The sequence below is a fragment of the Schistocerca cancellata genome, chromosome 7 (genome assembly GCF_023864275.1).
Source record: "Schistocerca cancellata isolate TAMUIC-IGC-003103 chromosome 7, iqSchCanc2.1, whole genome shotgun sequence".
In the NCBI taxonomy this organism is placed as follows: domain Eukaryota; kingdom Metazoa; phylum Arthropoda; class Insecta; order Orthoptera; family Acrididae; genus Schistocerca; species Schistocerca cancellata.
Window position 1 is genome coordinate 70,369,779 of NC_064632.1, and position 72,089 is coordinate 70,441,867.

The following is a 72,089-nucleotide window of genomic DNA, read 5'->3' on the forward strand; positions in this document are numbered from 1 at the left end:
AAACTTTTTTTTCCAGCTTTTCCTGTATGCGGTATAAATTTTCGAAAGGGTACCTCACAACTCGAAACACTTCTGCCCCCACGGTACGAGCACAACAATTTTACTAGGTTACAATGCACTGTGCTGAGTTGACTTAATGTACTCAGAATTAGACAGAACTCTGTTCTGACCACGACTAATACTTACAACGTGCAGAGGACAATGCACAGGTGGTGTCCGTTGTCAAATACAACAGCGGAACCTGTAGGCTTGGCTATCATCTGGATTTATGTTCAAGCATGCATTTCTCGCTATGTTACTGTATTTACGTCCTAGTCGTGTACATTGTAAACAATTACGCCCCTATCACACTCCATTTGTGTGGTCTTGGTACTTATTTTACGTATGTCACTTCATATCAGTAAGGATAACGTAATGAACATGGTGAATAAGACTGCTTCAGCTGCATGATCAGTCGTTATTTCTGATCCAACTAGTTCCGCGGCGTTAGAGGCACATCTTCATGGATGCAGCTGTGTGTAAACAAGAGCAAAAACGAATAAATATCCTGTTCTGGTTAAAATGTAATTGTACTGTACACGAAGCCATACAGGAAAAATTATGTACTCACATTTATACGAGGGTGAGTCAAATTAAAACCTTAAATTTGTAACAACAAGTCAAAATTTCGCGCCGTTATCCTGTAAGTTGGTAAGCGTGCTACAAACAGCGTGCAGAATGGCCTGTAGGTGGCAGCATAGTGCAGATGTACACATACTATCGTAGTATCAGTATAAAGATGGCCGTCCCATTTGCGACTTGCACCAGGGAAGAACAGCGTTCTGTTATTTGGTTTTTGCGGAGTGAAGGTGTGAAACCTACTGAAATTCATGAAGGTTCAGTATGGTGATGCATGTTTGTCACAGCAGCAAGTCTACGAATGGAGTAGGAAGTTCACAAATGGTGTGACTTCAGTGGAAGATGCTCCTCGTCCATGTCAGGCACAACGAGTTGTGACTCCACAGAACATTGCAGCAGTTGAAGCATAGTGAAGGAAAACCGCCGAGTGACACTAAATGACATTCAGCATGTTTACAAGATTAGTCATGGGTCAGCGCACCACATTGTGCATGATGTGCTCCAGTTTCACGAAGTGTCTTGAAGATGGGTGCCACGGCAGCTGACTCCTGAAATGAGAGAACAACATGTTGATGCTTGTGAAAAACTTCTTCGGCGCTTTGAACGAGAAGGTGATGGCTTCCTTGCAAGAATCGCTTATGGGGACGAAACCTGGGTTCACTTCCACCAACCGGAAACGAAGAAAGCGAGCAAGGAATGGCGCCATTCCTCATCACCAAAACTAAAGAAGTTTCCAACATAAGCATCAGCAGGGAAGGTTACGCTGACTCTCTTTTGGGACCATGTCACCAGTGCATCACGCACAGATCTCCTAAAACATCATCTGCGGCCTGCAATCAAATCAAAACGACGTGGATTGCTGTCAGCAGGTGTCCTTTTGCAACATGACAATGCAAGGCCCCACACTGCCCGTACAGCAGTTGCAACAATCATAGACCTGCATTTTGAGTGTCTTCCTCATCCACCATACTCACCAGACCTTGCCCCAAGTGATTTCCATATATCTGGACCACTTAAAGACGCGATGGGAGGAAAGAAGTTCCCTTCTGGTGAAGAGGTACACTACGCGGCGCATGAGTGGTTGCGCGAACTACGAAAAGAAATTTTTTCTAAAGGAATTTATGCACTTTATAAGCGCTGAAGGACTTGCATTGAGCGTGGGGGAGATTATGCTGAAAAGTAACACAGCTGTGTACCATTTCTGCCCAATAAATAATATTTAAAAAAATATTTAAGGTTTTCATTTGACTCACCCTCGTAATTTATTCCAAACGGTAAGCAGTAGATGACCCAACATTCTTTGTCCCATTGTGACAAAACTGTTTAACCGTCAAGAGGTCGGTAGTCAAATTTAAAAGAAAGCAGAATGTAGGGAACATCATCCCGATACAGGGAAACTGAGGCGTAACACCGTTGTGACAACGTGAGGTCCGCAGTGACCACCTAGACGAACTGATCAGAACCGGCGCCGGAGCCGATAAAGGAAACGGGCGCATGCGCGTAAGAACAACCGCGCAAAAACACTTCGGAAAATCATCTACTGATTATCATCTGAAATAAATTGTAAATGTGACTACATAATTTTTCCTGTATAGTGTCGTGAACAGTATAATTACATTTTCACCGAAACAGAATCTTTATTGTTTGTACCCCTGTTTAATACATCTGTGTTCCTGAAAAGGTGGCTGAAATCCCTGAGCTGGCAGGACAGAACGAATGCGGTTATATTTTTGGAAAGGGGCCAAAATAAGTTACTGTCAGTTGAACTCAACATATAAACTTCATTTCTTAAAACACACAATCACACAAGCAACAATCAAAACTCTCAAGGTTTTAACGAAAGACCTCCTTTGATTTAATTTAGATCGGCTGAAGGCCACCTCGAAAATCCAAGGCACAAGGCCTAAGCAAGGAATTTAGATACTCGAGTTCTTCTGGATGTTTGTCTTCTTTAGAAAAAAAAATTATCTTCAATATAAATAGGCTGAAAGCCTTAGCTTAAATTTTTCGCACAGAACTCGGCCGAAGGCCTCACTTTAATCAAGAACAGTGTTACGGCTTAAGGCCGAGATACAGACTTTCGAAGTTTAATCTAAATAGGCTGAAAACTCAGCTGAAGGCCGCATATCAACGAACAACAATTTAACGGCATAAGGCCTAGGAAGAGGAGCTTTTAATTTGAAAAGGCTGAAGGCCTTATCTTATAATATTTCGGCTGAAGGCCTAGTACTAAAGAATAACAATCTTATGACTTAAGGGCAAGACAAGGATTTTTAATTTTTAATTTAAGAGAGATTAAAACTCGGCTGAAGGCCACACATTATGCAGAAAACAATTTTACGGCTTAAGGCCTAAAGGGAAGAGCTTCTAAATTTCAACTAAAATAGGCTAAAGGCTTTATCCTAAAATGCTTCACATAACTTTCGGCTGAAGGCCACATACGAAACCCAAACAATCTCACGGCTTGAACCCCAGACAAAGAAATTTACAATTTTTAATTTAAGCTGGAAAACTCGGCTGAAGGCCACATAAAAACTAGAAAGTATTTCTTATGGCTTAAGGCCTAGACAAAATTTTTCAACTTTTGATTTGAAAGGCTGAAAACTTGGTTGAAGGCCACATATCAGCTTGAAACCAATTTACGGCTTAAGGCGTAGGCACAAGGAAATTTCAGTTTTAATTTTGAAAGGCTGAAACTCAGCTGAAGGCCACATACCAAACAAGAAACAATTTTTCTTTACGGCTTAAGGCCTAACAAGAAAAGCTTTGCGATTTTAAAAAGCTAAAACTCGGCTGAAGGCCACACAGAGTACTTAAGACTAAAAAGGAAGTCACTATGTAAAACACAAGGAGCGGCGCTCAGAAGGTTCCAAAGATCGGCCTGTGGAGGGAACACTAACGCATGTTTAGGTGAGACAGGCAGCCAGACCAACAGCCTCTTAATCGGAAGGCAACCCAACTGAAAACCAGCCGACGAACCAACCAACAAGATCAGTTCTGCTCCACCTGACCAGTAAAACGACAACAAGATGTCAATAGGACAAAATCCTGGATACTGGTGCCCAATCCAGCCAAGTCGGAATAAACGCCCAAAACTACCAGCAACACCTTAGCTGTCGCCCTGCTGGACAGCATCAACACGACGAGGAAAATACACTGCCAAATACTACGTCAATGACCAGGGCAGGTCACCGGAACGTCAACTGCCACAAGGCAGAAGATACCGCTGGTACACTTCCTTAATGAAGGAATGAATTAAATTAAGTTAAAAACCACACAGGAAGACGGCTGCAATTCTAGCTGACTTCAATGCACACACGTTGTTGCTCGCGGGAATCTCCCAGAAAGCGACAACGAGGACCAAACGAAGAGATGTGATAGCAGTTGAGGCTTGATAGTAGCTTAAGGGGCTCAGGAAAGGCTCAAAATCATGAAAAGTTCAATTTTTACTTTTTTGCTTTTTCTGAATCTGCAGACTGTTACCTTTTAATAGATATATAATTTATTCAATTCCGAAGACTACAACTATTTTTAAATTTTTTTTTTGAAATGTGTTCTACATGGGCGTGACCCACTGTGGCGCTGTTAAACTGCTGTCAAATGGTGTTATTATTAACGTCCGTATTCATCAGGTACATTTTAGTGATGTGAGATAAAGTACGTGTTGTGGCTAACCTGTGATGGTTCAATATATATCGCTCGTGTGATTGTCGATTGTTTCATGTTTATTTACTCTGTCGTTATCTCGAAAATATTCGTAATTAATTTGGTCCTCTGCTAACTGACACTGTAATTGACAAAATACAGAACTATTATGGAATGGCTATTAGGCAAAATACACAAAGTGTCGACGAAATGAAGAAGGCTGTTTGGGCTCTTTTTTTTTTTTCATACTTCTTCAACCGATGAAAATCCCCAACATAGCTTGTGTCCCAAAGAAGAAGACAGTTGGTGTAAATATATCAAAGGATTGCTAACTGGTGAAGTGTACACTCATAAGCATAGTCTGCCTCATGCAATAATGGAGGTGATAAAACCTATTTTCAGAGACTTAGCAGCACCTGAACTGTTGAAAAAGTGTATTCACGGAAAAACTCAAAACCCCAATGAAAGTGTAAATAGTGTTATATGGTCGAGAATCCCCAAGACTGTATTTGTTGGAATAGAAACACTTCACTTTGGTGTGTATGATGCTGTTGCGACTTTCAGTGATGGCAACATTGTAAGGTGCAAGGTATTTAGAAATATGGGAATGAAGATAGGTTCTAACATGGTACGAGCGATGCTTGCTTTAGACAAGGAACGCCTTCGGGCTGCAGACAGGGCTGTAAAGAGTCTAGAAATACAAGCAAGAGTAAACAGGAGGAGGAACAAGAGGAAGCTGGAGGAGGAGTTTGCAGAGGATGAAGATAATCCATCCTATGGACCTGGAATGCACTAAAAAGTTAATCCAATCTTCTACATCTACATCTACATCTATACTCCGCGAGCCACCTTACGGTGTGTGGCGGAGGGTACTTATTGTACCACTATCTGATCCCCCCTTCCCTGTTCCATTCACGAATTGTGCGTGGGAAGAACGACTGCTTGTAAGTCTCCGTATTTGCTCTAATTTCTCGGATCTTTTCGTTGTGATCATTACGCGAGATATATGTGGGCGGTAGTAATATGTTGCCCATCTCTTCCCGGAATGTGCTCTCTCGTAATTTCGATAATAAACCTCTCCGTATTGCGTAACGCCTTTCTTGAAGTGTCCGCCACTGGAGCTTGTTCAGCATCTCCGTAACGCTCTCGCGCTGACTAAATGTCCCCATGACGAATCGCGCTGCTTTTCGCTGGACCATGTCTATCTCTTCTATTAATCCAACCTGGTAAGGGTCCCATACTGATGAGCAATACTCAAGAATCGGACGAACAAGCGTTTTGTAAGCTACTTCTTTCGTCGATGAGTCACATTTTCTTAGAATTCTTCCTATGAATCTCAACCTGGCGCCTGCTTTTCCCACTATTTGTTTTATGTGATCATCCCACTTCAGATCGCTCCGGATAGTAACTCCTAAGTATTTTACGGTCGTTACCGCTTCCAATGATTTACCACCTATGGCATAATCGTACTGGAATGGATTTCTGCCCCTATGTATGCGCATTATATTACATTTATCTACGTTTAGGGAAAGCTGCCAGCTGTCGCACCATGCATTAATCCTCTGCAGGTCTTCCTGGAGTACGTACAAGTCTTCTGATGTTGCTACTTTCTTGTAGACAACCGTGTCATCTGCAAATAGCCTCACGGAGCTACCGATGTTGTCAACTAAGTCAACATCTTTGTCGCTCGATTCCCAAAACTTTTATTTTCTCATACTAATTACATGTTTTCTAAGGATCTTCCAAACATATTTGTTTCAAACTTTCAGTAAATGTTACACAGTACCTTCTGCATAATTTAACACAGCCTTTTTCCAAAAAACTGTATATTTTTGAATATATAAATAAAAAATCGCAAAAAAATGTTGTGAATTTTCATTACAATTGAAAAAAAATCACCTTTAATAACTGAACTGAAATTTTGTAAAATCCCTGTGTTAAGTTGTAGCCGATATTCCAATAAATAATCTGTAAAAAGTTCAACTTCCTACCTCAAATACTTTGTGAGGAAAGACGTAATTTATAAGCGTTATTTTAACATCGCAAGTATAGGGCGTTCCGGAGCCCCTTAAGTGAGTGCTCAACTTTAGTGTCCAGGATCGGTGGGCGACGAACTTCGTAACCCTCGAAAGAAGCGACTCACAACTCCAACCGCGCATGCGCGCCGCCAGCGGCTCCGGCCTGACCACGTGCCGCGCAGACTTCCTCGCTGCTCTGCCCCAGCGGACCGACTGCCACACACAGCGCACCCGGAAAATATATCCGCTACACCAAAGATAGCACAGCAGTACTAGTATCGATACACGCTGCTGCTGCCACTCACGGGGAGAAGACAGCTACGTTATGGCAGAAACCGAAGAAGAAATAAGACACCGCTGGACTGCAACTAGTGATAAAAAAACAAGGCATGACTCGAGCCAACCACGGCTCAGTGGCTCTAATGTCGCGAAAGTGGTTGGATCAGAAATAAAGATTTATCATATAGCTGAAGCGGTCTTATTCATTATGGTTCAATTCTACAGCTGTGGATGCCCACAATAAAAAATCTGCTATAACTTAATGAGCTCTATCTGCGAGGAAGTTCTGAATGCAACTCGGGTTTTGTTCACTAAATACACTACTGGCCATTAAAATTGCTACACCACGAAGATGACGTGCTACAGACGCGAAATTTAACCGACAGGAAGAAGATGCCGTGATATGCCAATGATTAGCGTTTCAGAGCATTCACACAAGGTTGGCGCCGGTGCCGACACCTACAACGTGCTGACATGAGGGAAGCTTCCAACCGACTTCTCATACGCAAACAGCAGTTGACCGGCGTTGCCTGGTGAAAAGTTGTTGTGATGCCTCGTGTAAGGAGGAGAAATGCGTACCATCAGATTTCCGACTTTGATAAAGGTCGGATTACAGCCTATCGCGATTGCGGTTTATCGTATCGCGACATTGCTGCTCACGTTGGTCGAGATCCAATGACTGTTAGCAGAATATGGAATCGGTGGGTTCGGGAGGGTAATACGGAACGCCGTGCTGGATACCAACGGCCTCGTATCAGTAGCAGTCGAGATGACAGGCATCTTATCCGAATGGCTGTAACGGATCGTGTAGCCACGTCTCGATCCCTGAGTCAACAGATGGGGACAGTAGCAAGACAACAACCATCTGCACGAACAGTTCGACGACGTTTGCAGCAGCATGGACTATCAGCTCGGAGACCATATGCTGCGGTTACCCTTGACGCTGCATTACAGACAGGAGCGCCTGCGATGGTGTACTCAACGACGAACCTGGGTGCACGAATGGCAAAACGTCATTTTTTCGGATGAATCCAGGTTCTGTTTACAGCATCATGATGGTCACATCCGTGTTTGGCGATATCGCGGTGAACGCACATTAGAAGCGTGTATTCGTCATCGCCATACAGGCGTATCACCTGGCGTCGTGGTATGGGGTGCCATTGGTTACACGTCCCGGTCAGCTCTTGTTCGCATTGACGGCACTTGAACAGTGGCTCGACCCTTCATTTGATCCCTGCGAAACCCTACATTTCAGTATGATAATGCACGACCGCATGTAGCAGGTCCTGTACGGGTCTTTCTGGATAAAGAAAAAGGTTCGACTGCTGCTCTGGCCAGCACATTCTCCAGATCTCTCACCAATTGAAAACGTCTGGTAAATGGTGGCCGAGCAACTGGCTCGTCACAATACGCCTTGATGAACTGTGGTACCGTGTTGAAGCTGCATCGGCAGCTGTACTTGTACACGCCATGCTCTGTTTGACTCAATGCCCAGGCGTATCAAGGCCGTTATTACGGCCAGAGGTGGTTGTTCTGGGTACTGATTACTCGGGATATATGCACGCAAATTGCGTGAAAATATAATCACATGTCAGTTATAGTATAATATATTTGTCCAGTGAATACCCGTTTATCGTCTGCTTTTCTTCTTGGTGTAGCAATTTTAATGGTCAGTAGTGTGGCAGTACAGAACTCTATCAAATTGACTACGACATTAAGGATCTGTGTTTGTCAAGATATCTGTTTTTGGGAACCATGTTGATTTTTATGCAGGAGATGTTCGTTGTACAAAAACGTCATACTGCATGCGATGTGTGGTGCCTCGGCATTCGATATTACGCTGTGCTGGGCTGGCCGCAGCGTGTAGAGGAACAAAGCGGGAAGTTTGAGGGTCGCGCATCGCCGTTCGAGGAAAAGCCACCTGGCAGCAGGCAGCGGCGCCCTCGTGACAGGAAGAGCAGCCGGCCGCACGGAGGAAGAAAACAGCGGACCGCCGGGAGCGGCCGCCGCCGTGTCGCAACGCCGGCGCCCGCGCGTCCTCCGGCCTAGAGATGGGCAAACTCGTTCATCCTTGGGAACTAGTTTACCGCTGATCGTTCTTTATTGGGAACCGTTCATTTTTACTCGTTGACCGTTCATTTGTGCTTGGTACAGGGTGTTTCAAAAATGACCGGTATATTTGAAACGGCAATAAAAACTAAACGAGCAGCGATAGAAATACACCGTTTGTTGCAATATGCTTGGGACAACAGTACATTTTCAGGCAGACAAACTTTCGAAACTACAGTACTTACAATTTTCAACAACAGATGGCGCTGCGGTCTGGGAAACTCTACAGTACGATATTTTCCACATATCCACCATGCGTAGCAATAATATGGCGTAGTCTCTGAATGAAATTACCCGAAATCTTTGACAACGTGTCTGGCGGAATGGCTTCACATGCAGATGAGATGTACTGCTTCAGCTGTTCAATTGTTTCTGGATTCTGGCGGTACACCTGGTTTTCAAGTGTCCCCACAGAAAGAAGTCACAGGGGTTCATGTCTGGCGAATAGGGAGGCCAATCCACGCCGCCTCCTGTATGTTTCGGATAGCCCAAAGCAATCACACGATCATCGAAATATTCATTCAGGAAATTAAAGACGTCGGCCGTGCGATGTGGCCGGGCACCATCTTGCATAAACCACGAGGTGTTCGCAGTGTCGTCTATGGCAGTTTGTACCGCCACAAATTCACGAAGAATGTCCAGATAGCGTGATGCAGTAATCGATTCGGATCTGAAAAATGGGCCAATGATTCCTTTGGAAGAAATGGCGGCCCAGACCAGTACTTTTTGAGGATGCAGGGACGATGGGACTGCAACATGGGGCTTTTCGGTTCCCCATATGCGCCAGTTCTGTTTATTGACGAAGCCGTCCAGGTAAAAATAAGCTTCGTCAGTAAACCAAATGCTGCCCACATGCATATCGCCGTCATCAATCCTGTGCACTATATCGTTAGTGAATGTCTCTCGTGCAGCAATGGTAGCGGCGCTGAGGGGTTGCCGCGTTTGAATTTTGTATGGATAGAGGTGTAAACTCTGGCGCATGAGACGATACGTGGGCGTTGGCGTCATTTGGACCGCAGCTGCAACACGGCGAACGGAAACCCGAGGCCGCTGTTGGATCACCTGCTGCACTAGCTGCGCGTTGCCCTCTGTGGTTGCCGTACGCGGTCGCCCTACCTTTCCAGCACGTTCATCCGTCACGTTGCCAGTCCGTTGAAATTTTTCAAACAGATCCTTTACTGTATCGCTTTTCGGTCCTTTGGTTACATTAAACCTCCGTTGAAAACGTCGTCTTGTTGCAACTACACTGTGTTCTAGGCGGTGGAATTCCAACACCAGAAAAATCCTCTGTTCTAAGGAATAAACCATGTTGTCTACAGCACACTTGCACGTTGTGAACAGCACACGCTTACAGCAGAAAGACGACGTACAGAATGGCGCACCCACAGACTGCGTTGTCTTCTAGATCTTTCACATCACTTGCAGCGCCATCTGTTGTTGAAAATTGTAACTACTGTAATTTCGAAAGTTTGTCCGCCTCAAAATGTACTGTTGTCCCAAGCATATTGCAACAAACGGTGTATTTCTATCGCTGCTCGTTTAGTTTTTATTGCCGTTTCAAATATACCGATCATTTTTGAAACATCCTGTATATGATTCTTATGAAAAACTGGAAACTAGTAGTGTAGGTGACTGAAGGATGGAGGGCACCGAGAGTGGGCACTTGCCTCCCCCCTGGAGTATAGAGTTTTTATTCATTACAGAATTCTTACACACTTTTAGAAGTAATTTCTATGATTCTGCAGAACCTCGCGTTTAGCCAACTGTAGTGTTGTGTGGCTGATCGCAGGGAAATAATATAGGTTGGCGCACGGAAAACCGGCCCCGAGTAACAGACTGCTCGCCAATTACGGAAGATGTGTTGCTCGTTACGAGCAGACACAGCAAACAGACAAACATGTAATAATTAGGCAGTGAAGAAATAACAAGCTAATGCAAGCAACAATGGCGAAACAATCGATGACGATGTGTTGAGAGCTGGAGAAGAGAACATGAAAATCTCACGTGACGCGCATGGGCTATAGCACATGTAGTCTTGTGAACCTGTTGGTGGCTGTTTCCCAACTTAATAGACCACAAGTGTCTTGTATAAAATTATTCGTTTCTACTTAGACTGCATAGCTATGCTACGTTGTAAATAATAATCGTTTACACCCTATATGTACTTCACGTTGTCTCTGAGTTCGTAGGCGAATTAGACTTTATGGAAGCATAATATAAAATGTGGTTTTCTCATCATACTTGCGTCACACGCTTGATAAAAATTACGTTTCTATGTTGCATTATTAAAGTTAATGCAGCAATAGCAATAATAATTAAGTTCGCAGTAATAAAGTTTTTGGTTTGAAAGCTCCTTCTGAAAAAATGTTTTTGAGATAATAAGTAAATACGATTTTATGGCAATCGATGTCTTTTTAAATGGAGAGGCACCGCTTTTCCTACTGAGCCAAAATGACCCACAACACACTTTTTTTTTTTTTTTTGGAAGAAACCAAACTAGCAGGAAATGGAAATTAAACAACCAAACTTAAAAATAATTATAGCCTCTCTAAATGTAATGTTTTGTATATGAAAGATACACGAAAATCGTTTTATATGAATTTTCTTACACCAAAAATTAAGCAAATTATTGAAATTTATTTGCTAAATCAAGTCGATGAAACCAAAAAATATATGAATAACAAAAAAAAAAAAAAAAGAACTTGCCTTGTTATAAGTATGTCTTCTCCTGTTCATCGATATAATGAAGTGAGCTGATATGCCCTTTTGTTACCTGAAAAGACGTACCTATTCCATACAACGTAATTTTTATATAATTTACGTAACTATAAAATACTTTCTGATTACCAAATGGTTCAAATGGCTCTGAGCACTATGGGACTCAACTGCTGTGGTCATAAGTCCCCTAGAACTTAGAACTACTTAAACCTAACTAACCTAAGGACAGCACACAACACCCAGCCATCACGAGGCAGAGAAAATCCCTGACCCCGCCGGGAATCGAACCCGGGAACCCGGGCGTGGGAAGCGAGAACGCTACCGCACGACCACGAGATGCGGGCTTTCTGATTACCGGTCGTGGACGCTGAATAGCAGACCTAAGTGCAAGAACACTTTGGAACACATGTAAAATAGGCGAGCGGAGTGAACGAAACGAACAACTGGATACTGAACTAACTAGGACCAGCCGGTAATGGAACTGAGACAGGTAGTCATGCGAAGAACGACGAGTGCGGCCGAGGGAGATCGAGATTAAGACGAGCACGCGACCGAGGCTGGGACGAGAATTGGCGAAGTGACCGCCGCGACCGAAGTGAACTAGTGAACTATGAATTGATCGTTCCTCGTTCCCGGGAACAATAAGTACACCGCCGCGACCGAAGCGAACTATGAACCGATCGTTCCTCGTTCCCGCGAACTATAAGTAGACCGCCGCGACTGAAGTGAACTATGAACCAATCGTTCCTCGTTCCCGGAAACTATAAAGTAGACCGCCGCGACCGAAGTGAACTATGAACCGATCGTTCCTCGTTCCCGGGAACTATAAGTAGACCGCCTCGACCAAAGTGAACTATGAACCGATCGTTCCTCGTTCCCGGAAACTATAATTAGACCGCCACGACCGAAGTGAACTATGAATCGATCGTTCCTCGTTCCCGGGAACTATAAAGTAGACCGCCGCGACCGAAGTGAACTATGAACCGATCGTTCCTCGTTCCCGGAAACTATAAGTAGACCGCCGCGACCGAAGTGAACTATGAACCGATCGTTCCTCGTTCCCGGAAACTATAAGTAGACCGCCGCGACCGAATTGAACTATGAATCGATCGTTCCTCGTTCCCGGAAACTATAAGTAGACCGCCGCGACCGAAGTGAACTATGAACCGATCGTTCCTCGTTCCCGGAAACTATAAGTAGACCGCCTCGACCGAAGTGAACTATGAACCGATCGTTCCTCGTTCCCGGAAACTATAAGTAGACCGCCGCGACCGAAGTGAACTATGAATCGATCGTTCCTCGTTCCCGGGAACTATAAGTAGACCGCCGCGACCGAAGTGAACTATGAACCGATCGTTCCTCGTTCCCGGAAACTATAAGTAGACCACCGCGACCGAAGTGAACTATGAACCGATCGTTCCTCGTTCCCGGGAACTATAAGTAGACCGCCGCGACCGAAGTGAACTATGAACCGATCGTTCCTCGTTCCCGGGAACTATAAGTAGACCGCCGCGACGGAAGTGAACTATGAACCGATCGTTCCTCGTTCCCGGGAACTATAAGTAGACCGCCGCGACCGAAGTGAACTATGAACCGATCCTTCCTTGGAATTCGTTCCTAGGCCCTTTCGTTCATCTTGGTGAACCGTTCCTTTGCACCCGTTCATTCGCGAACTACCCATCCCTACAGTCCGGCCCCAGCTGAGATCCCGCGTGTCTGCGGCGCGGCCGCCGGCGCCGGCGCTGCCCGGCTCGATAACGAGAGCTATCGAGCGGCGATCGGCGGCCCCGTGCCGCGGCGGTATTTATCACCGGCCGCAGCGCCGGCGACTGGAAATTACAGGGCCGTGATGTATACCGCCAGGAAGAGGCCACAAATCCGATCGGCGACAGAAACTGCCGGCACAGGGAGCAAGTGCAGGGTAGCGCAAAGTAGGTGTCAGAAAGTGTTCGTCCACTGGGGTTTAATCTTGACGCCGTAAATGATTCTCCTTATGATCTTGTTGTATGGTAGCTCTGACAAACGGGTAGCTTAATCACCGATGTCACGATTTCATCATGGAAACACTATTCTAACTGTAACCTCCCCACAATGATTTCGTATGACAATTATTTAATATAAATGGAGCCAAGTGTAACCTCCCGCAATGAAATTTACTGACAAAGGCAACAAAAATGTGAAATTCGCAATCTGACTCTGGTGTAAGCTTCCGCAAAAATAATGAAAAAACAATTCAGAGCTAATGAAATCTCAGTGATAATGATAATTCAATTAAACCGAAATATCAGTCTTTGGCCCTGTGCAAAAATCAGAATTAAATTCTTACCTCATTGTAACTGCTAGTCAAATTTCTGCTCTTATTCTTGCGCACAGCTTGGAGGAACTGCATTGCAAATAATAATATTCCTTTTTTTTGTAATTTAACTGAAATTTGTTTAAGGGAAGTCGAACGAAATTTAGTTCAAAAAAATTGCTTTTGAAATCATAATTATTATTGGGGCACTTGTTGGAAATTAATTACAATAAATAAACTTTACATTATCTGATGATTACCTTAATTAACAATATACCTCATTCAGCATCTTGACCAGAATGCCATGTCGGCGCTCCCCGACTGCGTCCCGCTCGCGACCGTGACAGGACCAGACCACTACTGAACTGCTCTCAACGACTACTGACAGAGTACTGCTCACAACTAGACAGAGCTACAGACTCGCAACGACTGACTGACAGACTGAGAACCGCTCGCAACACTCGCGCGGTCAAGCGCATACTCTCTGGTCACAGATGCTACAATGCCTCGCCATCGCTGCTATGTTACATACGTGTTTCATAACCCTCCACTGGGGGGGCAAAAATTTGGCAGCGATGGTGAGTCATTTGGACTTGCCAAGCGCGGCAAAATTTTTCTTTAATTAACAAACTTCTACAACTTACAGAATATTTAGATGTAGTACATGAATTAAATGTTGTGCACACGCACTAAGTACAAAATATATCAGACAAAGACAAAATGTGAGTACAAAACATAGTAGCAAATCAGAAAAATGTATATACAAATTATTTGACAGATAACAAAGTGCACAGGCACTGAAAAAATTCTATAGCATATTCAGAACAAATAAACAGACTGGCAAAAAATATTATGTTGACTAGTGACATTGAGTGCACATGCACTGCAGTTGAGAACATATCAGTAAATGATGAAATGTATATACAATTAGTAACAAATGACATAAGTGCATACGCATTGAAGTATTGAATATACAGAATAGTACAAATCATATTGAAAAATGAGAAAAATGCACAGGCACTGAAGTTCAGTAGAAAACATATTAACACACAACATAAGTGCACATGCACTGTAGTTCAGAACATATCATTAAAATAAAATAATAAATAAAAAAAATGTATATACAATATAAAAGACAAGAGTGCACATACTGTACTTGAGAACAAATCGAAAAAATGTCTTAGGTATTTTTGCAATAAATAAACATAATGGCAAAAATCATATCGACAAGTGACATAAGTGTACTCGCACTGGAGTTGAGTGAATAAAAAAAAAATGTATAACTCATGAACATAAATAATGTTAGCAAAAAAATGATTTTCACTATGTGACAAGAATTAGGATAGGAAAGGGAAGGATTGCATCATGGTTGTAGCACTTTAGATTGCACACAGCTGTTCTGAAAGTCCATATCTTTCCACAGAAGTACAACACCAAGTGACACAATTTGAAGTTCTTTTCCCATCAGAATTTATCAGTGTAGCCAAGACACTGAACTCTCGTAGTAACATTTCATGTTCTCATTTTGGCAGTACATTAGGTACACCAAACAGTGGGACCATAATACCGTCTTCATCGCTCACGTTGGTGGACAGCATGTCGTGTCAACACCACGCTTTTACAAGGCACACCAACGTAGAATTAGTGCAAAACCAAAGATAGTGCTCCATGATCACTAGGATAGACAGGACAAATGGACATTGCAGTAATTCAGGGTAGTTAGCTCATGAGGTGAAGGACATTAAGTCACATAATATTGACAATTGCAGTTTTCATTAGTAGTTTGGGGCATTCATAGCCCAGTGATTGAACATTTCTGTACCAAGTATGTAGTATTACAGAAAAATGTTCATTAATTGTTTTACATAGAATCAGTAACCTTCTTCTCCTAATTACAAAGCATTATGAAACAATAGTATTCTTTTCCAGTTACAAAGTATGGCATAGTTAATTAATTATTTGTCATTCCAATAGTAATAATCATTAGCCTTCTCCTAATTACAAAGCATTATTAAACAGTCACATTCTTTTCCAGTTACAAAGTACAGCATAGTTAATTAATCATTTGTCATTTCAATATAGTAAGAATAATTAGCCTTTTCCTAATTACAAAACATTATGAAACAATCATATTCTTTTCCAGTTACAAAGTATCAACATTGAAAACAAGAGCTAATTAATGGCATAATTAATAACCTAATTCATTGATTGTCATTAATTATTGGCACTCAGTGGCCATCAAGTATTGAATAGAATAAAACATTGTTCATCATTCAGTATTATTCAGATCATTAAGAAGTAATAACAATCCATTGATTCACATTCAGATCATTATGAAGTCATTATTAAAAATCAGCTAATTACAGTCATAGCATTAATAATCATGGGCATTATAAGTAGTCTCATTACAATAAACAGTGGCAGTTATTAGCCAGTTACCAGGCATTATTTTATATATATATTTTTTTCGTATCATTACGAAGTCATTACTGAAGTGACATAATATTCAGAGTTGATCAGTATTATTCAGAACTTTCTCAAACTGGTTTCACTATTTGGGACTGGTAATGCATTTTTTTGTTAGCAATGCATTGCGTTTGGTAATTATAAGAGAAAGCCAGAAGAGAAAAAGAGAGAAAAAAATTGGTAGTGGGTTGTTCCTGTAAATGAAAAATGTGTAACGTCATTCGTCATGAGTCAGCTGTAGCAAGATTGTGAAACAAGGCAGTAATGTGATCACATGTATAAATGATAGACACAAATGGGTAAAAAAAAATATATAAATGCAAGTACTAGAACAGGTATAATAAGTAACAGGTTTAGTATGTATCATGAAAAACTTCTCCTGGAAAAAATACAAATTGGATTATTGACCTGAAAGAAGAAACGCACACTATGCTGAAAAGTAGTGAACTTCGAATTAACAGGTAGTGAAATGTGTATAAAATGTGTTCCATAGCTGTCCTTTCCAAAACTTTCCGTCATCCTACTATGCAATATAACACCTGCTGTCAAAACAAACTGCAACAAATACTTAAATAACTACGTAGCATAAATACATAACTTCAACACTATCCTCATCTGTAAAGAAAAAACTTCATTATTCATCACTTCATTATTCATAACTCCATCATTATCATCACCTGTAAAGAAAAACTTCATTATCCATAGTAGCACACTCTTCATCATTATTCATCATCACTCATTATCATCTGCAAAAAATCACTTCATTACTCATTACACAACTATTCCTTATCTCTAGCATAATTCATCACTAAAACTAAGATGAGTAGTTCTGTCTGACAGCCTGCATCAATCACCTTGTATTCTGAAAGAAAAAATTAGTTAAGACTGCTATTCTACGATGAGTATAGTATATTCTTGTTAATGCTTGTTAATCCTGATCCATTTACTCTTCCTCATAAAGTTATTGCATCTTCTATCGTTTATTCCGTAGGTGAAATTCCCATTTCTGTTGAATTTATTTCTTACACGCATCATTTCTTTCTGAAATTGATGAATAGAGAATAACGTCTTGCATTTAAATCATATACCCACTAAGTAATTACTGATTAACGGTAATATAATTAAGCATACAGCATAACATGACAGAAAACGTAATATGTCGAAGACATTGACAGTGTTCAAAGCCAAAATGTACAGAGAATATCACAATGCAGCAGTAAAAAATGTAAAAGTCACGATGTTGAGACATCATAGGGCAAAAAATGTCAAAGTCAACGGGTGTGTTATATCTTAACTATTTCACAGTGCATATAGACAAAACTGGAATACAATCGTACATAAAAAAAAAATGGAAAATGTGCACGGTCTGGTGTGTAACGACAAGTAAAGCGACCTGCTAACCTTACCTTGCCGGGCACTTGCCAAGAAAAAATACGATAATCATCAGTAATTAGTCAGGTGAAATAATTGCATTAGTAAATGGCATCATAGCATGTTACATCATAAAGTGATTTCATTCAATAAACGGTTTAATGTTTGATATATGGTGATTGCCTTTCGATTTTCTGGTTCTCAAAGTTTCGACCTGTACAACATTGGGGTGAGGGATGCTGCGAATCCGATATGGACCTGCGTATAGAAGTTCAAATTTACTGCATTTACCTTTTAATTTGCTGGATAAATAGTGTGTACGTACTAATATTTTCTGTCCAACGTGAAAGTCTCGGCGTGTACAAACCTGTTTTTGCTGTCTTCTCCGGCGCTCTGCGGCACGTTTGATGTTGTTCAGCGCAATGTCAATTATTTCGTGGTGTCGTAAGCGACGAGATGTAGGAAAATTTACAAATTCTTTAATTTTGTTTGGTGGTTCAACGTTTTTCAGTATAACAGACGGAGATAGCATAGTGGATTCATTTGGAATGGAATTAATTACATCTTGGAATGAGAGTATGTGTGTATCCCAATCAATATGTCTTTTGTGGCAGTATATTCGGCACAGCTTACCAATTTCTTTCATTAACCGTTCACAGGGGTTCGAAGAAGCGTGGTACTTGGATATATAGATCGGAGAAATGTTTCTGGCTCGTAACATGCGTGTCCATATTGCAGATTGAAACTGTGGTCCATTGTCGGAAATTACTTTCATCACATGCCCTACATGAAATAGAAAATGTTTTACAAATGCTTTTGAAACAGTTTTAGCAGTAGCTTTGCGTAACGGAGTGAAAGTAACAAATTTCGAAGTGAGCTCAACAGCGACAAAGATGTAGCAAAAACCTCTGTTAGTTCTCGGAATCGGACCAAAAATATCTACTGCGGCCATGTGTCTTAATTTAACAGGTACAATGGGATATAAAGGAGGAATATGTGAAGTGGTGTCTGATGTAGCTTTCTGGCAAATTTTACATGACGCTAAAACTCGTCGTATTCGTTTCTCCATGTTGTTAAAATAACAGTTCTGTCTCAGTATAAGAAAACATTTTTTTGCTCCGTAATGTGCGTAACTTAAATGAGTGTACCAGATTAATTTGTTAACCAGTTCGTCAGGAATACATAATAACCAATTGTTGCTGTCAGGGTGAGAGCGGCGAAACAGAATGTCATTGCGTACAGTGTAGTGGTTCCTAATCGTAACATTATTCCTATCTTGCCAAAGGTGTTTAATTTCTTTCCACACATTGTCTTTACTTTGTTCTTGTGCTATGTCCTGTAATGACGATGAAATAAAATTTTCAAATGCTACTTGCTGAATGTACATGACACTGAAATTTGTTTTGCAGAAGTTGGTTGCTACGTCTTGCTGATTGTTGCCGAGAGAACGCGATAGTGCGTCTGCTATAACATTTTGCGTGCCGGGAATGTGAACTATTGTAAAATTAAATTCCTGTAAATAAAGTTTACATCTGCTTAATCTGTCGTGCGTGAATTTGGCCGAAAGTAAAAATTGTATCGCTCTGTGGTCTGTGTAGACTGTGGTATGTCTGCCATAAAGAAAGTGCCGAAATCTCGTAAAAGCCCATACAACACATAATGTTTCCAGTTCTGTAACGGAGTAATTTCGTTCAGCAGGTGACAAAATGCGGCTTGCAAATGCGATGTTTTTAATTACTATCGAACCATCTTCTTCAATTTCCTGAAAAATATGTACGCCTAAAGCTGTGTTGGAACTGTCGGTGGCAATGGAAAAATTTCTGGTAAGATCTGGGTGCGATAAAAGTGGAGCATTCAACAAAGCTTGTTTCAGGTTCACAAATTCAGAATGTGCTTGCTTATCCCAAGACCAAATAGTGTTTTTACCTATTAATTGGCATAGTCTGGGTGTGTCTAAAGCGGAGTGATGAATAAATTTACGAAAAAAGTTAATTAAGCCCAAAAAACTACGTAGTTGCTTTTTTTGTCGTAGGAACAGTAATGTCACGTAGAGCTTGAAGTTTTTCTGGATCAGGTGCAATGCCTTCCGCTGAAATTACGTGTCCAAGAAATTTTATAGAAGTTTTGCCAAAGTGCGATTTACTAAGATTAACTGTAAGTCCTTGTGCATGGAAAGTTTGTAACAGTTGTTCAAGAATCAGATTGTGTTCCGACCAGTTAGCTTCTGCGATAAGAATGTCGTCTACATACGTCGTAATTCTGTCCTTAAGTTCTGTCGGAAGTATTGTGTTCAAACCGCGAATAAAAGCTGCAGAAGAAATAGTTAAGCCGAATGGTAATTTGCAAAATTGATAACAGTCGCCGAAACAGAGAAAAGCTGTATATTTTCTGCAATTTGGATGAAGTTGAATTTGCCAAAATCCCGATTTCAAATCTAATGTAGAATAAATAGCAGTACCGTGAAATTTCTGTAAAAGTTCCTCTAGTGTCTGTGGTCGATCTGTTTCATTAATAATAATGTCATTAATGTGACGTGAATCAAGTACGAGGCGAAGTGAGCCATCTTTTTTCTTAACAATATGTAACGGGTTTATGTACGGACTAACTGCTGGTTCTATAATTCCTTGGTCAAGCATATCCTGCAATTCTTTTTTAACTTGTTCTCTGTGAATATGTGGAATGGGATAATGCTTTGCTTTAAATGTGTCGTGCTGTTTCACTTGAAATTCATACATAAATCCGGACATAGTACCAGGAATGTTGTCAAAAACTGGAGCTTGCTGAAAAAGAATTTTGTGTAGTTGCATTCGTTCGTCGTCTGTAGTTGCACTGCTTTGTCTAACTTTATCGGAAATCATTTGCATTACGTCGTAGTCAGCTTCGTCTGGAGTATTATCGTTGTGTACGTACGTATTCGTGAACAATGTGGGATTACAGTCTATGTTACGTGTTGCGGAAATGACCTCCGTGCGGTTAATTGTTTGTTCTTCCGCAGATAAAGAGTGCTGAAATTCTAAAGCCAATTGTACATTTTCATCTTTTAACATTAAGTAAGAATTTTGAAAATCGATAACTGCATCGTGCTGTACCAGAAAATTCGTACCTAAAATTACGTCTGTTGTCAATAAAGGAACAATCCAAAAATTAGAGTGGAAAATATGACCTCCAATACAAAATGATAAATGTGTCTGCAATTTAACGTCTACTCCTTTACTCGATACTGCTCCTTTCTCTTTTTTTTTGCCTAAAGGTAATGTCGGATAAGTATTCTCTTTGTTGCACTCGTTAAAAGTCTCCTCATTTATTACTGGTATAGGTGATCCAGAATCAATTACTGCTGAGAATTTTGATGAACCAATTTTAATTTCGATGACAGGATGTGAAATAGTTTTCTGAACAAATGGTCTTTCCTGCAAGAGAGTGTCTCTGATATCGTCAAAAGTAATTACATTTTCGTGAACAACATTTTGCGTGTCAAACGTAGTGCTTGTGTTATTGGAAGATGCGATCTGTACATTATCTAGTCAGATTCTGTCTGACGTGTTACTATTATTAGGAGGATTCTGTGGCATTTCGACTATTTGAACTGTCCTATTACTTCTTCCAGACGTGTTACGCTCTGGATGGTACCTACTGTCGGGTTCATTCATGAGAATATGTTCTTGCTGATTACTTTGTTGCTGGTAAGACCGACTGTTATTATATGTACGCTGATAATTGTGTTCATCGTTTTTACGTCTGTCGTGATAGTCATTCCTATACGGTACATTGCGATAGGAATTGAAATATTGTCTTCTTTGTACGTAGTTGTTTCCTTGCTGTCGTGCGTTACTATTTGTTGTATCAGGGACTATACGTGCTCGCGGCGTAACATTAAAGCCTGGTTGACCTTGTGCATTCCATTGTTGGTTAGGTATGCTAACCGGCTGGTTTTGATGTTGTTGTTGTGAAATACCTCTATTGTTACTAAAGTGTGGTTCCTGTTGCTGAAAATTTTGACGATATTGACAATCTGAATTTTGTCTGTGATTTAAGTTCTGGTAGTTGTCGTTCCTAAAGCGTCTGTTACTTTTCCTATTGAAATTACGTCCCTGATCATAATTACTGTAAGTTTGTTGACCTTGGTTATTATACGAAAAGTTTTTATTCACAAATGAATAATCAGATTGCTGTACTTCTAAAAGCTGCAAAAGATCCCTGAATGCTGAAATGTTTTCTTTTTGCTGGCCCGTTAGCAGCGACACTCGTAATGACCGTGGTAATTTGGAAATGCATAATTGTATAAGTGCGGATTCACTGTACGGTTCACTCAAGTATTGGTTTTGTTGTACCATGTGTTCAAAAAATTGCGTCACACTGGGAAAATTGGAGTTCTCATAATTTGGCAAACTAATTAACTGATCTTTAATTCCGCGCTGTGTCGTCTTCGACCAGTACGCTGATAGAAAAGCATTCTGAAATTCCTCTATTGAGTAACACTGTCTCGCGATCGGTCTCATACGAGTTGCCGGTTCGCCTTCCAAAAAGCTGCAAATAAATTCAAGTTTGTGCGTAACAGGCCAAGTCGGTGGAAGAGCAAAGCTAAATTGTTGAATCCAATCCAGTGGGTGAATCTGCGTTCTATCGTTTTTAAATACTTTAAACTTTCTCACTGACAGAAAATGTTTGTAATCGAAATTATCATCTCTGTGAGATGGAACATGTTCAGGATCGTAAGAGAATCTATTGAACTGTGCTTGATCGGAATCTAAGTCCCGTACTCTCTGTAGATTACCCAAATTATACGCGCTGCGTGAGTCTGACAAATGTTCATAAAGTGGTGTCTGTTGTATGTTATTATTAACTGAAATATTTTTAATCTCTGTTACCTCTTGTTGTAAACTCGACAATTTCCTACGCAACGTGTTATTAGACGAATCGATCTCATTAATTGTCTGCTGTAAATTTTGAAATTCAGGTGTTTGGTTAAATGAAATCGGTGCAGTATCGTCTGATTTATTATCATTACTACTTTCAATAGCATCAATGCGACTGGCCAATTCATCATATTTTTCAGTCAGTATTTTTGCCTGATCATCGGTTTTAGAATCGGATGCATTAATCTGTTTCTGCAACTTACGCGTAGTTTCGCTCAGTTTTTTAACATCAGTTTTGATGACATCGCAATCCTGTGTTAGTTCTAATTGTTCGAATCTGTCTGTCACTGTTTGAATATCTACTGTGTGTGTATCTGTTTTTGATTTAAGATTGGAAATTTCGTCACGTAATTCTGTGTTCGACTGTTTGATGGAATTAATTTCGTCGGACACTGAGGCAATATTATTGTCTACATACGTCTTTGCTTTCGCGAACATTTTACGTTTGTCTTCTTGTCTTTGTGCAGTGATTGTTTCCATGACTTGTCGTTTTACTTTGTTTTGATCTTGAATAAATTTCCGGAAACGCGTATCACTGTTCTGTATGTGCTGATTAAAGCGCTCGTTAATCTGAGTGTTCTGCTGTTCGAATTTCGCGTCTATCTTTTCATCCATTGTGCGCGAAAGTTCTGCTGTCATTGCTTTAAACTCGTCGCGTAATTGTGTAGCTTTTTCAGAGCATTGTTTAGCGACTCCGCTAATTTCGTCTCTCAGTGTTTCTGTTGCGGCTGTTTGCATTTCCCTTAATTCTTGCGCAACAGACTTAATTTCTTCGCTATTTTTTCGTGAACAAGCCTCAATTTCCACGCGCAACTGTTCCTTAGTGTCATGGCACTGTGCGGCAACGGCTCTAATTTGTTCACTAAGCTGTCTGGAATTGTCGTCTAATTTTTCATTTAAGTGTTGTTTGAGTTTTTCATTATCTTGTTTGTTATCTTCCCTAAGTTGTCTGAAATCTTCACTCTGTTGTCTGACCTGTTCACTAAGTTTGTCTTGTTTTTTGTCATTATTGTCAAGTTTTTTATTTAACTTGTCTTGTTTTTCGTTCTGTTCGTTCCTAAACTGTAGCATTATTGCCATAAATTGTTCCAAAGTAACATTACCTACTCCATTATCTGTGCTGTTTGATTGTGTACCTGGAATTGTCGCGCTTTGTGTGACCATTTGGTCATTCTGCAATTTACAAAAAGGATTATCATTCGGACCTACACTGTCATTCACTATTTCGGAATTAAATAAATCCGTCGTACTTTGTGTATCCTGTTCATTTTCATTAGAAATATTTGTCTGAACGTTACTTGAATTTTCCAAATCGGGTGTGTTCCACTGGGCAGCGCTCATTACTATAGACCGCTCCGCGTCATCAATTGTCGTCAAATTAACAGACGAGACAATTGAGTTCGTTTGTTCTTCATTAAGATAAAAGTCATCATTAGTGGTTGGAATGCACTGATTGTTAGTGAACGCAGGATTGTCACAATTACTATCGGTCACGTTGTTTAAATCGGTAATTTCGTTCATAATACCTCGCGATACACTATTCACAGTCTTTCGCGGCATTTTTACAGTAGTCACAATTATTCACAAAACAATAAGCACAAATGCAAAAGCAACACACAAATACAACAGAGCAACCAATTGCCGTTGACCTGTAGATGGAAAGTCACAAGATTAGTACAAGCGTTGCGCCAAATTCTAATTATACTTAAGCAAATAAGAGCAGATATCTGACTATTGTTCAAAAGATTCTCAACGAAATACGATCCTGGACTGGGTGTCGCCAAGTGTAACCTCCCCACAATGATTTCGTATGACAATTATTTAATATAAATGGAGCCAAGTGTAACCTCCCGCAATGAAATTTACTGACAAAGGCAACAAAAATGTGAAATTCGCAATCTGACTCTGGTGTAAGCTTCCGCAAAAATAATGAAAAAACAATTCAGAGCTAATGAAATCTCAGTGATAATGATAATTCAATTAAACCGAAATATCAGTCTTTGGCCCTGTGCAAAAATCAGAATTAAATTCTTACCTCATTGTAACTGCTAGTCAAATTTCTGCTCTTATTCTTGCGCACAGCTTGGAGGAACTGCATTGCAAATAATAATATTCCTTTTTTTTGTAATTTAACTGAAATTTGTTTAAGGGAAGTCGAACGAAATTTAGTTCAAAAAAATTGCTTTTGAAATCATAATTATTATTGGGGCACTTGTTGGAAATTAATTACAATAAATAAACTTTACATTATCTGATGATTACCTTAATTAACAATATACCTCATTCAGCATCTTGACCAGAATGCCATGTCGGCGCTCCCCGACTGCGTCCCGCTCGCGACCGTGACAGGACCAGACCACTACTGAACTGCTCTCAACGACTACTGACAGAGTACTGCTCACAACTAGACAGAGCTACAGACTCGCAACGACTGACTGACAGACTGAGAACCGCTCGCAACACTCGCGCGGTCAAGCGCATACTCTCTGGTCACAGATGCTACAATGCCTCGCCATCGCTGCTATGTTACATACGTGTTTCATAACATTAGAACAGCATTTGTTTATACTGAACGCAAAGTCTGGTCGTATAGTTGTGGTTGTTGTTGTTGTGGTCTTCAGTCCTGAGACTGGTTTGATGCAGCTCTCCACGCTACTCTGTCCTGTGCAAGCTTCTTCATCTCCCAGTACTTACTGCATCCAACATCTTTCTGAATCTGCTTGGTGTATTCATCTTTTGGTCTCCCTTGGTGACCTTGTCCTGAAGAATATTACAACAGAGTTTACCATTCTTGCCACATATCGCGCAGCATTCAGTCATTCCTTCAAAAATTTGGAAGTCAGTCTTGCAGTCAAATCAAATAGCTGTACATTCTCCAGTGCAGGTTTCTACATCCGGAGGGGTAAAGGTGTCGAAGATCGATGCTTCCTGGACCTTTCACCAGATCATCTACGGACACGGACCGCAACAACCCGAAGCCAGGCTCATCGCTGAAACCCATCAAATCAAATAGCTGTACATTCTCCAGTGCATGTTTCTACATCCGGAGGGGTAAAGGTGTCGAGGATCGATGCTTCCTGGACCTTTCACCAGATCATCTACGGACACGGACCGCAACAACCCGAAGCCAGGCTCATCGCTGAAACCCATCAAATCAAATAGCTGTACATTCTCCAGTGCATGTTTCTACATCCGGAGGGGTAAAGGTGTCGAGGATCGATGCTTCCTGGACCTTTCACCAGATCATCTACGAACACGGACCGCAACAACCCGAAGCCAGGCTCATCGCTGAAACCCATCAAATCAAATAGCTGTACATTCTCCAGTGCATGTTTCTACATCCGGAGGGGTAAAGGTGTCGAGGATCGATGCTTCCTGGACCTTTCACCAGATCATCTATGGACAAGGACCGCAACAACACGAAGCCAGGCTCATCGCTGAAACCCATCAAATCAAATAGCTGTACATTCTCCAGTGCATGTTTCTACATCCGGAGGGGTAAAGGTGTCGAGGATCGATGCTTCCTGGACCTTTCACCAGATCATCTACGGACACGGACCACAACAACCCGAAGCCAGGCTCATCGCTGAAACCCACCTAATCAAATAGCTGTACATTCTCCAGTGCATGTTTCTACATCCGGAGGGGTAAAGGTGTCGAGGATCGATGCTTCCTGGACCTTTCACCAGATCATCTACGGACATGGACCGCAACAACCCGAAGCCAGGCTCATCGCTGAAACCCATCAAATCAAATAGCTGTACATTCTCCAGTGCATGTTTCTACATCCGGAGGGGTAAAGGTGTCGAGGATCGATGCTTCCTGGACCTTTCACCAGATCATCTACGGACATGGACCGCAACAACCCGAAGCCAGGCTCATCGCTGAAAACCAGAGAACCTGATCAGTATCCCAACTGACTCTTACACTACATCGAGCAAGTGCCCTTTGCCTGTGGTAGACGATGCTTGGCAACTGGAAATCTCGAGCCTCCTTTGTAGCAATCCCGATGGTTCGTGGTGACACCCTCCCGTAACCTCTGCCCGAATTTCGGCTGCTGTCATCCGTTTATTCGTCAGCTCCAGCGGAACCAGTCTACGAGCTTCTCGTGGTAACGTTCTTCTGGAAGGAACCGTGCCTACTCCACTTGTCACCCTGTTGTCTATCTCGGCAGCGCTCGTTCTGTACTCTTTACACTACAGCCAGCTGTACGTGTGATCTGATGGTATGCGATGCTCCCATGTCCATCCTCCCAATGACTCGACCTTTCTCTAAGAGCGAAACACGGCCATATGCTGCACGTGCACGTCTTCTGATCATGCTGTGTTACGATCTTGAAAAGACAAGACTGCTGTTGAATGTTGTTGTTGTTGTTATTGTGGTCTTCAGTCCTGAGACTGGTTTGATGCAGCTCTCCATGCTACTCTATCCTGTTCAAGCTTCTTCATCTCCCAGTACGCACTGCAACCTACATCCTTCTGAATCTGCTTAGTGTTTTCATCTCTTAGTCTCCCTCTGCGATTTTACCCTCCACGCTGCCCTCCGATACTAATCTAGTGATCCCTTGATGTCTCAGAACATGTCCTACGAACCGATCCCTTCTTCTAGTCAAGTTGTGCCACCAATATCTCTTCTCTCCAACTCTATTCAATACCTCCTCATTAGTTACGTGATCTACCCACCTAATCTTCAACATTCTTCTGTAGCACCACATTTCGAAAGCTTCTATTCTCTTCTTGTCCAAATTATTTATTGTCCATGTTTCACTTCCATACATGGCTTCACTACATACAAATACTTTCAGAAACGACTTCCTGACACTTAAATCTATACTCGATGTTAACAAATTTCTCTTCTTCAGAAACGCTTTCCTTGCCATTGCCACCCCACATTTTATATCCTCTCTACTTCGACCATCATCAGTTACTTTGCTCCCCAAATAGCAAAACTCCTTTACTACTTTCAGTGTCTCATTTCCTAATCTAATTCCCTCAGCATCACCCGACTTAATTCGACTACATTCCATTATCCTAGTATTGCTTTTGTTGATGTTCATCTTATATCTTCCTTCCAAGACACTGTACATTCCGTTCAACTGTTCTTCCAAGTCCTTTGCTGCCTCCGACATAATTACACTGTCATCGGCGAGTCTCAAAGTTTTTATTTCTTTCTCCATGGATTTTAATACCTACTGCGAATTTTTCTTTTGTTTTCTTTACTGCTTGCTGTATATACAGACTGAATAACATCGGGCCGCGCAAGATTAGCCGAGCGGTCTTAGGCGCTGCAGTCATGGACTGTGCGGCTGGTCCCGGCGGAGGTTCGAGTCCTCCCTCGGGCATGGGTGTGTGTGTTTGTGCTTACGATAATTTAGGTTAAGTAGTGTGTAAGCTTAGGGACTGATGACCTTAGCAGTTAAGTCCCATAAGATATCGCACGCATTTGAACATTTTTTGAATAATATCGGGGAGAGGCTACAAATAGTTGTATAGTTGTGGTAAGACGCACATTTAACAGCACAATTGGTCGAACAACGGCGCCATCCGCAACGACCATCTCTCGGTGAGTCTGTAGTGCAGAACTGCAGTCCAGTTGTGATTGCAAAATTTAAGCATCCTCAGACTGATAAAGCCTTTTGAAAAGACTCAACTCTTTCATGATTCCAGCAAGGGCTACTCCGGACGACCGACCTCAGTTGTAACCAAGGAGAATGTGAAACGGATGAGAACCTTATTGAGTCAGGATCCTACTACACGCAGCACAGCAACTCAGAATATCAAGGTGATCTCTTGGTGCCAACCTTTGAAGAACAGGGACGTAGAACGGCGATATTCTTTTGCAAATGAGATGAGTGAGGCCTTTGAAAGTGAAACATTTGTAAGTAGGCTGTTTATGTTTTCTTATTGGTAACGCCACGTAGCGCTCTGTATGAAAATAACTGGCTGTGCTGTGTACAGTCGGTGGCTAGTTTGCATTGTTGTCTGCCATTGTAGTGTTGGGCAGCTGGATGTGAACAGCGCGTAGCGTTGCGCTAGAGATGGGCAAACTGAAACACGTAAATGTTTCGAAACAAATGAAACAGTACAATGTAATATTTCGATACGGTGTTTCGAAACAGTGAAACAGTTTGTTTTGTAATCTAATAAACCTACACATTTTATCATCTTGAATGTCTACTGTATAAGTACGTCCATATAAACACAAATGAGGTGCGAGTGCGCTAATCATATCGCAGAAAGTATGAAACTATCACTTAGGCTTCTTGGCAGTTTCTTATTTCCTGCAGCAAATGCGCTGCTTTTGTGTCATGTGACTTTCATACTTTTCAATTGGCTGAGGAAAGCCTTAGCTGAAGACAGAAGAACCACCACGAACGCAACTGGAGGTGGGAGCAAACTGCAGAAACAACAGATATGCTACTGGGATTCCCACATTCCATTAGTATGGCTAATATACCCATCCTGCTAATTTCCATGCACACAAAGGGAATCATTGTGGATAATAGACACAGTGACTATAGACTCACAAATAACGCCAAATAATTCGAATAAATAACAAAATATAACAGAAAAAAAATTGTGTTTCGAACCATTACTATGAATTTACGATGCTTCCCGTTCACCATTACACTATCAGTGATATGTCAAACAGATTGCTTGCAATTATACCTACATCAAATTTATATACATGTCTAATAACTGTCACTCTACGCCTTTTTTTATTTAAAATGTTGTAGTCGTACTTGCGTTTCTTAATATGATTACTGTACATGAACAGAGAAGCGTATGTTATAAAAAAAGTGTAATTTAACTGAATGATTTTCACATATTTATTATTTTGAATGCGAATAGTATGCGTTGTTTTATTGTTTGGTTAGTGTTTATAAAGCAGATGTTACGCCATTTCGGAATAGGACAGTCAGCTAGAAACGAAGCTTTATTTTCGGATATCTTGAGCTTCATGCTATTGCTTGTCAAAAGATTTCGACACTCTTGAAAGTGTTTCATGAAGTGGAATGTTGTGTTTCAGTACCTGTGCCGAGCCCGAATCTCGTCCGACACAGAGCGGAATGAAACATCACTGTTTCGATACAATTAGTCCGTTCCAGGCGCAGGTGGACTGAAACAGTCTTATTTTGAAACAACGATACAGTTTCTGTGTCTGGCTCGAGATCCGAGACAAGAGCGCAATGAAACACCACTGTTTCGAAACAGTGAACCATAGCCGTTCCGAAACACTGAAATAGTTCCAGGTATCGATACACTGTATCGAAACATAGAAACAGTGGCCAAGTCTACGTTGCGCAGTTGGAGGTGAGCCGCCAGCAGTGGTGGATGTGGGGAGAGAAATGGCGGAGTTTTGATATTTGTAAGAATGGATGTCATGAACTGCCATATATATTATGACTATTAAGGTAAATATAATGTTTGTTCTCTATTAAAATCTTTCATTTGCTAACTATGCCTATCAGTAGTTAGTGCCTTCCGTAGTTTGAATCTTTTATTTAGCTGGCAGCAGTGGCGCTCGCTGTATTTCAGTAGTTCAAGTAACGAAGATTTTTGGTGAGGTAAGTGATTTGTGAAGGTATAGGTTAATGTTAGTCAGGGCCATTATTTTGTAGGGATTTTTGAAAGTCAGCTTGCGTTGCGCTAAAAATACTGTGTGTCAGTTTAAGCACAGTCATGTACAATTGTTCTAAGGGGACGTTTCATACAGTCAATAAGAATCAGATGTGGTTTAGTCATAAGGCACACTCCATCTACATCTACATCTACATGGATACTCTGCAAATCACATTTAAGTGCCTGGCAGAGGGTCCATCGAACCACCTTCACACTTCTCTATTATTCCAATCTCGTATAGCGAGCGGAAAGAATGAACACCTATATCTTTCCGTACGAGCTGTGATTTCCCTTATTTTATCGTGGTGATTGTTCCGGCCTATGTAGGTCGGTGTCAACAAAATATTTTCACATTCGGAGGAGAAAGTTAGTGATTGGAATTTCGTCAGAAGATTCCGTCGCAATGAAAAACGCCTTTCTTTTAATGATTTCCAGCCCAAATCCTGTATCATTTCTGTGACACTCTCGCCCATATTTCGCGATAATACAAAATGTGCTGCCTTTCTTTGAATTTTTTGGATGTACTCCGTCAGCCGTACCTGGTTCAAAATGGTTCAATTGGCTCTGAGGACTATGGGACTCAACATCTGAGGTCATAAGACCCCTAGAACGTAGAACTATTTAAACCTAAGTAACCTAAGGACATCACACACATCCATGCCAGGGGCAGGATTCGAACCTGCGACCGTAGCGATCGCGCGGTTCCAGACTGAAGCGCCTAGAACGGTTCGGCCGCACCGGCCGGCAGTCCTACCTGGCAAGGATCCCACACCGCGCGGCAGTATTCTAAAAGAGGACGGACAAGCGTAGTGTAGGCAGTCTCCTTAGTAGGTCTGTTACATTTTCTAAGTGTCCTGCCAATAAAACGCAGCCTTTGGCTAGCCTTCCCACAACATTTTCTATGTGTTCCTTCCAATTTAAGTTGTTCGTAATCGTAATAGCTAGGTACTTAGTTGAATTTACGTCTTTTAGATTAGACTGATTTATCGTGTAACCGAAGTTTAACGAGTTCCTTTTAGCACTCATGTGGATGGCCTCACACGTTTCCTTATTTACGGTCAACTGCAACTTTTCGCACCATTCCGATACTTCTTCTAAATCGTTTTGCAGTTTGTTTTGATCTTCTGATGACTTTATTAGTCGATAAACGACAGCGTCATCTGCAAACAACCGGACACGGCTGCTCAGGTTGTCTCCCAAATCGTTTGTATAGATAAAGAATAGCAAAGGGCCTGTAACACTCCCATCTGCACTGTGCACGTTCACGCAGCTGCTCCACTTCATCTCTTTGGTGTGCAATCATTGCATCTACATCTACATGTCTACTCCGCAATTCACATTTAAGTGTTTGACAGAGGGTTCATCGAACCACAATCATACTATCTCTCTACCATTCCACTCCCGAACAGCGTGCGGGAAAAACGAACATCTAAACCTTTCTGTTCGAGCTCTGCTTTCTCTTATTTTATTTTGATGATCATTCCTACCTATGTAGGTTGGGCTCAACAAAATATTTTCGCATTCGGAAGGGAAAGTTGGTGACTGAAACTTCGTAAATAGATCTCGCCGCGACGAAAAACGTCTTTGCTTTAATGACTTCCATCCCAACTCGCGTATCATATCTGCCACACTCTCTCCCCTATTACGTGATAATACAAAACGAGCTGCCCTTTTTTGCACCCTTTCGATATCCTCCGTCAATCCCACCTGGTAAGGATCCCACACCGCGCAGCAATATTCTAACAGAGGACGAACGAGTGTAGTGTAAGCTATCTCTTTAGTAGACTTGTTGCATCTTCTAAGTGTCCTGCCAATGAAACGCAACCTTTGGCTCGCCTTCCCCACAATATTATCTATGTGGTCTTTCCAGCTGAAGTTGTTCGTAATTTTAACACCCAGGTACTTAGTTGAATTGACAGCCTTGAAAATTGTACTATTTATGGAGTAATCGAATTCCAACGGATTTCTTTTGGAACTCATGTGGATCACCTCACACTTTTCGTTATTTAGCGTCAACTGCCACTTGGCACACCATACAGCAATCTTTTCTGAATCGCTTTGCAACTGATACTGGCCTTCGGATGACCTTACTAGACGGTGAATTACAGCATCATCTGCGAACAACCTAAGAGAACTGCTCAGATTGTCACCCAGGTCATTTATATAGATCAGGGACAGCAGAGGTCCCAGGACGCTTCCCTGGGGAATACCTGATATCACTTCAATTTTACTCGATGATTTGCCGTCTATTAGTACGAACTGCGACCTTCCTGACAGGAAATCACGAATCCAGTCGCACAACTGAGACGATACCCCATAGGCGCGCAGCTTGATTAGAAGTCGCTTGTGAGGAACGGTGTCGAAAACTTTCCGGAAATCTAGAAATACGAAATCAACTTGAGATCCCCTGTCGATAGCGGCCATTACTTCGTGCGAATAAAGAGCTAGCTGCGTTGCACAAGAACGATGTTTTCTGAAACCATGCTGATTACGTATCAATAGATCGTTCCCTTCGAGGTGATTCATAATCAAAGAGGATTGTTGGGTCCACAGCAGACAAATAAGACAAGACCAGGGACATGAATGTGTACCAGCTGCGAGACGAAACCGAATATTCCGAAGCTACTGATCCGTGCAGGATGGGCTATGTCCGCGCCATACTGTGGACATCTTTGATTTCCCTCAGGCGACTTTCAGAAATCGTATAGTCGCCCAGGACACCTTCGCATTCACTGGACACAATGTTGTGTCGCCCTGGTATAATCCAGAACTCAAACCATATGATCATTCCTTGCGAGATTATCTAAACGACAGAGTCTTCGAAGATGCACCTACAACACTCCAGGATCTTCGCACTGCAACTTTCCGAGAGATTCAAGCATTCCAAAATCATGTGCTTCAGAAAGTCACCAAGTACGAGGTGCATTCAAGTTCTAAGGCCTCCGATTTTTTTTCTCCGGGCTGGAAAGAGATAGAAACATGCGCATTGTTTTAAAATGAGGCCGCGTTCATTGTCAATACGTCCCAGAGATGGCAGCACCGTACGGCTGATGGAATTTTACCGCCAGCGGCGAGAATGAGAACTGTTTTAAATACTTAAAATGGCGATGTTTTCCTTACTTGAACAGCGTGCAATCATTCGTTTTCTGAATTTGCGTGGTGTGAAAGCAACTGAAATTCATCGACAGTCGAAGGACATGTGGTGATGGAGTTATGGATGTGTCGAAAGTGCGTTCATGGGTGCGACAGTTTAATGAAGGCAGAACATCGTGTGACAACAAACCGAAACAACCTCGGGCTCGCGCGAGCCGGTCTGACGACACGATCGAGAAAGTGGAGAGAATTGTTTTGGGGGATCGCCGAATGTTGAACAGATCGCCACCAGAGTTGGCATTTCTGTGGGTTCTGTGCACACAATCCTGCATGACGACCTGAAAATGCGAAAAGTGTCATCCAGGAGGGTGCCACGAATGCTGACAGACGACCACATGGCTGCCCGTGTGGCATGTTGCCAAGCAATGTTGACGCGCAACGACAGCATGAATGGGACTTTCTTTTCGTCGGTTGTGACAATGGATGAGACGTGGATGCCATTTTTCAATCCAGAAACAAAGCGCCAGTCAGCTCAATGGAAGCACACAGATTCACCGCCACCAAAAAAATATCGGGTAACTGCCAGTGCTGAAAAAATGATGGTGTCCATGTTCTGGGACAGCGAGGGCGTAATCCTTACCCATTGCGTTCCAAAGGGCACTACGGTAACAGGTGCATCCTACGAAAATGTTTTGAAGAACAAATTCCTTCCTGCACTGCAACAAAAACGTCCGGGAAGGGCTGCGCGTGTGCTGTTTCACCAAGACAACGCACCCGCACATCGAGCTAACGTTACGCAACAGTTTCTTCGTGATAACAACTTTGAAGTGATTCCTCATGCTCCCTACTCACCTGACCTGGCTCCTAGTGACTTTTGGTTTTTTCCAACAATGAAAGACACTCTCCGTGGCCGCACAACCAGCCTTGCTGCTATTGCCTCAGCGATTTTCCAGTGGTCAAAACAGACTCCTAAAGAAGCCTTCGCCGCTGCCATGGAATCATGGCGTCAGCGTTGTGAAAAATGTGTACGTCTGCAGGGCGATTACGTCGAGAAGTAACGCCAGTTTCATCGATTTCGGGTGAGTAGTTAATTAGAAAAAAAATCGGAGGCCTTAGAACTTGAATGCACCTCGTAATTCCGTTCAAGGCTCTACACACTCATTCCCGCAGAAGGAAATAACTTTGTAAACCTTCTGTATCAAATTTCAGAGTGTCTGCTATGGCACAAATGTGATAACGAGAATCTATCACCCAATTTACTGTGGTAGAACACGAACACTTTCTAACACCTATTTTGCGTCACTCTGCGTCCGTAGCCTGCCTGACAAAGTCCGACTGCGACCTGCAGCGGTGGCACCGGAGACATCTGCCAGTCTTGCCCTTGGACATACAAGAGGAAGAACTCAAGGACGCAGTCCTACGTAAGTCGCAAGTAAAAGTAGTGCAACTGTTTACTACAGTGCTGGGCATTACTATAAAACTGCAGCACCTCGATAGATACTGAATAACGAAATTTTAGATATTGAACGCGTGCAGTGTAGTGTGAAGTAAACATTAAATTTGTAAGTATTATTATTACTATTATTACTGTATGCCGAAACGTAAATTATACACTGCATTACAGGTATAAGTGCAGATATTCCTTCTGCTGTCTAAGGACAGTATACTAAACACCACTACATCAATATTTACTTCATTTGCAAACTAATAATTATAGCTATTATAGGTAGTAAGTTTTTAGGTTGGTTAGTACCACCAGGAATCCATGGCACAAGCAAGCCATTAATGTTTATTTTCTCCTGGGCTGCAGGTCACATACTGAAGTGTGGCCGTCCGTTGTGGCCGAGCGGTTCTAGGCGCTACAGTCTGGAACCGCGCGACGCTACGGTCGCCGGTTCGGATCCTGCCTCGGGCAGGGATGTGTGTGATGTCCCTAGGTTAGTTAGGTTTAAGTAGTTCTAAGTTCTAGGGGACTGATGACGTCAGAAGTTAAGTCCCATAGTGCTCAGAGCCATTTTTGAACTGAAGTGTGGATGCATGAATGTAAATCAAATAGCCTATACTGACGGGCATAGTGCATTTAGCGATGCAGTTATGACTGTGCAGAAAACATCAGGCAAAAAATTATTTGATGTTTTTCCAGGAACACTGCCAGGTGTAGAGAAAAAACAACAAACACACTGAAGTGGGGCCATAGTATCTTTATCTATATCCCTAACATCCTGTATTTCTCGACAAGGCAAATTAGTAACCCAACCGTAGCAGGACTTAACTTGGTCATGCAGCTAGGTACCTTCCATTTCACCTTTCATTTTAAACTAGCACACATTTTTACTTCACAGTGCGAGTAGGGAAAATGACAGCAGGAAATGACTTCATGGCAGACTACAAGGACGTCAGTAATTTTATTGACAATGAGAACGAGAAAACTGTGACAATACCGACAGAGAAGGGGATGAAATGTGCAAGTAAATGTTGACAAGCAAAAGTTAAGTACGTCAAGTATCTAAAAGCAGAACAAGTAACATTCACATAACAAATATCGTGTGACACCTCCCGACTGAACTGCCGAGAAATATTTAAATTAAATATTTCGTTGATAACATAGATCAGCGCTTCCAAACTGGGTGTCCTGGACCCTGATGTGTCATGTAGTAGTATGAAGGGTGTTGCGAGACTAGTAAATTCAAACTAGACTAAAACAAAATTGAAACTTGTGCTACAACAGTACAAAACATCCATTTCTTCTTTCTTCGTTTCAACGTTATAAATGAGTTATTGGTATTTTGTATTCCACTATTGTGTGCATGTAATTTCCAATAATAGCACTAGATATCTCTCTTCAGCTGCAGTTGTACAATGGCGCTATCTATCGGTCTATGTGTTAACGAGCTCTCTGAGCGGCTATAGTGAGAGATTTAACGCTTTTCCTTCAGTTTGTTTCTTCGTTTCTTCATTTTGCTGCAGTTTTCTACAACATATCATTTGCCACAACAGGATCCCTTTAATTAATATTAGACAAAGGGTGTCGTCATGAAAAAAGTTTGGAAAACTCTGATATAGATTAATGTGGTATTGGACAATACAAAGTAATATCATCTCTGCAAACACTTCACAACTTTTTCCACGCAGAATTGGAGTTCCAGGTCAACAAGGAAACTCGTACAAAAAGGTTCTATCGACGTGATTTGATTTTAAAAAGTGCAATAATGGAAGATTCATTAAATGTGGACTTGCAAAAAACAGCTTCAGAATTAAAGAGGTCAGTAGTTTATTTAGGTGAACTGCAGGTCCATGCACACTGCACTGTAAATAACTGTTGCAAAGTAAGAGTGCATGAAGAGTATTGTCATACAAAAATGACAGGCAACTTTCATTGTGCAGCAATTGGTCGTCCTTTTTTAGATTTTATTGCGCACATCCAGATTTTGGCTGGTAGCTCAATGCACTATTTTGCTATTCTCAATGCATGTGAGTCCTTGTTGTTCGGGCTTCAGTCATAGTTCTGTGACTGACGCTCGAACAACAAGGACTTACATGCATTGAAGATAGAAAATTGTGCGTTGAGAATGGCTAGCTAATAGCCGAATTCTGGATTTGCGTAATAAAATCTAAAAAAAGGACAACTGATTGCTGCACTCTATAATTTATTTCACATAACAGTCGCCGAATGGAAGGTAACCTGAACTTTCATTGTTGTGAATGCAGAGTTTCTTTTCGTGTTCACTTATCATCTATGACTATAACATTAAAAATCCGAAAAAAATACATAGGGACAAGGAAAACCGAACTCTTTAACTTGTGGCAACGTCACCATATTCCCATCTCATGCAGGTGACTCAGCTGGGATTTGCTATATGAAAAGGACTGAGGCTGCTGATTTCCTTAACAAAACAGAAAATAAAATAAAATCAGTTGTCGAGCAGAAAATCCGACTCCACACACTAGGTTGCGATAGACTACAAATATACCTGGCAGAAAACATTGCGCATTGAAAGATAAAATCACGAAAGGGGATGCGAAAGCAACAGACGCGTTTCAAGTTTAACTGTAGTCATTTTCAAGTGGTGGCTGTCTCTTTATTGAAAATCGCTTTGTTGGTCAATGCCAATAGTTATGTTCCCATTTTTTATTTGATCTTCCAACCCTCATCCATTAAGCCAGTTTCAACACATGAGGTCCGAGTTGCATCTTTTCCACAGAATTATTCTTCATTTTCATCTATAGGATTCTACGGAATGACGAAGCGTTATGGCAGATCACAATGCGCCGGAACGCAGCTCGAATTCAGAACCTCGCCACTGGAGTTAAATGCTTCTACCAAGTGAACATCTGCATACGACTCACGGCCCGCCGTCTAGGTTACACTGAACACCTGTTTCCTGCTTCACGGAAGTTGTTATGCGTACCTTGTTGGACAGCCATTCCTTGAAGGAAAGATATCGCGGAGAAATGGCTTAGCTGTAGCTTGTATGTTGCTTCCAGAATGTTAGTTGAGAAGCGGTAACGTTAGGATTGAAGCTCTGCATTTTCTGGCATCACTATCGTGACCCTCTCCCAACTGTTCATTACTTCTTCTATTCGAGAGCTTGTTGTGGGAAAAATGATTGTCCATGAAGCTCCGCATGACACCTCATTTCTCTAAATTTTCTCGTTCTGATAATTTCGTGACATTTATATGGGGGAGGGGGGGGGGGTTGTAATATTGCTCGATTCTTCTTGTAACGTACCAGAAACTGAAGGTGATGGGACGGAGGGGAGAAAGGAAAGGAAAGGGAAGAAAAAAATTCATGATGTCAGCTGCATCGGAACTTCCTTCCCTTCCATTTCCTTACTCCCACCCACACCCCTACACCTTCCACCTTCACAGCTGAGGACTACGCGTAGTGTCTGTTCTTTCGGACATTCATATCACTGATTCACCTCAATGTGCTATGAATCCACCACCTTCTGCAGCAAATGCACAATCAAGTTCGACCTCCTGCAGCAATCTCAAAGAAGCGAGCAAGAGGGACATAGACGGGGACTGTCGGCAGGTAGCGCCAGGTGGGAATAATACAACTCTTTTTTTTCTGAAAGCAAGTTGGTTTTATTCAGGATTCCAACACACCATATTATTCCCAACTCTTTTGGCTACAAATTCCTACACTACTGGCCATTAAAATTGCTACACCACGAAGATGACGTGCTACAGACACGAAATTTAACCGACAGGAAGAAGATGCTGTGATATACAAATTACGTTTCCAACCGATTTCTCATACACAAACAGCAGTTGACCTGCGTTGCCTGGTGAAATGTTGTTGTGATGCCTGGTGTAAGGAGGAGAAATGCGTACCATCACGTTTCCGACTTTGATAAAGGTCGGACTGTAGCCTATCGTGATTGCGGTTTATCGTATCGCGACATTACTGCTCGCGTTAGTCGAGATCCAATGACTGTTAGCAGAATGTGGAATCGGTGGGTTCAGGAGGGTGATACGAACGCCATGCTGGATCCCAACGGCCTCGTATCACTAGCAGTCGAGATGACAGGCATCTTATGCGCGTGGCTGTAACGGATCGTGCAGCCACGTCTCGATCCCTGAGTCAACAGATGGAGCGTTTTCAACACAACAACCATCTGAACGAAGAGTTCGACGACGTTTGCAGCAGCATGGACTATCAGCTCGGAGACCATGGTTGCAGTTACCCTTGACGCTGCATCACAGACAGGAGCGTCTGTGATGGTGTACTCAACGACAAACCTGGGTGCACGAATGGCAAAACTTTATTTTTTCGAATGAATCCAGGTTCTGCTTACAGCATCGTGATGGTCGCATCCGTGTTTGGCGACATCGCGGTGAACGCACATTGGAAGTGTGTATTCGTCATCGCCATACTGGCGTATCACCTGGCGTGATGGTATGGGGTGCCATTGATTACACGTCTCGGTCACTCTTGTTCGCATTGACGGCACTTTGAACAGTGGACGTTACATTTCACATGTGTTACGACCCATGGCTTTACCCTTCATTCGATCCCTGCGAAACCCTACATTTGAGCAGGATAATGTACGACCGCATGTAGCAGGTCCTGTACGGGCCTTTCTGGATACAGAAAATGTTCGACTGTTGCCCTAGCCAGCACTTTCTCCAGATCTCTCACCAATTGAAAACGTCTGGTGAATGGTGGCCGAGCAACTGGCTTGTCGCAGTGGATGAACTGTGGTATCGTGTTGAAGCTGCATGGGCAGCTGTACCTGTACACGCCATCGAAGCTCTGTTTGACTGAATGCCCAGGCGTATCAAGGCCGTAATTACGGCCAGAGGTGGTTGTTCTGGGTGCTGATTTCTCAGGATCTATGCACCCAAATTGCGTGAAAATGTAATCACATGTCAGTTGTAGTATAATATTTTTGTCCAATGAATACCCGTTTATCATCTGCATTTCTTCTTCGTGTGGCAATTTTAATGGCCAGTAGTGTATTTTTTTACGTAACCTCCGTTCAATGAGATGACCTTAAGCCACTTTACTGGGAGGACATGTATGCACCCACGGTACCACTCTGAGGGGTGGTCGACGTCGGAGCCTACATCCTCTTGCATCAATAACCTGCCCATCATTCACGTACTGCTTCCCAAGGAGTGCATCCTTCGTTGGGCAAACAGATGGAAACGTGGTGGTACGAGAGCCGGGCTGTAGGGCCGATAACGAAGAACAGTCCGATGAAGTTTTGGGAGCTCCTCTCGTGAGCGCAGGATTGTGTGTGGCCTTGCGTTGTCATGGAGAGGAAGAAGTTCGTTTGCATTTCTGTGGCACGCTGAAGCCGTTTCTTCAGTTTCCTGAGGACAGAACAGCACACTTCAGATTCGATCATTGCGCAATGAGGCAGTTCATCAAAGAAAATAACCCCTTTAGAGTCCTAGAAGATCGCCTTCATGACTTTACTGGATTAGGGTGAGGGTTTTAAGGGGCTCCGGAACGCCCTATACTTGCAATGTTAAAATAACGCTTATAAATTACATCTTTCCTCACAAAGTATTTGAGGTAGGAAGTTGAACTTTTTACAGATTATTTATTGGAATATGGGCTACAACTTAACACAAGGATTTTACAAAATTTTAGTTCAGTTATTAAAGATGATTTTTTTTCAATTGTAATGAAAATTCATAACATTTTTTTGCAATTTTTTATTTATATGTTCAAAAATATACAGTTTTTTGGAAAAAGGCTGTGTTAAATTATGCAGAAGGTACTGTGTAACATTTACTGAAAGTTTGAAACAAATATGTTTGGAAGATCCTTAGGAAACATGTAATTAGTATGAGAAAATAAAAGTTTTGGGAATCGAGCGACAAAGATTGGATTAACTTTTTAGTGCATTCCAGGTCCATAGGATGGATTAGCTTCATCCTCTGTAAACTCCTCCCCCAACTTCCTCTTGTTCCTCCTCCTGTTTACTCTTGCTTGTATTTCTAGACTCTTTACAGCCCTCTCTGCAGCCCGAAGGCGTTCCTTGTCTAAAGCAAGCATCGCTCGTACCATGTTAGAACCAATCTTCATTCCCATATTTCTAAATACCTTTGGCTTTCCAACATTTCTCCTTTTCTTAAAAGCCTTCAGAGGATTTCTAATAACTTTACTTTTACTCATTATTATACTTCAACAAAACAGAGACTCAAGAAACAGAATTAAATACGAATATTTTCGATATAACGACAGAGTAAATAAACATGAAACAATCGACAATCACATCAGCGATATATATTGAACCATCACAGGTTAGCCACAACACATACTTTATCTCACATCACTAAAATGTACCTGATGAACACGGACGTTAATAATAACACCATTTGACAGCAGTTTAACAGCGCCACAGTGGGTCACGCCCATGTAGAACACATTTCAAAAAATTTTTAAAAATAGTTGTAGTCTTCGGAATTGAATAAATTATATATCTATTAAAAGGTAATAGTCTGCAGATTCAGAAAACGCAAAAAAGTAAAAATTGAACTTTTCATGATTTTGAGCCTTTCCGGAGCCCCTTAACTTTTTCTCTGGACGAGAGGTGACGTGGCGCCACTTCGTGGATTGCCATTTTGTTTCCGATCCGAAGTGACGAACCGATGTTCCATCGCCTGTGACGATGTCTGATAAAAACTGTCACGATCAACCTCGTACCGTGCAAGCAGTTCTACATCTACATCCTTACTCCGCGAGCCACCTGACGGTGTGTGGCGGAGGGTACTTTGAGTACCTCTATCGGTTCTCCCTTCTATTCCAGTCTCGTATTGTTCGTGGAAAGAAAGATTGTCAGTATGCCTCTGTGTGGGCTCTAATCTCTCTGATTTTATCCTCATGGTCTCTTCGTGAGACATACGTAGGAGGGAGCAATATTCTGCTTGACTCCTCGGTGAAGGTATGTTCTCGAAACTTCAACAAAAGCCCGTACCGAGCTACTGAGCGTCTCTCTTGCAGATTTTTCCACTGGAGTTTATCTATCATCTCCGTAACTCTTTCGCGATTACTCAATGATCCTGTAACGAAGCGCGCTGCTCTCCGTTGGACCTTATCTATCTCTTCTATCAACCCTATCTGGTACGGATCCCACGCTGGTGAGCAGTATCCAAGCAGTGGGCGAACAAGTTTACTGTAACCTACTTCCTTTGTTTTCGGATTGTATTTCCTTAGGATTCTTCCAATGAATCTCAGTCTGGCATCTACTTTACCGACGATTAAGTTTATTTGCTCATTCCATTTCAAATCACTCCTAATGCCTACTCCCAGATAATTTATGGAATTAATTGTTTCCAGCTGCTGACCTGCTATATTGTAGCTGAATGATAAGGGATCTTCCTTTCTATGTATTCGCAGCACATTACACTTGTCTACATTGAGATTCAATTGCCATTCCCTGCACCATGCGTCAATTCGCTGCAGATCCTCCTGCATTTCAGTACAATTTTCCGTTGTTAGAACCTCTCGATATACTACAGCATCATCCGCAAAAAGCCTCAGTGAACTTCCGTGTTATCCACAAGGTCACTTATGTATATTGTGAATAGCAACGGTCCTACGACACTCTCCTGCGGCACACCTGAAATCACTCTTACTTCGGAAGACTTCTCTGTTGTGGGTTGGCAGGAGAGCCAACACCGGTTTACTAGAGGAAGCCGGAAGGCACGCGTTTTAGCTCACGCAGGCTGGCGTGAGGTCTGGAACAGGACAAGGAAATTAGACTTTAGAAAAACGGACGTAACTGGTGGAATACTTAACTTTAATCCATTAATGATGAACGTCGCTCTTGACTGTACATGACACAGTATCAATAGCAACTGGTAATGGCGCCTTGCTAGGTCGTAGCAAATGACGTAGCTGAAGGCTATGCTAACTATTGTCTCGGCAAATGAGGGCGTATTTTGTCAGTGAACCATCGCTAGCAAAGTCGGTTGTACAACTGGGACGAGTGCTAGGAAGTCTCTCTAGACCTGCCGTGTGGCGGCGCTCGATCTGCAGTCACTGACAGTGGCGACACGCGGGTCCGACGTATACTAACGGACCGCGGCCGATTTAAAGGCTACCACCTAGCAAGTGTGGTGTCTGGCGGTGACACCACATTCTCTCCATTGAGAATGACATGATGCGTTCTGTTATCTAGGAACTCTTCAATCCATTCTCACAATTGGTCTGATAGCCCATATGCTCTTACTATGTTCATTAAACGACTGTGGGGAACTGTATCAAACGCCTTGCGGAATCAAGAAACACGGCATCTACCTGGGAGCCCGTGTCTATGGCCCTCTGAGTCTCGTGGACGAATAGCGCGAGCTGGGTTTCACACAGATTCCGCACAGATGGTCCTTCGTTGCTCTTTATGGTCTTCAGTTAAGCGGGGAGGAACCTAGCCGGCAGACGTCTTTGAGTACCCTAACTGGCAGATTAGTGTGTCAGCATTACCAACAGAGATGTCTAGTTGAGCAGCGAGGTGATTATAATCCGTCGATCATACCGAATGAGTGTCCACACGTTCCAGTATTGCAGGAGTCAGCCGGCCTCTGTGGACCAGCGGTTCTAGGCGCTTCAGTCCGGAACCGCGCTGCTGCTACGGTCGCAGGTTCGAATCCTGCCTCGGGCATGGATGTGTGTGGTGTCCTTAGGTTAGTTAGGTTTAAGTAGTTCTAAGTCTAGGAGACTGATGGCCTCTGATGTTAAGTCCCATAATGCTTAGAGCCATTTTTTTGCAGGAGTCGCAGCTGTCTGCGGCCAGCCGTCACGCGGGAGATCGCACACGATGCGACGATGTCAATCGCCTCGCCCAACGACTCACCGTGCTTTCGTTTACTGCCAGGTCTCCGTAGACATTATGCCATTTCCTGTGGGTATCCGCGAAGCTCTCGTTTCCCGCGAAAAGAAACTCGATGACAGCTCTCTGATTGCAAACCCACCGCCTTTACAGACGCCATTTTCAAGGCTACCTTTATGCTACCTAAACACCTTTTTCCAAAGCCGTTTCACAGCACACTGCAGTTCCTTCTCTAAATCCTCGCACGAACGAAAAACTGGCTGACATCGAAATAAGTGTCCAAGGAATAGAAAAGCAGCTGAAATCATTCAACAGAGGAAAGTCCACTGGACCTGACGGGATACCAATTCGATTCTGCTCAGAGTACGCGAAAGAACTTGCCCCTCTTCTAACAGCCGTTTACCGCAAGTCTCTAGAGGAGCGGAAGGTTCCAAATGATTGGAAAAGAGCACTGGTAGTTCCAGTTTTCAAGAAGGGTCGTCGAGCAGATGCGCAAAACTATAGGCCTAGATCTCTGACCTCGATCTGTTGTAGAATTTTAGAACGTGTTTTTTGCTCGCATATCATGTCATTTCTGGAAACCCAGAACCTATAAAAATCAACATGGATTCCGAAAACAGCGATCGTGTGAGACCCAAATCGCTTTATTTGTTCATAAGACCCAGAAAATATTAGATACAGGCTCCCAGGTAGACGCCATTTTCCTTGACTTCCGGAAGGCGTTCGATAGAGTTCCGCACTGTCGCCTGATAAACAAAGTAAGAGCCTACGAAATATCAGACCAGCTGTGTGGCTGGATTGAAGAGTTTTTAGCAAACAGAACACAGCATGTTGTTCTCAATGGAGAGACGTCTACAGACGTTAAAGTAACCTCTGGCGTGTCACAGGGGAGTGTTATGGGACCATTGCTTTTCACAATACATATAAATGACCTAGTAGATAGTGTCGGAAGTTCCATGCAGCTTTTCGCGGATGATGCTGTAGTATACAGAGAAGTTGCAGCATCAGAAAATTGCAGCGAAATGCAGGAAGATCTGCAGCGGATAGGCACTTGGTGCATCGAGTGGCAACTGACCCTTAACATAGACAAATGTAATGTGTTGCGAATACATAGAAAGAAGGATCCTTTGTTGTATGATTATGTGATATCGGAACAAACACTGGTAGCAGTTACTTCTGTAAAATATCTGGGAGTATGCGTACAAAACGACTTGAAGTGGAATGATCATATTAAATTTATTGTTGGTAAGGCGGGTGCCAGGTTGAAATTCATTGGGAGAGTCTTTAGAAAATGTTGTCCATCAACAAAGGAGGTGGCTTACAAAACATTCCTTCGACCTATACTTGAGTATTGCTCATCAGTGTGGGATCCGTACCAGGTCGGGTGAACAGAGGAGATAGAGAAGATCCAAAGAAGAGCGACGCGTTCGTCTCAGGGTTATTTGGTAAGCTTGATAGCGTTACGGAGATGTTTAGCGAACTCAAGTGGCAGACTCTGCAAGAGAGGTCGTCTGCATCGCGGTGTAGCTTGCTGTCGAGGTTTCGAGAGGGTGCGTTTCTGGATGAGGTATCGAATATATTGCTTCCCCCTACTTATACCTCCCGAGGAGATCACGAATGTAAAATCAGAGAGATTCGAGCGCGCAAGGAGGCTTTCCAGCAGTCGTACTTCCCGCGAACTATACGGGACTGGAACAGGAAAAGAAGGTAATGACAGTGGCACGTAAAATGCCCTCTGCCACACACCGTTGGGTGGCTTGCGGAGTATAAATGTAGATGTAGATGTAGATATGAACGTCACGAAACTAGAGACGCCGAAGTACGAATATTGCACGACGCCCCACAACAAATTCTCCATTTTTGCAACTGAAATTGGCCGAGAAAAAATAATCGAACGCCCCTCCTATTTGATCCTTATGTTTGTAGCATGCATATTTTACTACACGTTTGAAACACATCGACACACAAGGTGCAACGTCCGAATCTCCAGGTGGTCAGCTGCCTTGTCTTCAAGGAAGAAGTACAAAATTAACTCAACTGCACGAGTTGCGTTGTGTTCCCTACCGGACTCTGTGCGCGCTGATTGGTCTGCGTGTCTCGAAATAAACTCGAGCTTGGTGGTTTGCTTTCCCGTTTCCTCGTGCGACCGCATCTGTGATGGGTGTTCGTCTTCCCGGCAGCCTCGACAATCTTTCATTTTCCTCTGACACTTCCTGACTCTGCGGAATATTTTTATCATAATCCGCGTGGTTTCCTCATTGACCAGACCACTTCCTTCTTCTGCGCGGAATCTTATTACAAACAGGTACACAGAGGTTTCAGAAGCACCTTCATCCGTTGCTCTCTTCCTCATTTCATGAAGAGCGGGTAAATCCCGGGACGTATCTACAAGGAAACGTCTTACAACGTTATATAACAAGTACTGGAATATGGTCAGGCTAAATAAGCAATACAATGAAATTAAATGTGAATCTCTGTTCTCTCCGTAGTGGAAATGGAAATTTTTATGACTATTTTGATAGATAAATAAAATCAACCTAAGTTTTCTATTTCACTAACCACGGCTCTTATCGAATGAACCAGTGGCTTTCCATTTGACATTTGGCTAACACTGTGAAAGACGCTGATTTTGAATTGGGGAGACCAGCGGTTCAAATTTTCATCCGGCTATCCAGATTCAGGTTTTGCCGTGGTTTCCCTAAACCTCTTAAGGCGAATGCTGGGACGGTTCCTTTGAAATAGGACAGTCAATTTCCTATTCTGTCCTTCTTCCGGTCCGAATTTATGCTGCGTCTCTAATGACCTCGTTCTTGAAGCGCTTAAACCCCCAATTTTCCTTCCTTTTCCACATCTTTGCACGCTTATATCCAACCGATTTTGTACAGTTTTAGCTACTTTCTGAGTGTGTAACGCTTTGATTCTTGGTGAGGCTTTACATAAAATTTCGCTGGCCATGAAAAAAAAAACATTATTACTGCGTAAAATAAAGAAAAACGTGCATAAACAACGTGAGGCAACACCTTCAAAAACACCAATCTATTCGAAGCAGTAAGCAATTTTCAATGAGTAATCAACGGAATGTGGCATCATTCTTCATTTAGCTGAGATCTTCCCATATCATTAAATAGCTCTCATTCATTATAATCGAACCTATTAGAAAACCTGTGACTTTGCCATTAGTGAGATGCTTAATAGAAGACTTCACTAGGTAAGTTCGTGACTAACACGGTGCATTACATGGTACTGTATTTGATGTCTACGCTGGTATCGTTCTGTCTCTCTTGCCCTGTCGTCTTTTTATGGCTTCATTGCTGTCGTAAGATCGGAAAATATAAATCTTGGCATTTTTACACCCTAATGTTAAAATAACAGTATGTCTTGTGTATCTACTTACAGAATGCACCAGTATTATTTTCTAACTTGGAACCTCCCAACAGAAAAGTTCCGAAACCTCCCAACAGTAAAAATATAATTATTTATAATTCGCATTCAGCGTAACCTACCAATAATACAATGTGTCTAATCTCTCAATAAAATTGTGGCTCACTTATAACCTTTCAATAATTGACTGTGAATTTAAACTGGTAAATTTTGGACGTCAGCAGCGCTGCGTCATGGCCCTGAAAGGTCATTATGAATAAATTGAAAATTCTTACCTCAATAAGGTCGCCGGATAACGCGTATATATCTGCTCCTATAAGAAATTTTTCTGGCACAGCTCAGTGCAATGCTGTCAGGTAGATTTGTCATGTATAAAAAGAAACAACTGATTTTTCTTTACAATAATTGGGATGACCATGGATTGGAGAAATTAGTAAAATCTTTAAATTGAGTTGAATGATTGTCAAAAGTTAATTTTTTATAAGAAAGATTATTATTAAGAGATTTCCTTTTAAAAACATTTACATGGGACTTAATATAACAATACTACATATGCGCGAGGCTGCTTTTACCTTATACTACAACGCTCAGGCACCGCCATCGCTCCCACGACCGTCCCAGCCAACTCCATACAACAGACTGCCAGCCACTACTTACTCCTACTGCTACAGAGACTGCTCTTACTGCATACAACACTGCTCTCTGGTCTGAGATTCTCTTATAGCTTACATATCGCAGGCAGCGCGTGAGCAATCCATCAAAATTACATCTGCTCGAGTGCGCTAGCAACAAATTCTTTAATCATGGACCTCTTACAAACTTTAGCGTGTAAAAAATTCCAAAATTAATATTTTCCGATTACAGTAGCCCTAAATCACAATAAGATGACCGCAGAGCAAGAGACAGAACAACACACACGCAGACGTCACATATTACCGAAACACGCCGTGCTATCGATGAAATTACGTAACTGGTGCAGTGTTTTATTATTTATATCAAACAGCCTCGAACTCTATGTGCAATACATGAAAGATACTACACTTGTCCATCTGTTCTGTGTATGAATTTATACACCCGATTCAGTACAACATGAAATATTGAAGTCCCAAAATGATACAAATACAAAAATAACAAAATGTGTTTATTGCCTCCAGACAATGAGCGTCACATATCAATAATATCATCAGAATCATTCACAAGGAGTTGGACACCATTATTCAGAAACAAGTATTTAACTTAGGCCAAGAATAAGGGATCTGATAAACCTATCATGTAAATTTAATTAGTAAATTGCGGCTGAAAGCTGCAGTTTATGTTCAATTTACTTCAAGAAGTAAGACTTAAAATTTCGGGAAAGACTGGCATAATTACGCTAAACCATAAAAACAAAATTTTATTTACTTCGAAAAGTAAGACAAAATTTAGGTTCAGGCCATAAAAACAAAATGCAGAAGAATCAGGATATCTTCGTGCCATCGCCATTGAAAGGGCGATGAAGATGTCGAAATAAGTAGAAGATTGTGGACAGACTATAGCGGTAAACAGGTGGAAGTCAGTCTCTACAGGAATCAAACTGCAGTTAGAAAAATCAGGAAAGTTCAAATCAAGTTCAGTAAGGAGTAAGGCAGAGTTGTAGTTTATCGTCAGTTATGAATCGTATACAATTTTGAGTAAAGTAGTTACCAAAGTGTAAGCAGTTTGATTTTGTTGTATTATTAGCAAACGATGAAGTAAAGTTTTCCTAAAGGCTGAAGTCTGAACAACGGAGAGCTTTGCTAGGCATGGTTCTATTTAACGATGTCTTTGGCAACCTCAGAACTTTGAACCCACTTACATAGCCATTTATAGGGGGAGCTATAATTTAAAGTCGAATGAGATTAACGAGCAACTTAAAATCGAAATTGGCAACCTCTTAGTTAAGTAAGTCAGACAGTCACACAGGTAACCACTTGTGTAGAGCCTCTGCCTGTAACAGATTGGAATTGGCAAATTAAAAAAAAAATGCAGATTCAAGATATGTGGAGGAAGTGAATCGGAACAGAAATAAATGTGCAAAGGTAAGAATCCAATCACACGCAGCCTACAATGTTCTTGTGACAGTAAAGAAGGAGAAAATAAAAAAATAAAAAAATTGGCGAATGAAATGAAGTTACGGTAAAAAGAAAGCGCTTCGGATGATTGGTTGATAAATATGATCAGGATTGATTATATTGAACAATAAGTTACAGGGTACTCGAAAACTGGATGGAGAATAGGTTTCTGTTTCAGTCGAACTGATAACGTGTGAAAAGTCGCTTACTAATGACTTGCATTGTCTACATCAGTGATGAGTCTTGTTCGCAGGAATACGTGGTCGAGTTCCCACCGACGTCAAGGGCAAATTTAAGTGTGACATAAAAAAGTCGTTCCAAATGCTACAGTATTCGTCGTATCCAGTTGTCACACTGAAAACGTGGGGCGTTAAAAGACGGGTTTCCGAGCGGAGTCGTAGAAAGAAGCACTTAAGTGGGAGAATATCAAACAGAGGCATTACGTGTTTTTTTCCCCCTTCAAGCGAGCACAGTGTACATCTCTGTGATATTACTAACCACGTTGCGTATCTAGTCGTCGGTAGTGAAACTCATTTGCCGAAGATTTCCTGCGAACCATTTCTGTTACTTACGTGAACGCGGCTTTATTTTTAAAAATTTTTATGTGGACTTGTTTTCCCATATTCAAGCATAATCGGAAGACTTTTCTCCTATGCAATATGTTATCTCACATCACCCTTCTTATTTCATTTGGAAATCACGCGTTATCAGAGCAGTACCATTCCATGGTAAGACAGAGATTTAGGAATCAGGTTTTAAACTGTAGGACATTTCCAGGGGCAGATGTGGACTCTGACCACAATCTATTGATTATGAACTGTAGATTAAAACTGAAGAAATTGCAAAAAGGTGGGAATTTAAGGAGATGGGACCTGGATAAACTGACTAAACCAGAAGTTGTACAGAGTTTCAGGGAGACCATAAGGGAACAATTGACAGGAATGAGGGAAAGAAATACAGTAGAAGACGAATGGGTAGCTCTGAGGGATGAAGTAGTGAAGGCACCAGAGGATCAAGTAGGTAAAAAGACGAGGGCTAGTAGAAATCCTTGGGTAACAGAAGAAATAGTGAATTTAATTGATGTAAGGAGAAAATATAAAAATGCGGTAAATGAAGCAGGCAAAAAGGAATACAAACGTCTCAAAAATGAGATCGACAGGAAGTGCAAAATGGCTAAGCAGGCATGGCTAGAGGACAAATGTAAGGATGTGGAGGCTTATCTCACTAGGGGTAAGATAGATACAGCCTACAGGAAAATTAAAGAGACCTTTGGAGAAAAGAGAGCCACCTGTATGAATATCAAGAGCTCAGATGGAAACCCAGTTCTAAGCAAAGAGGGGAAAGCAGAAAGGTGGAAGGAGTATACAGAGGGTATATACAAGGGCGATGTACTTGAGGACAATCTCATGGAAATGGAAGAGGATGTAGATGAAGATGAAATGGGAGATACGATACTACGTGAAGAGTTTGACAGAGCACTGAAAGACCTGAGTCGAAATAAGGCCCCGGGAGTAGACAACATTCCATTAGAACTATTGACGGCCTTGGGAGAGCCAGTCCTGACAAAACTCTACCATCTGGTGAGCAAGATGTACGAGACAGGCGAAATACCCTCAGACTTCAAGAAGAATATAATAATTCCTATCCCAAAGAAAGCAGGTGTTGGCAGATGTGATAAATTACCGAACTATCAGTTTAATAAGTCACAGCTGCAAAATACTAACACGAATTATTTACAGACGAATGGTAAAACTGGTAGAAGCCAACCTCGGTGAAGATCAGTTTGGATTCCGTAGAAATGTTGGAACACATGAGGCAATACTGACCTTACGACTTATCTTAGAAGAAAAATAAGGAAAGGCAAACCTACGTTTCTAGCATTTGTAGACTTAGAGAAAGCTTTTGACAATGTTGACTGGAATACTCTCTTTCAAATTCTAAAGGTGACTGGGGTAAAATACAGGGAGCGAAAGGCTATTTACAATTTGTACAGAAACCAGATGGCAGTTATAAGAGTCGAGGGGCATGAAAGGGAAGCAGTGGTTGGGAAGGGAGTGAGACAGGGTTGTAGCCTCTCCCCGATGTTATTCAATCTGTATATTGAGCAAGCAGTAAAGGAAACAAAAGAAAAATTTGGAGTAGGTATTAAAATCCAGGGAGAAGAAACAAAAACTTTGAGGTTCGCCGATGACATTGTAATTCTGTCAGAGACAGCAAAGGACTTGGAAGAGCAGTTGAATGGAATGGACAGAGTCTTGAAAGGAGGATATAAGATGAACATCAACAAAAGCAAAACAAGTATAATGGAATGTAGTCGAATTAAGTCGGGTGATGCTGAGGGAATTAGATTAGGAAATGAGACACATAAAGTAGTAAAGGAGTTTTGCTATTTGGGGAGCAAAATAACAGATGATGGTCGAAGTAGAGAGGATATAAAATGTAGACTGGAAATGGCAAGGAAAGGGTTTCTGGAGAAGAGAAATTTGTTAACATCGAGTATAGATTTAAGTGTTAGGAAGTCTTTTCTGAAAGTATTCGTATGGAGTGTAATCATGTATGGAAGTGAAACATGGACAATAAGTAGTTTAGACAAGAAGAGAATAGAAGCTTTCGAAATGTGGTGCTACAAAAAAATGCTGAAGATTAGATGGGTAAATCACGTAATTAATAAGGAGGTAGCGAATACAATTGGGGAGTAGAGGAATCTGTGGCACAACGTGACAAGAAAAAGGAATCGTTTGGTAGGATACATTCTGAGGTATCAATGGATCACCAATTTAATATTTGAGGGAAGTGTGGAAGATAAAAATAGTAGAGGGAGACAAAAAATGAACACGCTAAACATAAGGATGTAAGTTCCAGTAGTTATTCGGAGATGAAGAAGCTTGCACAGGATAGAGTAGCCTGAAGAGCTGCACCATACCAGTCTTTGGACTGAAGACCACAACAACAACATTAATAAAAGAATTTTATCATTTTGACTGGCTACTTCCGAATGCTGCAGCCAATCACGGAGGAGAACCACAATTTACGCGATCTTTCTCACAACAAACCATCTGCCATCGGTACCTTCCGCAACATTATTTCATGTTCCCACTGCTGCCTTCTCAACTGCTCTAAGAACTTCTTGGAGCTGAATATCAGGGCTGTAAAGCCAAAAATATTACAAACACACTGTCACTGACTAAAGATGGATTCACACATATAAGTGATACAACAGTGGCGTGACTGGCCGGTGATTCTACCGACGTGGTTGGCGGTATTGCTGTAGCAGAGTTCACAATCGTCCGTGGCGTGAACGTGACAGTGCAAACAGGGCTCTTGCCGTCGCCGTACCTACGTGTCACTAATCACATTAACATATCTCTTCTGTAACGAATTCCCCGTATATTATCACAACAATTCTTTGTCATTATTAGAGGCATTTTGACACAATGGAAAATTCTAATGAAAAATTCCTGTCGTACAACAACAGTGCCTGAGTGGTTTTTCTCTACCTCCATTGTTAGTGATTTCTCCGTCGAAGCTAGGCATTTTTAGGGAAATTTACAGAGAAAATAGTATTTCAAATCACTCAACCTCATTCACTGCAGTCATCCGCAACGTCTCCATTATATCTCTGTTGCTGATGTTGTCTTCAGTCCTGAGACTGGTTTTATGCAGCTCTCCATGCTACTCTATCCTGTGAAAGCTTCTTCATCTCCCAGTACTTACTGCAACCTACACCCTTCTGAATCTGCTTAGTATATTCATCTCTTGGTCTCCCTCTACGATTTTTACCCTCCACGCTGCCCTCCAAAGCTAAATTTGTGATCCATTGATGCCTCAGAACATGTCCTACCAACCGGTCCCTTCTTCTTGTCAAGTTGTGCCACAAACTCCTCTTCTCCCCAATTCTATTCAATACCTCCTCATTAGTTATGTGAGCTACCCATCTAATCTTCTACATTCTTCTGTAGCACCACATTTCGAGAGCTTCTATTCTCTTCTTGTCTAAACTATTTATCGTCCATGTTTCACTTCCATACATGGCTAGACTCCATACAAATACTTTCAGAAACGACTTCCTGACACTTAATTCTATACTCGATGTTAACAAATTTCTCTTCTTCAGAAACGCTTTCCTTGCCATTGCCAGTCTACATTTTATATCCTCTCCACTTCGACCATCATCAGTTATTTTGCTCCCCAAATAGCAAAACTCCTTTACTACTTTACGTGTCTCTATACTGTTCGCAAATTTAATTAAATCCGCGTCTGCATGCTGAATACGCCGTCGTCACTGCTTTCTCTGCTGCAGTCTTGTAGAAAACTGTCGAAGACACTGCGAGGTACACAGAGGTGTCCAATGCCAGCAAAGACAACAGTGCGTAAGTAATATACGGACTGACTTTTCGATGTATTTTCAAATTTTAATTATGAAAATTACAGACAATACCCAGAAACAGTTTTCTCTTTTCTCTCTCTCCGTCTTTATATAACGACTTAGCTATAAATCTTACTGTACTTGCTACCAGTATTTCTGTATTAGCCCTACAAACCAACACAAACACAAGTCCTGCTGTGAATATTTTTTTTATTTTTATTTATTTATTTTGAGTCATCGGTCGTCTGACTGGTTTGATGCAACCCGCCAAGAATTCCTTTCCTGTGCCAAACTCTTCATCTCAGAGTAGCACTTGCAGCCTATGTCTTCAATTATTTGCTGGAAGTATTCCAATCTCGATGTCCTACCATGCTGACCCTTCTTCTTGTCAGTCCTTTCCATAAACTCCTTTTCTTACCGATTCTGTGGAGAACCTCATTATTTCTTATCTTATCGACCCACTTTAATTTTCAACTTTCTGTAGCACTACATCTCAAATGCTTCGATTCTCCTCCGTTCCTGTTTCCCCACTGGCCATGTTTCATTGCCATACATGCTGTATCCAAACGCATACTCTCAGAAATTTCTTCGTCCAGTTAAGGCCTATGTTTGATACTAGCAGACATATCTTGGCCAGGAATGCCCTTTTTGCCTCTGCTAGTCTACTTTTTACATCTTCCTTGCTCCTCCAACCTTGTTTTATTTTTTCGCCTAAATAGCAGAATTGCTTAACTTCGTCTACTTCGTGAACACCAATTCTGTTGTTAACTCTCCGCTGTTCTCATTACTTTCGTCTTTCTTCGATTTACTCTCAGTCCATATTCTGTACTCATTATAGTATTCATACCATTCAACAGATCCTGTAATTCTCCTTCACTTTCACTGAGCAATGTCATCAGCGAATCTTATCTTTGAGATCCTTCCACCTCGAATTTTAAGTCCACTCTTGAACTTCTATTTTATTTCCGTCATCGCTTCTTCGATATGTAGAATAAACAGCAGGGGCGAAAGACTAAAATCTCTATCTTACACACTTTTTGATACGAGCATTTCTCACTTGGTCTTTCACTCTTATTGTTCCCTCTTGGTTCTTGTTCATGTTGTACATCACCCGCCTTTCCTGGCAGCTTAACGCCGTTTTTCTCAGATTTTCTAACATCTTCCACCGCTTTACATTATCAAAAGCTTTTCCAGGTCAACATATTCTATTAACGTACATTGATTTTGCTTCTGTCTTGCTTCCATTATCAACCGCAACGTCAGAATTGCCTCTCCGGTGCAAACTGATAATCATCTAACAGATCTTCTATTTTCTTTTCCATTTTATGTTTATTATTCTTGTCAGAAACTTTGATGCGTGAGCCACTAAACTGACTGTGCGATAATTTTCGCACTTGTCGGCTCTTGCAATCTTAGAAACTGTATGGATGACGTTTTATCGAATGTGTGATGGTATATCGCCAGTCTCATAAATTCTGCGGACCAACGTGAATAGTAGTTTTTTTGCCATTTGCCCCAATGGTTTTAGTGGCGTGTTATCTATCCCTTCTGCCTTATTTGATTTTAAGTCTTCCAAAGCTCTTGTGAATTCTAATTATAATACTGGGTTCCCTGTCTGTTCCCTATCGACTTCTGTTTCTTCCTCTATCACGTCATTAGACAATGAAACATCCCCTTAGAAAAATTTATGAATGACTTTGCTGGTAAACCTCTTACGTTATTTGATTTTCAAACAGCTGAGCAAAACTGAACGTACCCAGACATTTCGCTCTTTACTCGTTCTGATCAACACTAAACTGACACACAATATTTTTATCGCAACGCAATCTGACTTTCAATAATCCCTACAAAAGAATGGCCCTGAATAACGATAACCTATACCTCTCATGAATCACTTACCTCACAAAAATCTTCGTTGCCCGAACTACTGCAATACAGCGAGCGCCAGTACAGCCAGCTAAATAAAAGATTCTAACTACTGAAGGCGCTAACTACTGATTAGGCATACATAGCAATTGAAAGATTTTGATAGAGAACTAACAATGTATTTGCCTTAATAGTGTTCAAAAGTCATAATATATACATCAGTTCATGACATCCAGTCTTAGAAATTTCGTTTTTCTGACGGACACACCTCCAAATCGTCCACTCTCAAAAGTCTGCCCTCTCTCTTCCCACATCCACCACTGCTAGCGGCTCACCTCCAACTGCACAACGTTACGCACTTTTCACATCCAACTGCCCAGCACTACAATAGCAAATATTTCAACAATGCAAACCAGCCACAGACTGCACACAGCACAGCCAGTGATTTTCATAAAGAGTGCTACGTGGCGTTACCAACATAAAAACCTAAACAGCCTACATACAATAATTCATCCCCCTCATAGAGGCCCCCTAAGTACTCTTTCCATCTATCCGCTCTCTCCTACGCATTTAACAATGGAATTCCCATTGCACTCTTAACGTTACCATCCTTGCTTTTAATTTCACCGAAGGTTGTTTTGAGTTTTCTGTACGCTTAGTCAGTCCTTCCGACAATCAATTTTTTTTTTCGAGTCCTTTACATTTTTCATGTATCCAGTTCGCCTCAGCTTCCCTCCATAATCCAATATGTGATTTCAGAATCTCTATCTGATCATGTTGTAATGTTACTGAATTCTTCCCGTTCTCCCAGTCTTTTCCAAATATACTTTCCCCTCTTGTGTTACTTGAACTGTTTAATCGCTATTGCTAGCTGAAATCTATTGCAGAACTCAATTAGTCTTTCTCCTCTTTCGTTCCCACTACCAAGCCCACATTCTCCCCCAACCCTTTCTTTTACTCCTTCCTCTACAACCGCGTTCCAATCGCCTATGACCATTAGATTTTCATTTCCCTTTACGTACCGAATTTGCATTTCAGTACCCTCATGTACTTTTTCTATCTCTTCATCTTCTAATTGCGACATCGGCATGTCCACTTGAACTACTGCTGTTGGTGTTGCTTTGCTGTCGATTCTGATGAGAACAACCGCGTCACTGGACTGTTCCCAGCAGCTCACACTTTGCCCTACCGTCCTGTTTACAAAGAATCGTACTCCCATTATAGCATTTGTTGCTGCCGTTGGTATTACGCTAAATCCATCTGACCAGAAATCCTTCTCTCCTTTCCATTTCACTTCACTGCCCCCCACTATACTACGATACGGCAGCCAAATCACCACCGAAGCCCCACCATTTTTCATTCTTGGGATGCACATAAACTCGGACAGACGTTAGAAAAGTGTGCTGTTGCATCCGACAAAAAAACATTCTAGAATTGCTCAATAGTCCACGTTTTATGACTTCCCCACTACGTTTTCGTGTTATGGGCATTTGCATCACTAATGTGCAGGTTTGGAATTCCAGCTGGCCCCACATTTTCCTACTTATGTAGCTCCCTTCGTTCTGTTTTGGTGCTGACAGGCTTCGCAAGTGCTGCTTCCATTTCTGCAGTGACTTTTTCAGCTGTCCTCTTATTTCTCGGCACAGTCCTCTTCAGTAACCGTCTGTCACGATCTCTCAACATACATTTTCATACTCGTTGTTAGCGGATGATATTTTTCCATCTACCTTGCAAGCGGTATAAATCTTTGATAAGAGGTCTCTTGAAAGACTAACCACGTCGGATAAGTTGGTTACGGAAGTTCCGAGCATACGAGCACCAACAGTTTGTCGCGTTCGGATTCACGTAGCGCCGACACGACGCACTCACGGCTACGCAGAACAGTTCTGACCTCGACTGACGCTTGCAACTTACTGAAGGCACTGCACAGCTGCCATTCGTGTTCAAACACAACGGCGCAGCCTGCAGGCTTGTCTGGCATCTGCATTTACGTTCAAGCATGCATTTCTCGTGGTGTTCCCATACTTTTATCCAAGCCCCGTAGGTCCTCCGTTAGGATTTCTGCTGACTGTTCAATTGAGATACACTACTGGCCATTAAAATTTCTACACCACGAAGATGACGTGCTACAGATGCGAAATTTAACCGACAGGAAGAACATGCTGTGATATACATATACTTAGCTTTTCAGAGTATTCACACGAGGTTGGCGCCTACAACGTGCTGACTTGAGGAAAGTTTCCAACCGATTTCCCATACACAAATAGCAGTTGACCGGCGTTGGCTGGTGAAACGTTGTTGTGATGCTTCGTGTAAGGAGGAGAAATGCGTACCATCACGTTTCCAACGTTGATAAAGGTCGGATTGTAGCCTATCGTGATGGCGGTTTATCGTATCGCGACATTGCTGCTCGCGTTGGTCGAGATCCAATGACTGTTAGCAGAATGTGGAATCGGTGAGTTCAGGAGGGTAATACGGAACGCCGTGCTGGATCCCAACGGTCTCGTATCACTAGCAGTCGAGATGACAGGCATCTTATCCTCATGGCTGTAACGGATCGTGCAGCCACGTCTCGATCCCTGAGTCAACAGATGGGGACGTTTGCAAGACAACAACTATCTGCACGAACAGTTCGACGACGTTTGCAAGACAACAACTATCTGCACGAACAGTTCGACGACGTTTGCAGCAGCACGGACTATCTGCTCGGAGAACATGGCTGCGGTTACCCTTGACGCTGCATCACAGACAGGAGCGCCTGCGATGGTGTACTCAATGACGAACCTGCGTGTACGAATGACAAAACGTAATTTTTGGATGAATCCAGGTTCTTTTTACAGCATCATGATGGTCGCATCCGTGTTTCGCGAGATCGCGGTGAACGCACATTGGAAGCGTGTATTCGTCAACGCCATATTGGCGTATCACCCGGCGTGATGGCATGGGGTGCCATTGGTTACACGTCTCGGTCACCTCTTGTTCGGAATGAAGGCACTTTGAACAGTGGACGTTACATTTCAGATGTGTTACGACCCGTGGCTCTACCCTTCATTCGAGCCCTGCGAAACCCTACATTTCAGCAGGAAAATGCACGACCGCATGTTGCAGGTCCTGTACGGGCCTTTCTGGATACAGAAAAAGTTCGACTTCTGCCCTGGCCAGCACGTTCTCCTGATCTCGACCAATTGTAAACGTCTGGTCAATGGTAGCCGAGCAACTGGCTCGTGACAATACGCCAGTCACTACTCTTGATGAACTGTGGTATGGTGTTGAAGCTGCATGGGCAGCTGTACCTGTATACGCCATCCAAGCTCTGTTTGACTGAATCCCCAGGCGCATCAAGGCCGTTATTACGACCAGAGGTGGTTGTTCTGCGTACTGATTTCTCAGGATCTATGCACCCACATTGCGTGAAAATGTAATCACATGTCAGTTCTAGTATAATATATTTATCCAATGAATATCCTTGTATCGCCTGCATTTCTTCTTGGTGTAGCAATTTTAACGGGCGGTAGTGTACATGTCGTTGCAAGAACCCATTCGCTGATGTAAACCTGCTTAATTTCGTTTTTGTTATGTCGGCAGAAACTGAAGAGAAGTGGACTGATAGACCGTTTTCTGGCTTTCTTAGGGAGCTGATGTTGGATCCTGTGACTACTTGGAACAGTCGATCGTTTGGCATGTTGTCAATTACGCGAGCGATTGGATTGCGAGGGATCGTGTGGGTGATTGCAACATTCTTACCCTTTGTGTTCGGATCGTATTTCTTACACTGAGACGGCGCAGTTCCCTCTTACGAAATAAATCATTCTCAAGGTGACCTCCTCGCAACGGCCGTTCGCAGATTGCAGCACGTGGTGTCCCACTGGTCCGGACCGGTCGTTTCCGCGAGATCAAAGGCCAGGGAGCGGCATGGCGCGTGCCGCCCACTGGCCGGGCGCCGCGTCGCCCCGTCCAGGGCTGACCAATGGGCCACGCAGGACCGCAGCAGCGACGCGGCGGACCGGAGCGACCGGAACGCGTCCAGTGTCCGGCGTCTGTGGGGGGCGGGGGGCGGCGCGTGGCCGGCCGGTTCTGCAAAGAAGGCACGAGGCACGGGGCGAGCTGGTCTGCGCCGGTCCGGCCGGCCAGCCAGCGTCCGGCCCATTGGTCGATACGCCCAGTCCCGATGGCGGCACGCGACTCGCTGCCCGCCGGCGGTGCGTCCGACGTACATCTACATCTACATGATTACTCTGCAATTCACATTTAAGTGCTTGGCAGAGGGTTCATCGAACCACAATCATACTATCTCTCCCGAAGGGATCGACCTCAGATTTCTCTTATTTTGTTTTGATGATCATTCCTACCTATGTAAGTTGGGCTCAACAAAATATTTCCGCATTCGGAAGAGAAAGTTGGTGACTGAAATTTCGTAAATAGATCTCGCTGCGACGAAAAACGTCTTCGATTTAATGACTTCCATCCCAACTCGCGCATCATATTGAAACGTCCCCCTAGAAAAATTATACATGACTGTACTTAAACTGACACACAATATTTTTTTAGCGCAATGCAATCGGACTTTCAATAATCCCTACAAGAGTATGGCCCTGACTAAATTAACCTATACGTTTCACAAATCACTTACCTCACAAAAATCTTCGTTGCCCGAACTACTGCAATACAGCGAGCGCCAATACTGCCAGCTAAATAAGAGATTCTAACTACTGAATGGACTAACTACTGATAGGCATAGTTAGCAATTGAAAGATTTTGATAGAGAACAAACAATGTATTTACCTTAATAGTGTTCAAAAGTCATAATATATATAGCAGTTCACGACATCCAATCATACAAATTTACTCTCTCTGATCGACACAAGTCCAGATCATCCTACCTTAAAATTCTGCCATCTCTCTCCCCACATCCACCATTGCTGGCGGCTCACCTCCAACTGCGCAACGCTACGCGCTGTTAACAGCCAACTGCCCAACACTACAATAGCAAATTCCAGCAATGCCACCCAGCCACAGATTGCACACAGCACAGCTAGTGATTTTCATACAGAGCGCTACGTGGCGGTGGCGTTACCAATATAAGAACCTAAACAGCCTCTGGTGGACACAAGTCCAGATCATCCTACCTTAAAATTCTGCCATCTCTCTCCCCACATCCACCACTGCTGGCGGCTCACCTCCAACTGCGCAACGCTACGCGCTGTTAACAGCCAACTGCCCAACACTACAATAGCAAATTCCAACAATGCTACCCAGCCACAGACTGCACACAGCAAAGCTAGTGATTTTCATACAGAGCGCTACGTGGCGGTGGCGTTACCAATATAAGAACCTAAACAGCCTACTTACAATATCTGCCACACTCTCTCCACTATTACGTGATTATACAAAACGAGCTGCCATTTTTTGCACCCTTTCGATGTCCCGTCAATCCCACCTGGTAAGGATCCCACACCGCGCATCAATATTCTAACAGAGGACGAACGAGTGTAGCTGTCTCTTTAGTAGACTTGTTGCATCTTCTAAGTGTCCTGCCAATGAAACGCAACCTTTGGCTCGCCTTCCCCACAATATTATCTATGTGGTCTTTCCAGCTGAAGTTGTTCGTAATTTTAACACCCAGGTACTTAGTTGAATTGATAGCCTTGAGAATTGTACTATTTATCGAGTAATCGAATTCCAACGGATTTCTTTTGGAACTCATGTGGATCACCTCACACTTTTCGTTATTTAGCGTCAACTGCCACCTGCCACACTATACAGCAATCATTTTCTAAATCGTTTTGCAACTGATACTGGTCTTCGGATGACCTTACTAGACGGTAAATTACAGAATCATCTGCGAACAACCTAAGAGAACTGCTCAGATTGTCACCCAGGTCATTTATATAGATCAGGAACAGCAGAGGTCCCAGGACGCTTCCCTGGGGAATACCTGATATCACTTCAGTTTTACTCGATGATTTGCCGTCTATTACTACGAACTGCGACCTTCCTGACAGGAAATCACGAATCAAGGCGCACAACTGAGACGATACCCCATAGGCCCGCAGCTTGATTAGAAGTCGCTTGCGACGAACGGTGTCAAAAGCTTTCCGGAAATCTAGAAATACGGAATCAACTTGAGATCCCCTGTCGATAGCGGCCATTACTTCGTGCGAATAATGAGTTAGCTGCGTTGCACAAGAACGATGTTTTCTGAAACCATGCTGATTACATATCAATAGATCGTTCCCTTCGAGGTGATTCATAATGTTTGAATTCAATATATGCTCCAAAACCCTACTGCAAACCGACGTAAATGGTATAGGTCTGTAGTTCGATGGATTACTCCTCGTAGTCGCGGCTGAGCTGACCATCTGAACTGCACACCACACAACATCACCGCCACTTGTGACTGGGCACCCCTAGCTGTGCGCTCTGCGACCGAAGAGGAACGTTCCGAACTTATGTTCGAGCATACGTTGTAAGTAGGCTGTTTATATTTTCTTATTGGCAACGTTACGTAGCGCTCTGTATGAAAATCACTGGCTGTGCTGTGTGTAGTCTGTGGCTAGTTTGCATTGTTGTCTGCCATTGTAGTGTTTGGCAGCGGCAGCTGGATGTGAACAGCGCGTAGCGTTGCGCAGTAGGAGGTGAGCCGCCAGCAGTGGTGGATGTGGGGAGAGAAATGGAGGAGATTTGAAATTTCTAAGACTGGATGGCATATATATTATGATTATTAAGGTAAATACATTGTTTGTTCTCTATTAAAATCTTTCATTTGCTAACTATGCCTATCAGTAGTTAGTGCCTTCTGTAGTTTGAATCTTTTATTTAGCTGGCAGTAGTGGCGCTCGCTGTATTGCAGTAGCTTGAGTAACGAAGATTTTTGTGAGGTAAGTGATTTGTGAAAGGTACAGGTTAATGTTAGTCAGGGCCATTCAAAAATGGTTCAAATGGCTCTGAGCACTATGGGACTCAACATCTTAGGTCTCTATTAAAATCTTTCATTTGCTAACTATGCCTATCAGTAGTTAGTGCCTTCTGTAGTTTGAATCTTTTATTTAGCTGGCAGTAGTGGCGCTCGCTGTATTGCAGTAGCTTGAGTAACGAAGATTTTTGTGAGGTAAGTGATTTGTGAAAGGTACAGGTTAATGTTAGTCAGGGCCATTCAAAAATGGTTCAAATGGTTCTGAGCATTATGGGACTCAACATCTTAGGTCATAAGTCCCCTAGAACTTAGAACTACTTAAACCTAACTAACCTAAGGACATCACACACACCCATGCCCGAGGCAGGATTCGAACCTGCGACCGTAGCAAGGCCATTCCTTTGTAGGGATTTCTGAAAGTCAGATTGCGTTGCGCTAAGAAAATATTGTGTGTCAGTTTAAGCACAGTCATGTATAATTGTTGAAAGGGGACGTTTCAACGTCACAAGCTCCCAGATATGCAAGCGCCTTGAAGACTTCTTAAGTAACGTAAGCCAGTACTAAGACACAAAGGAATTACAGACATTGGCTGCCAACGTGATTGAAATCAATGGAGAAAGTTCAAAATTTGTGCTAGACCGGATTCCGACCTGGGTCTCCTGCTTAGTAAGCAGACGCTCTGAGCTCTAGGCATCTGGACACAGTGGTCATCGCAACTGCACGGACTGGACTAGCACGCCTCCCGTCAGACCCAAATTCCCAACTTATCCGCACTCTACTGTTGTAGTGCCCTTTGCCCCTTAACCTCACTGCTCGCAGCATTTCAGTGATCCCTGTAAGATGGGTGGCTTGTTTGGGGGAAGAGACCAGACAGCGAGGTCATCGGATTAGGGAAGGACGGGGAAGGAAGTCGGCCGTGCGCTTTCTAAGGAACCATCCCGGCATTTGCCTGGAGCGATTTAGGGAAATGACGGAAAACCTAAACCAGGATGGCCGGACGCGGGATTGAACCGTCGTCCTCCCGAATGCGAGTCCAGTGTGCTAACCACTGCGCCACCTCGCTCGTTCATTTCTGTAAGAGTTCGAGCCTAATGTGCATCTGCCCTGAATACGTCACTGACGGTCTCGCCTCTTGTATGGTGTTCTCTCGAACACGTCCGAAAGGAGAGACATCAAAAATGGTCCAAGTCGCTCTGAGCACCATGGGACTTCACATCTGAGGTCATCAGTGCCCTAGAACTTAGAACTACTTAAACCTAACTAACCTAAGGGCACCACACACATCCATGCCCGAGGCAGGATTCGAACCTGCGACCGAAGCGGTAGCGCGGTTCCGGACTGAGGCGCCTAGAACCGGACAGACATCACTTGATCCAGCAGCCATTATGGATAATGAGCAAGCGGCACTACATTAGTAATGGATATGTAGACAGTTTGGGACGTCCAGACGGCTCAGTGCACAAAGCATCTGCCAACTAAGCAGGACCGCCCCAGGGAAGTTTGGTAGCACAGCTCTTCCTTATACACGGAGATGACTAAAAAAAAATGGTTCAAATGGCTCTGAGCACCATGGGACTTAACATCTATGGTCATCAGTCCCCTAGAACTTAGACCTACTTAAACCAGTCATCACGAGGCAGAGAAAATCCCTGACCCCGGCGGGACGGAGATTACTATTAACGTTAAAAAGAAACGAAACGATGGTTGTGACGCTGAGGTAAGTAATTTAAGGTAAGACACATGGGTTTGCAAATGTCGAAAAATACCCCTAAAGCGGACGACAAATGTTGAGCGTGTGACGTCACCAGATGGCTTACCTCGCCGCACGTGCAACGATTCCGCTTGTCGGTCCTGCCCCCGCTGGGGGCGGGCAGTGCTACATATCACTCTACTAGGCCACTATGTTTTAGAGCACTTTTTGTAAATGTGATCTTTTATACACGTAGAAACTCACAAGTTATTGTCCTCGCTGCAACCAAGCAAAAGCCGTTCTTACTACAATGGAATTACAGGCATTCATTGAAATCAATGGGGAAAGCTGGAAATTCGTGCCGGATTGGAATGAGGGTCCCCTTCTTACTAGGCAGACGTTCTCCCGCGAGGAGAGCTTCTGTAAAGTTTGGGCCGGCCGGGGTGGCCGAGCGGTTCTAGGCGCTACAGTCTGGAACCGCACGACCGCTACGGTCGCAGGTTCGAATCCCGCCTCGGGTATGGATGTGTGTGATGTCTTAGGTTAGTTAGGTTTAAGTAGTTCTAAGTTCTAGGGGACTGATGACCTCAGAAGTTAAGTCCCATAGTGCTCAGAGCCATTTGAACCATTTATTGTGAAGTTTGGAAGGTAGGAGACGAGGTACTGGCGGAAGTAAAGCTGTGAGGACGGGGCGTGAGTAGTGCTTGGGTAGCTCAGTTTCGGGCACTGTGGTTCTCTGTCACCTGTGGCAAGTTCAGCACCAACCAACGACTCTATGCAATTGGACTAGTGGACACTCCGCTATGCCCGAAATGTCGCCAAGTGGATGACGACCATCACCGTTTAACTTGTATCGCGGTGGAGGACGTATGGCTCCTAGGAAGACAGATGGTGGCTTGCTACCTCCGTGTGACCCCGCAACATATTACACCTGCTTCCTTCTTACCTCCGGAGAGTGACTACTTTCCGGCGACTAAATCACACTCGATCATCTGGGTCAAAGGTTGGACGATCGCGTACCTCTATGGGGATGCTGCCAAGTCGCGACTCGACTTTTGGTATTTCTTGCAGCAAGCCCACAATGAGGTTCATAGATGGTCACACTATCGGAAAACCTTTGCCAGCTATCTTCAGGCAGTCTTCCTCGACCCCCCACGCAGTTGGGATGTGCCGGGTGCAGTCGGTGTGCACATTTGACAGCTGATAATGAACCTCACGCTTCTCTCACCGCTCCTTATGTAATGCTCATACTATACCATGAAATGATCTACATGTTTCTATTAACAGAGTGATATTTATGGAAAATAAATAAATAAATAAATAAAAACGACATCCCTGTATCCCTGTTCCTTTACATTTGTGATTTGTTTTACAATGATTTTTTTTTTTTGTTTTTGCAGAGGATGCATTTCATTTAGTGTTTGTGAAAAAAAAAGTGGTCAACGGGACAGAAAAAAAAAAGTTGGTAGAGCGCTTGCCCGCGAAAGGCAAAGGTCCCGAGTTCGAGTCTCGGTCCGGTACACGGTTTTAATCTGCCAGGAAGTTTCATATCAGCGCACACTCCGCTGCAAAGTGAAAATCTCATTCATTCCCATAAATGTACGATGGGATTCATGCCGGGCGGTCTGAGTGGTCAAGTACCTCGTTTGAATTATGCAGAATGTTCTTCAAACCGCTCCTGGACAATTTCCATCGTTTTTTGGGAACGTGAAGTACATGAATGGCTGTAAATGATCTCCAAATAGCCGAACATAATCATTTCCAGTGAATAATCGGTTCCGTTGAACCAGAGGACCCAGTCCATTCCATATAAACACAGCCCATGCCATTCTGGAGGCACCGCCTGTTTGCACAGTGCCTTGTTCACAACTTGGCTACGTGGCTTCATGGGGTCTGTGCCACATTCGCACACTACCATCAGCTCTTAACAACTGAAATCGGAACTCATCTGACCACGTAACGGTTTTCCAATCTTCTAGGATCCAATCGATACGGTCGCCAGCGCAGGAGAGGCAATACAGGCGATGTCGTGCTATTAGCAAAGGCATTCGCGTCGGTCGTCTGCTGCCATAGTCCTTAGCCGTATTGTCCTAAAGGATTACTTCGTCGTACATCCTATATTGATTTCTGCGGTTATTTGACGCGGTGTTGCTTGTCTGCTAACACTGACAACTCTACTGAAATACCCCTGCTATCGGTCGCTAAGTGAAAGCCGCCGGCTCCTACGTTGTCCGTGGTGAGAGGTAAAGCCTAAAATTTGGTATTCTCCCTACACTACTGACACTGTGGATGTCGGAGTATTGAATTCCCTAACGATTTACGAAATGCAATGTCCCATGCGATTAACTCCAACTGCCTTTACGGGGCTACCCTTGGGGAAGATCATTTTGGATTCCGTAGAACGGTCTAAAGCGCTGCAGTCATGGACTGTGTGGCTGGTCCCGGCGCAGGTTCGAGTCCTCCCTCGGGCATGGGAGCGTGTGTGTGTTTGTTCTTAGGATAATTTAAGTTAAGTAGTGTAAGCTTAGGGACTGATGGCCTTATCAGTTAAGTCCCATAAGATTTCACATACATTTGAACAGATTTCACACACATCATCACCATTCCGTAGAAATATTGGAACATGTGAGGCAATACTGACCCTACGACTTATCTTGGGAAATAGATTAAGAAAAGGCAAACCTACGTTTCTAGCATTTGAAGCCTTAGAGAAAGCTTTCGACAATGTTGACTGGAATACTCTCTTTCAAATTCTGAAGGTGGCAGGCATGAAATACATGGAGCGAAAGGTTATTTACAATTTGTACAGAAACCAGATGACAGTTATAAGAGTCGATGGGCATGAAAGGGAAGCAATGGTTGGGAAGGGAATGAGACAGGGTTGTAGCCTCTCGCCGATGTTATTCAATCAGTATATTGAGCAAGCAGTAAAGGAAACAAAAGAAAAATTCGGAGTAGGTATTAAAATCCATGGAGAAGAAACAAAAACTTTGAGGTTTGCCGATGACAGTGCAATTCTGTCAGTGACAGCAAAGGACTTGGAAGAGCAGTTGAACGGAATGGACAGTGTCTTGAAAGGAGGATATAAGATGAACATCAACAAAAGCAAAACGAAGATAATGGAATGTAGTCGAATTAAGTCGGGTGATGCTGAGGGAATGAGATTAGGAAATGAGACACTTAAAGTAGTAAAGGAGTTCTACTATTTGGGGAGGAAAATAATTGATGATGGTCGAAGTAGCGAGGATATAAAATGTAGACTGGCAGTGGCAAGGAAAGCGTTTCTGAAGAAGAGAAATTTGTTAACATCGAGTATAGAATTAAGTGTCAGGAAGTCGTTTCTGAAAGTATTTGTATGTAGTGTAGCCATGTATGGAAGTGAAACATGGACGATAAATAGTTTGGACAAGAAGAGAATAGAAGCTTTCGAAATGTGGTGCTACAGGAGAGTGCTGAAGATTAGATGGGTATATCACATAACTAATGAGGAGGTACTGAATAGAATTGTGGAGAAGAAGAGTTTGTGGCACAACTTCACTAGAAGAAGGGGTCGGTTGTTAGGACTTGCTCTGAGGCATCAAGGGATCACCAATTTAGTACTGGAGGGCAACGTGGAGGGTAAAAATCGTAGAGGGAGACCAAGAGATGAATACACTAAACAGATTCAGAAGGATGTAGGTTGCAGTAGGTACTGGGAGATGAAGAAGCTTGCACAGGATAGAGTAGCATGGAGAGCTGCATAAAACCAGTCTCAGGACTGAAGACCACAACAACAACAACCTTTACTGGTTCAAAGTCTGCTAATTCCCCTCGTGCGGCTATAATAATGTCGGAAACATTTCCACATGAATCTCCTGAATACAAAAGACAGCTCGACCAGTGCACTGCCATGTACGCGATAACACCTCCATCTGTACATCCCATGAGTTTTGTCACCTGAGTGTTTTCGCTACTAACATGTAACGTCTATCCTGAGTCTCAGACATACATTGGTTAGGTTGCATGAGCAGATTCACAAGGTTGCGCTTTCGTAGTCAAGTAACGTTGCCTCCATGTGCTTAAATGAACACTGAAAAGGAAGCATGCAATACGCAAGCCACGACGCGTTGCCAGGCGTTCTAGCTGAGCTGTTGCACAGATATCCAGAGCGGACAGGGGCGCTGCTGGCATTCCTGGAAGCCTGAGCCCCAGCAGCTGCTGCTCTCTGTTTTCTATGCAGACGGCGGGAGATCGGGTTCAGGAGCGGGGTCTCTGCCTTCTGGGAATATACCTGCCACGGCACAGACACCAGATTTCGCAGACGCAGTTCCCAGCAGGGAAAATAGTAAAATAAGGCGTTTACGTGTTGTGTGGACACTGAGGCGTAGCGCCGTATAACGATCCTGCCTTGGAGGCGGTTATGTGGGAAATGTGTCCCAGAGCTGGAGAGTGACAGATGGTGACGCGAGACTGGACGCGCACGTAGTTTATGTATCAGCTGATAGAGGACGGTATTGGATAGGGGACTGTGATTTTAGTTTTGATTGTGCCCACTAGAGTGCACTAAAGTAATTGAATGTTTTTCATAAACTGTTCTAGCATTTTCATAAAGTGTTATATGTTTTTTAATGTATGTAAAATGTTGTAAATGTGTTTCAGCAGTATGAATGATGCGTGAGTGTGGTTTAAGGTTAATATGAAGATAATTGTTTAACGAGTTGTGTAGTAGGATTTAGTGTGGGAACATTTCGAAGAACTATGGATACGAACAAAGGGTTTTTTTGTGGAATTTATGATGATGATGATGATTATTAGTGTTTTAGGGCGCACAACAGCGAGGTTATCAGCGCCCGTTCCCAAAAGTTCAATTCAGAGCCGAATTGTGAGAGAATTGGTATTGTTCAAATTGCAAGAATCTGGCTGCTTACAGGAAGTATTGTACCCCGGACCACCTTTTTAAAATTAAACTTACTGAGATTTTAGAACGCCATTCCGATTTTATTACTGTTTACACGGATGGGTCTAAACAGGGGGATTTTATGGGCTGCTCTGCTGTGTTTCCCGATACTGTCCATCGGATAGGGCTCCCAGAGCAGTTCTCAGTTTACTATGCAGAACTGTTTGCCATTCTGCAAGCATTAGAGCATATGCGCCGACATCGTGGCACGAAATTCATCATCTGCTCCGATTCCCAAAGTGCTCTACACGCTCTTGAACAGATGTACCCAGCAGATCGGATGGTGCAAGAGGTGCAGGACGCACTCCTGCTCTTGCAACAGCAGGGTAAGGATGTAATTTTCTGCTGGGTTCCAGGGCACATAGGGATTCCTGGAAATGAACTTGCAGATGCGGCTGCCAAGGAGGCTTGCTCCATCCCACCTCCGGCTCGCTGTTCCGTCCCCCTGCAGGCCATTACGTCTTTCGTGACTCGGAAGGTCATGCGTTGGTGGGAGGCTCAGTGGCTGGACGTGAGGGATAGTAAGTTGCGAGCGGTGAAGGATTCTGTCCGACCGTGGCTCACCTCCTTCCGACAACGACGCGCTGAGGAAGTAGCCCTTACACGGCTTAGAATAGGATATTGTCCTTTGACACATGGTTTTCTGTTACGTCGTGAGGAGCCACCAACGTGTCAGACATGTGGGACACAGCTGTCGATACGACATATTTTAACTGAGTGTGTTTTATATGCGGGTTTGAGGGAAGATTTCAGTTTCCCACCAGACCTACCCTCTCTTTTAACTAATAATGAGGCGAGTGTCGCTAGAGTTTTACGTTTTTGTGTGATGTCTGGCCTTCTTCCCGAAATATTGGGATTGAAGTCTTAATGTGCTGTCCAGTGGTTTGGTCACCCATTATTTGTAAGTGGTCACTCTGCCACCGTTAATTATTTTTACCTGTTTGTCCTGCTATTTTATTTTTAGTTTTATCTCCCCGTTTTGATGTGCTGTGGAATTTATGGTAAAGGGACAGTTAATTCAGGTATAAATAACAACAGTAAATAACTTTATGCATAAACAAAACTTCAGCATATTAGATAATTACGTCGGTAAAAAGTGCAGTCGTTAGGTTTACTATTTTGCGATTGGTTATTGATGAAAAGCGCGGACTGACGCGGGAGAATGTTGTTTTGCTACTGGCTGTTGAGTGAAGTGACCAGTGGTAAAGCAATATTCTTCGCGCGCCTTTCTCTGCTGGTAGAGAAGACAGAGTATTCTAGATGAAGAGTCGGAGCCTAGCCATGAAAGAGATCGGACGTGCGCAGTAGTAGTTCCGATGGAAATGATTAGTTGCCGGATCTAGCAGTGTTTCATACATCAAAAGTGTTGGAAAGTTACGGCATAATAATTTCGTTGGGTGTGTAGAAATTTCGAAATTGCAAGTGAATTTTGTGACGAGATAAGACATACATTCCGCGTGGCGTATTGAGCAGGTCGGTGGCTAAAAACTGTGACTGCATTTGGCACCGACAGACTTAATATTTGGCGAGCATTCTCAATCAAAAACAATCAGTATTTTTGTAGCTATTACGTTTTCGGGAAATGCAACACCATAAACTTGCTAACTTGAGTGAAAGGGATTATGAGTGACTGTGTTAAGACTAGCACGGGCTTGGCAGTGATACTTATTCACCTGAGTTTCTGAATATATTAATTGATGACAAAATTTCCAACCTTTCATTTCGTGTTTCTCCCGAAACGTAGATTAGTGACTTTAATTGCAGCCTGGTTCAAGTCGAAGTACAGTAGGTTTCACTCGGCTTTCCTACTGATGATCTGCTGAGACAATGTTCACAGGTAGGTGCAGGTCCGTCGTAAAGGGGCGGAAAGAACCGCGCCGTCGCAACAGAACAACAGCAGCAAAGGATTCTAATGTCTTCTGAGAGCACTTTTCTTTCATGCTGTAAATCGCATCACGTCCTCATAACTCTGGATCGAGTTAAAATACATCGGGGTCTCATGAGGTGTCTTTCCTCTGGTTTTTCAGTAGGTATTTCTCAGTTTCTTTTGTGTCATTTGCTGTTGACGTCAGTTCAGACAATGAATGAACATGTTGTGTTTCATGCGACGCCCTGTATCAAAGGAAATGTCATTATGGTATTCATTACAAATAAAATTATATCTGAAGTGTAACTAATATCATCCACAGCACACCATAAGGTAGCTTGTGAAAGCGTAGGGGGAGATATTACTTTCACGAGGTAGGCCATCTGTCCTGTTCTTGTTTAATAATCCAGTATCTTTAGGGGCGTCCAACACACCGTCTCTCTGGCGACGTATAATATAGAGCTAACTTCGGCATGCGATTTTCGTCCATTCTAAACACTTGCGTGAATATTCATTCATATAGGCTCGTATATAACTGATGTCTAGTTCCTTACTGACGTCCTCATTTCTTACGTGATCTCTTATGTAGCAGCTCTTAACTACATCTACATCTACGTAGATACTCCGCAGGCCACCGTACGGTGCGTAGTGGAAGGTACCCCGAACAACTACTTGTCATTTACCCTCCTGTTCCACTCGGAAATAGAGCGAGGGAAAAACGACTATCTATATGCCTCCGTATGAGCCCTAATTTCTCGTTTCTTTTCTTCGTGTCCTTACGTGCAATCTACGTTGGCGGCAGTAGAATCGTTCGGCAGTCAGCTTCAAATGCCGGTTCTGTAAATTTTCTCAGTAGTGTTTCTCGAAAACAACGTCGCCTTCCCTCCAGGGATTCCCATTTGAGTTCCCGAAACGTCTACGTACACCTTACGTTTCGTTCGAATATACCGGAAACAAACCTAGCAGCCCAACTCTGAATTGCTTCGACGTCTTCCTTCAATCCGACCTGGTACATATCCCAAACACTCGAGCAGTACTCAAGAATAGGTCACACCAGCTTTCTACACTCCTGGAAATTGAAATAAGAACACCGTGAATTCATCGTCCCAGGAAGGGGAAACTTTATTGACACATTCCTGGGGTCAGATACATCACATGATCACACTGACAGAACCACAGGCACATAGACACAGGCAACAGAGCATGCACAATGTCGGCACTAGTACAGTGTATATCCACCTTTCGCAGCAATGCAGGCTGCTATTCTCCCATGGAGACGATCGTAGAGATGCTGGATGTAGTCCTGTGGAACGGCTTGCCATGCCATTTCCACCTGGCGCCTCAGTTGGACCAGCGTTCGTGCTGGACGTGCAGACCGCGTGAGACGACGCTTCATCCAGTCCCAAACATGCTCAATGGGGGACAGATCCGGAGATCTTGCTGGCCAGGGTAGTTGACTTACACCTTCTAGAGCACGTTGGGTGGCACGGGATACATGCGGACGTGCATTGTCCTGTTGGAACAGCAAGTTCCCTTGCCGGTCTA